This window comes from Myiozetetes cayanensis, unplaced genomic scaffold (genome assembly GCF_022539395.1).
Source record: "Myiozetetes cayanensis isolate MyiCay16 unplaced genomic scaffold, myiCay2020 scf2-11, whole genome shotgun sequence".
NCBI lineage: Eukaryota > Metazoa > Chordata > Aves > Passeriformes > Tyrannidae > Myiozetetes > Myiozetetes cayanensis.
In genome coordinates this window covers 82344129-82394606 of record NW_026087411.1, presented here as the reverse complement: position 1 = coordinate 82394606, position 50478 = coordinate 82344129, and the positions used below count along the sequence as shown (strand labels likewise).

General features: G+C 39.2%; 1 protein-coding gene across 5 annotated transcripts; it reads right to left on the bottom strand.

Annotated features, from left to right (window-relative positions):
* Nucleotides 1-9405: 9405 nt before the first annotated feature.
* On the bottom strand, nt 9406-32312 carry HMGN3 (high mobility group nucleosomal binding domain 3). 5 transcript variants are annotated; one of them, XM_050314275.1, is made up of 6 exons: nt 32099-32312; nt 18060-18110; nt 14388-14417; nt 13699-13746; nt 11277-11349; nt 9406-10718 (listed from the first exon to the last, which is right to left on the bottom strand). In XM_050314275.1, exons 1-6 carry the CDS (start codon nt 32111-32113, stop codon nt 10705-10707), a joined length of 231 nt encoding a protein of 76 aa, XP_050170232.1. In that variant the 5' UTR covers nt 32114-32312; the 3' UTR covers nt 9406-10704. The 5 variants fall into 5 exon arrangements, with proteins under 5 accessions (XP_050170232.1, XP_050170231.1, XP_050170229.1 ...); XM_050314274.1 differs by having other exon boundaries at nt 11236-11349; nt 32099-32291; XM_050314272.1 differs by lacking the exon at nt 32099-32312 and adding an exon at nt 31611-31970 and having other exon boundaries at nt 11236-11349.
* Between the last annotated feature and the right edge of the window lie 18166 nt (nt 32313-50478).

Genomic DNA, 50478 nt, shown 5'->3' with positions numbered 1-50478 from the left:
AAATCTTTTTAAAAGACCATTCTATTTATTATGTATTCAACACTGAGAATATAGTAATTTTTTTCTAGAACTCTAATATGAAGCCAATGAAACAAAACAGTAACATATCATCTGTTGTAATACTACATTAAGTCTTTCAATTTATCTCCAAAAAATTAGAGTTCAGAAGGAAATTAGAGTTCATGAGCAAAATTGTTAGGATCAAGAAAAAATACTCTGGGAAGAGGATTCAAGACCAAGCAAAAGGAACACAGTGTATGGAGTGTAATGCTTAATTAGGGCATACAAAATTTTTCTATTTCAGAGAAGATAAAGCAGGATCTTCTATAAACTCTAGAGCATAGTTCTGGAACTGAAACACTTGAAAGATTTCAAATTAAAAACTATGTTTTTCCATGAAATATATTAGCCATCCTGGCTTTACTTTTGCCTCAGAAATCTCAATAGCAAGGATTTTAGCAGTCTTCAGAGGAACTGATACTTCTATAGGTAAGAACAGCCAGTGACAGTACACATGCATAATTGTAAAAGATCATTAATCTGATCCAATGCAGCCTTGCTATGTTGCAGGCTTTAAGGCAATCCTTATTTTTTCCAGAGTGTTTCCTCCTAGTGTTGCTTGATTTAGTTTAAGCTATATTTTTATTTTTATGCAGTTGAAATATCTGCTTTCCCTAAAATAGCAACGATGTAGTGCAAGTAGTACCAATATTTGCACTTACAGTAAAGATTCAGTGCTGTTAGCATTGAGCCATTTGGCTGACAGTGCCTACTTTGTGTAGCATATGTGATTTGTCAGTCATCCATGAAATACACATCACTGAGATTCCAATCTCCATTTATTGTTCAGTCTTCTGAGAAAATACTGGTCTGCTGATCTAGATTTCTCAATATTTTGTATTCCTCTATAGCATCTACTTGGTGCCTTGAAAGGATTATTTTATATTTTTCAGTTGGCCCAGTAAACTGTAGAAGGGTTTTGGTGTGCCAGGTAGGTGAGTAGGCCACAAATGATCCTTGTATATACATGATGCTGGTTATGTTTTTTGCTTGCTTCCTTGCTTTTAAACTAATAGTAATATAAGATGGAGACTGCCCATATGACTCTCTTTTCCCAGGTGAGGCCCTACCACGAGATTAAAATATTACGATCATTCTAGATCAACTAATGAGTAGTTTTCTCATTTAGAGTGGAGCAGCTCGTTAAAAGAGGCTAAGAAGAATCCTCCTTCAAGGATATTTACCCAGGTGGCTAGCTCAGTCTCTTCTGAGGTAAAAAATACTGATTTCTCTTCCCCACAAGAAATAAAACTGAAGTTGGATCATCCTGCACACCAAAGTAGATTAAAACTGCACAACCCCACTTCGGTTAGGACCTAGTTTTGTAAGCATGCTCTGAAAATGATCCATGAATAGAGGGCACAAGCAAGACAAGCAGAAGATTTGCAGATCATGAGCTAGCTGGAACAGGCAGCACTGGGCACACTGAGAAGTCTTTTAGACATTCAGAAACTTTTACTGTTGAAGAATTAAGTATCTACCTTTTAAATGGTAAAATAATGTAAAGATTATTTTTTAGTTAGACTGTCATATACATTCTCACCTCATCACTGATGGGTGTTCTTGCAACAAGCTCTGGAGCATTAGCACACTGCTAGTTTCTGCACATGTGAATTTTATTAAAGATTAAACTTTCAAGATTGAATAAAAAAGGAATTGAACTTGATCTTTCAGCATCAAGTTTGACTACTACTAATTGCATCTTGGCAGGCCTTTAGAAATCAAGCACAAAATAACGCTAAAAGTCAATTAACTGATATAAAGAAACACAATGCCTTATGAAGACTAGATTGAGCAGTTGAAGAAATACACAGGTATTCATTTTTAACATAGTTCTAATTTTAGATTTGGTTATTCTGGTTATAATAAAGCTATGTTTATTTAGTCCATGTATCAATTTTTTTGTATATATGTTTGAAAGTGCTTTCCTCAGACCCTGCATAGCAGCTGCTGACAATTTTAACATGCCACTCTTGGTGGATCCCAGATTTCACTTCATTAAATGTACCTCTGAAATGTGTTGTTCCCATATACTACCAACCCTGATGTTTTATCTGAAATTTTTCAGCAGCCAGCATCCTTACATTTTTGTCCTCCCACCAGGAGAGCAGTGTGCGTGTCTCTCAGTTCATTAACTGTTGGATGTTTCTAATAGCACAGGACTCTGTAGGAGGGTAGGTCATGGTGTATTTGCAGACAACAAAATTTTGAACTCCAATACGCTGAAGGTAAGGCATTCTTGCTGCTGTATTCCTCAGTTTTGAATTTTACTGGTAATCTGAAGAGCACCACTGCCCACTCCATTTCTGGCCATTTGCTTGTGCCAGTGGCCATATCCATGTTATTGAACTCTCTCAACCACCAAAACAGGACAGCTGCATCTGCATTGTCAGCTGTGCCAAGGGTCGCTTGGGAGAATGCTGCTTGGCCTGGACCTGGTGCAGGGACTCTGCTGACAATTTAACAGTATAAGCTGCAGGCTTCAAGTCTCTCTGCCCTGGCACCTTTTGTTTTGCTAGCAGAGATACAGCCTTTGTGACAAACAAAATCTCTGTGACTGTGCTTTACTTCCGAAAATGTCTTTTTAGTAAGGTATACTGTGTAAAGTATGGACCACATCCCACAGCTAGGAAGTTCTAGAGGCATAAATAAATCCTAGCTAGCTTGCAACAAACCCTAAGACAGCTCAGTTCATTTTTGCTCAGCCTCCAAATTATTTGTGTCTTCATTCTGTCCAGCAAATAATGAGAAAATGCTGAAATGCTTAAAATTATAATAAAAGCTACTCAGGGCCACGCTAAAGATCACTGAAGGAGAGTTGAAGGGAAAATAAACCGGAAAATAAAACAAAGTCTCAGGCTGAGGAGAAGTTAAAAGAAAGCAATGTAACATTAAAGGGAGGTAAACAAATTAACAGCTGCCAGGGAGATTCACAGTATATCTCTAACATTGTTACAGTGTTCTGAACTGGGAAGTATCCACAGTCTGCAGTAGTCAAGAGCTGGTTGCAGTTGCTCCCGACAAGACAAGTCTGTTTTAAAGTGCTTGAGGGATGTCGCAAAGGACATAACGTGTCATAGAATCATAGACTACCTTGAGTTGGAAAGGACCCACAGGGATCATCAAAGTCCAACTCGTGGCCCTACACAGGGCACCCCATGAATCACACCATGTCCCTGAGAGCACTGTCCAAATGCTTCTTGAACTCTGTCAGGCTTGGTGCTGTGACCACTTCCCTGGGGAACCTGTTCCACTGCCCAACCACCCTGTGGGTGAAGAACCTCTTTCTAATATCCAATCAAAACCTCCCCTGACACAACTTCAGTCCATTCCCTCAGGTCCTGTCACTGGTCACCACAGAGGAGAGATCAATGTCAGCCCTCCTCTTCCCCTCATGAGGAATTTGGTAGACTGCAATGAGGTCTCCTCCTCTCAGTCTCCTCCAGGCTGAACGAACCAAGTGATCTCAGTGTCACCTTGTAGGGCTTCCCCTCTAGAATCTTCACTACCTTCACAGCCCTCCTTTGAACACTCTGTAACAGGTTAATATAGGTTTCCTATATTGTGGTGCCTAAACTGCACACAGTGCTCAAGGACAGGCCGCCCCAGTGCAGAGTTGAGCAGGACAATCACTTCCCTCGACCAGCTGGCAATGCTTTGCCTGATGCCCCCTGGGACATGGTTGGCCCTCCTGGCTGCCAGGGCACTGCTGACTCAGATTCCACTTGCCATCGACCAGGCCCCCCGGGTCCCTTTCTGCAGCACCGCTTTCCAGCATCTCATTCCCCAGTCTGTACATACATCTGGGGATGTCCCATCACAGGTACAGAATCCAGCACTTGTCTTTGTTAAATTTCATACAGGTGACGATTGCCCAGCCCTATAATTTGTCAAAGACTTCAGACCTTACTGGGAACAGGAAGACTACTGCATGGAAAGCACTGAAAAGAATCCTTAAACAGCATTTGGGCATAAAGCTTCCTGCCATTGTCTTCCTATTTGGTGAAAGTATGACCGGTGGGGGGGTTAAGGTGGAACACGTAGTTTTCAAAAAGGTAATATATACCTGAGTCTTCTATTCATGGCCCAACAATAACATAAAAGATATCAATCTGCTAAACATGCCAGATGTGCTGTTTTTAAGAGATATATGATACCAAATGCATTGTCTGATTGCTTCATAAATAAAGGGGACAATATCTTCTATGCTTGATACAAAACAAGGCTATTGTTATTAGTGATGAACTGGTCATTGAATTTTTTAGGAATGCAATATCTGTGCTGATAGCTGCTTTCTACATATTACTTCATGTGCTGTAGGATCCACAGATCTTAACACCACTCCACCACAAAAGGGTGGATCCAATGCTAATACTGAGGTATGGAAGATGAGGAGTATTATCTTTGTTTTCACTCAAAGGACACAGCATTTAAAAAATAAGTTAAAATATCCCTGTGATCATGCCAGTGTGAATGGGACAGCAGCTCAACAGAGCAAAAGACAAGTGTCCTAATATCAGTTGGTTAAAACTTGTGTGGCAGTGATTCCCTTTGCAGTTTCATCACTGAGGGTGACATCTACTTGGAAATACCATTTCATTTTCTGCCAGGTTTTAGGATACCTTCACAACCATATTCAACTTCTACTGTAACTGGCACTTGCAACTCAGTATTTAAAACCAGTTTCATAAACTTCCCATAGTCCTAACAGCATGTGTACTAGCAGAGCACTAACCATCTTTTGTAATTAATTCCTATTAACACTATGCACATCCACTATCTTTGAATAATTATTGTAAGCTTTCTGATTCACCATAGTCATGTAAGACAACCTGCTGCCAAAAATGTCATAACCAAATCTATCCTTATGCAACTGCCTGGAAGTGTGCCCTTTCCACGCTGCTACAAATCCGAGTAATCTGCAGCAGTCACATTGTTCCTTTTGATGAACTTCCACTTCACACACCTTGTGAATTCAAGGCCCACACCTCCCCTCTGCCTACTGAGGCCAAGCAACCCTCATCTTGTGCATGGCCACTCAATAAACAAGTCTCAAAGGCTGGTATCTATTGCCACTGAGGTAGATAGCAGACTTCTCAGTAGCTTCTTGATGCCAGACAGACTGCTTAGGTTTACCTTATATTTAAACCTTCACTTAAATAGTTCCCTTGGGGGTAAAGCAGGCAAAACTTCCTGAAAGACTCCAGAAGGTCATCAGCACAACCAGTAGTTATCCTGCAGGTGGAGATTTGGCACCGATACACAAATGATACTTAAGTGCAAAAATGCCCTCAAGGAAGTAGAACACCCCCCCTAAAATTACAAGATTTACCAGAAATGTATCCCAGAGGGAACAAAACAAGAACAGTGTACCTTCAGTAACTGGATTGTTGACAAAGGACCTGAGGGGAAAAAATAAACCTAGTGACATTCAAGACTTGCTTACACATGCAAAGAATTTTTCTGTTTCTCTCTTGCACGTATTCCTAGAAAAATATTTCTCCTGTGCTGAACAAGATCTCTTCATCCACACCCACCCACCTAGATTACAGGATCAGACCACTACCCCTCCTGCCATGCTCAGCTCTGCCCCGCCACTCCCTCCGGATTGTCTTCCACAGAACATCATTGCTGTGCAATCACTGCAGAGTAGTCACACATCACTCCTGCGCTCAGCCACGAAGAAACTTTCATCCAACCTCATTGTGGGATGGCCCACACCTGCTGCAGTAGCAACACTCCTCCCTCTTGGGAATAACATGCAGTCATCTATAAAATGACAACAAATAGAATCACAAAAATTCTCCAGTACTGTTCTCCTCTCTTATTCTCAATTGTTCTAGATGCATCTGACATACATACATGACTTGCTTCATCTCCAATGATTATGAAGCTCCTCATGTTAAGAGTTCACATATTCCAACTTCTTAAAGAACATACCTGACAAATACACCTATATATAGCAGTAGAAACTAGGAGGGTTTTGGTTTTTAGAAATTAGATTTTTTTTTTTTAAAATTCTTTTAAAGAAAGCTTCAAATGCCCTTCAAGCTTTATCTCAGGATGGGGCAAAAGTTTTTGTTCTACAACCTTTATTTTGCAAGGAACTACAGTAACATTTTATATTCATTTTAGAAATAGACTGAAGACTTTGACAAGATCACTCTTTCCAGTCACTGCATTGTCATTTTAAATTATATTGCTATCCATTAAATTGTTCATTATTTGAAGATTCATATCAGATAGCTCAGAACCTGAAATTGTTCAGTATAAATTCAGGTTTTATGGGCTTCAAGTCTGAAATTTATTTCTGAATGAGAATCAAAGCAGTGATAAAACAATTTCTACGAGTTATACTACTGTAACATAAATGCAGCACTAAAATTAAGCACAATTGCCTCACACACTCAAGTTTATTTTTTGAGCATGAATTTAAATTACCAGCTTTATCCTTATCTTAGCAGGTACGCAAATATGATTTTCCATTCATATTTGGGGGGGAGGGACTAATTTGTATCAATAGACAAATTTGAAATGCAGTGTTAGTTATTTTTCAACAGAACTCATTTATAGCCATTTTGAAGGTGCTTATTTTGCTGCACTAGTCAAACACCTGGTAGTCTCTGCCTGTTACATATGAACTACTTTATTGCTAATACTGTGGCGCACCATGAAGAGAGTAATGTATCAAAACAGTTTACTTCTCATATTGTCCATTTTTTTATAGGAAAACTATTAACTATTTCATTCTGGTCTATTATAAATGTAGAATTGGATATTACAGAAGGCAGTTGCTGGCAATTTGGCAAGCCAATTTGGTTATAACTAGACAAATAACAGCTTTATGGCAAGTTCAGTTTCCAAATAAAGTAAAAAGTATGTTTATTACAGAGAACAGCACTGAAAAATTCTTGCCTTTACCAAAAATAATGGCACCGAACATTCTAGTGCATCTCCTGACCATTAGGTGTGCAGCAATTTAACCAGCAGTGAAACTGTTCTTCACATTTAACTACAGATATAACAAACCTTAAACCAGGAGGATGACAGAGTTCTTGCTATACCAAACTTTGTGCTTTGATCTGCATTTAGAAGTTAACTGCCTTATTTAATATAAACATAGTGGGCTAAATTATTGCTTTAAATCTGATAATAATCATTGGCCCTGCAGTATGCCAGATACAATGATAAAAGCAAAAGTACGAGTCCAGTAAGGCAGCCAGGTCAAAAGCAATAAATTTAGAAGATACATAGGCTCCCATTTCAGATTATTTTCCTCTTTCTCATCTGATGACACCTTACCTTTATGGAATACAGAACAGCCACCTGTTTCTCAGTTCATAGCCTCTTTAGGGTAATATAAATTTTGAATAATTGCAATAGATATTTAATCAACATTGTGGTTGTTGAGGCTTGGTGTTGTGATGTATACCTTAGGTTGTAGGACTGCTTTGACTTTAAAATATGTACTCCCTTGAACATTTAAGTGATCTTATTTTTCCCTTCTAAACCTACATTAAGAAAAAAAAAATCCTACGAGTATACAAAAACAACTCCAAAACCAACTCAAACAAAAAAACCTTTTCTTATTCCACTAGAAATTTAACTTACTTGTTATTTATCCAAACAGGGGATCTTTATTGTCTTGCTAGTCCTTTTCCCTGTTTTTATTTTTGGCAGTTATGAACAGACCAAATAACTCTCAAATTTTCAAGAGTTGAGCAAAATGTATCAAAACAACTTAATTTTCACTGCTGTTTAGTGCAAGGGTTAATTTTCCATTAGCATTCCCGTTAAACGCTTGCATCTCATCTGCAGTTCTCTGTTCAGAAAAATCTGCCTTTGCCATTTGAAGAGACAAACTACCAGGCATAACCTTGGGCTGACATATGCAATTAGCCAAAGGTCAGTCAACGGTAGGGAAGCAGCAGGAAGTGACAACCAAGAGAAATTATATTAAGCTAAGGAAAGGGGAACCTATAACTACTCAAGAGTAACTTTTTTTTTTTTTAATCATTCATTAATTCTTGTTTCTGACATACCTGCCTTCTTTTAACTTAAAAAAACAGTCTATCCTTCCCCCTCCTTTTTTTTTTAACGTACCTTGAATTACCCACCTGTTACACACCACAAAGGACAAAAACCCCTTTCAGGGATCCCTCCAAACCTTGTGTTCAAGTGTAGAGCAGCCAGTCTTTAAATACTGATGATGTAAGTTTCTTTCTGGCAAAGTTGCAGTACCTGGCACTTTCAAGCGCCACTTCACAACTAAACTACTTACATACTTCCTGAAGGCACTCCGTGGATCACCAGCTGCCCATGAAGACTCTCACTACATACATCTGTGTGTGACCATTTTCATTTTAGAAATGTGTTCTAGAACTTCATACAATACTTTGACGATTTCTCTGAGAAACTGACACGTAGAGAAAAAATATAGGAAAGCAAAACATTTACAAAGCACTTTTGAAAAGCCAGAAATATTAAGTGAATCAGCAGGATGTGCATTTTACTACACTCCACCCAAGTAGATCTTCTGTTGTTTAATGCTTCAAAGGAAATTCTGGTATTGAGCTGAATCTCCTAACATGGTTGAAACAACGGAATAATTTTGACCCAAAATTATTAAGCCAGGATATCGTGCCATTAGTTTAAGGACCCACCTTTTGCCCATCTTTTAGGCATTTAGTAAAAGGAGCTCTCGTAAAATAAGTTCAGAGAACTGTGTCTTCTGATGCTCATGCCCAGTTCAAGAACTCCAACTGTCTAGTCAGGTTAAGGCAACTGATCTCTGGGTGATCCAAACTAAACAATCAGAGTATACGCACACACACACAGAGCAACAAAACCCCCATAAATTGACAAATGCTTAGAAACAGCACTTTGATGATTCTGTGAAAAAGTTCACACAGTTCAACTTCCCGTGACTGCAGTTTCTAAACTGACAGGTTTTCAATAGGGTCCATCAGAAAGCAAACCTGAAGTACTGTGTAGGACTACCAAATACATATCTCTGAGTAACATTAAGAACTTCTCATTGGCTACAGTTTTTGTTACAGCCCTCTGCCTTCAATCACCAAAAGCGGAGAATTACTTTAAATTTTCTTCCAAAATTGAGTTTATGCTGCAGGGAACAGCCTCCACTTCTGTGGGTGTAGCAAGCCTATCAAAAAAAATGCATGTGACATTTATCTCAGTGCAGGTCTTAACTCCTGTTCCACTTAGCATGGAGGGTTTTGGTAATCAAGCTTCAATTTTTAAGTGTAGATATGCTTGGCTTCTTTTCAGTTTTAATTAGAAAAGGCAACAGGAGATTTCTTCCCAAAGAATAAATAGAACACTAGGTCAGGCAAAAGTCATTTATTTATTGGCTTAAACAAGCAAAAGGTATCCTCAGACATAATGGCTACCACTTGAGCAATACAAATCAATGCTACTGAAGAACAGGAACATCTTTTCTTTGACCCCTCCCATCCCAGAAGTAACAATTGAAATACCAGGGCCTCTAGAGAAAAGAGAAGGAGAAAAATCGTAAAAGGCGCTTAGAATGAGCTGCAGAGTTGAAACATGGACACTAAAACTCATTAGCTAATCTACCACATCATCACAATCACCTCAAAAATAACTTTCATTGTTCCATTTCTACCAGGTAACAAATATATAGCGCTGTTTAACAGCGATTTCAATGTATTAACAACTGTCCTCAGCTGAAGCAGAACAGTAATTACTATTTATATTAAATTTGAGGCTGCAGATAGAAAGAAGGGTTTCCACAGAGTACAATGCAAGTTAATGAAAAGAGAGTGGGGGAGAAAGAAAGCTTCTTTTAAATTCCTGTATGTCTCCATCAAACAAGCAAGTCATCCTATACTGGTAACTCACTACAGACGCAATGTCCTGACAGAGTATGGCAACTCTGCTCACCCTGTGACAGTGTACCTGATGAATGTATCTATGAAGGATGTATCTGTAAGTCCCTTAGGTTGTGGGCCACTGAAAATCCCATTTTGCTACTCCCATGTGGGTGGGTTTTAATCAGACATACGTGAAAAAAGCAAACAGACTGCATGCAAAACAACTGTTACTAAATCATTTAGTCTTCCTTATAACAGTCGAAGATATGAGTAAGGCATTCCTCAGACTCAGAGAAAACATTAGGAGGCTGTAGTTTTGCAGGCAAGGAGACCTTTTATTTTAATCCATTAAAAGAACCCAAAATAGTCAGCAGGTGGCCACATCTATCCATGTTTCATTAAAATCACATAAACCCTAAGTACAAAAGCACCACTGATTATTGCTCTAGAAAAACTGCATGAAAAATTCAAATACGCACAGTAAAAACATCACCATATGCACAAGACTTAATTTCTTAGAGCAAGTGTATGGAATGCTGATCCAATTTTACACATACCTTGCAATATTAAGTTGATATTTATATTACTTGGCAACAATGGGAATTTCTAAAAGCACTGTTATGAGAAGGGAAATGTTCATATACAGTTTAATATGTCAACTATCATAGTCCTAAAAAAATTAGCATTTACAAAATACTTGATAAAAATATCTTTTAAAAGTTGTCCAAGAGGTACATAAAATCAACCCAAAATTTTCATGATATTTCATTCATTCTTGTCACCTACAGATTCAGTTTTCTGAGCCTGTGGAGAAGAAAGAAAGAGATTCAATTACTATAGTAAATTGCCATTATGCACTTAAATACCCAAACTATCCTTATTCCTTTGGCATTTCTTACTTGCAACAGCTCCGTTTCAAACCTATGTCCACATGGCATTTATGCAACTGGAACAGGTACAGTCACACACTTTTCTTGATTTATTGGTCCCAGCTTTTCAAAAGCAATACAAGCCTTACCTGTCAGCCTCCATGGTTCATACAGAAAAGCACCACACTACCACCTGTTTCTATTCACTGCACACATGCTGAATGCTCTACCGCACCCTTAACTTTCACTGTTTCAATCTGCCCTTTTACTGACAGTGTGCTGGGTGGGGCACCTCTGGATGTTGAAACACTAACAGTTGAGCGAGAGATGCGAATCTGCAATAACATTATGGGCAATAAAAAGAAACATTATGAACATGCTAGCAAATGTCTGAAAGGCTGAATAATTAAAAAACACTGATTCAATCAGCAAGAGGTATGTGTGGAAAGTACCTCTTCAGCTTTATTTTCACCATTTTCAGATGGTGTAGTACCTTCCTTTGCAGCTTCTTGCTTTTCATCCTTCTTCCCTTTAGCACCTTTGCTGGCCTTTGTTCCAGGTTCCTTCTGACAGAAGATTAAAAACATGGGCATAGATATTGTATGAGTAGCCAGAACCCTACATCTTTATCAAAAAAACCCTTTTACACAAACTAAACAGCAAATCTTGGCAAACTGCATGTGAAGGACTAAAACAGAGAACCAGCTAAAGGCTACCTGGAAAATGTAAATCCACAGAACTTATAGAGACTCTCAACATTTCTAGGAAATGGTGGTGTCTGCATCTTTAATGTTTCTTCTTATTTTTACAGGGATACAAAACCACATCAGACTACTTTGGTATTGCTCAGCTGTATTATACAGAGGTATATACAAGATATCTGTGTGAACAAATCCAATTACAGTACATGAAAGTTACTTGAAAGCTTATTCAGCCAAGCAAAAACACCACACTGTTTGTGTAACAGCATTACATTTTCGATTAACGTGAAATATTAAATTAGATTTTAAAAATTAAGCTTTTTTGTTGGCTGTCCTTTTGTTACTTTGATAACGTCTGTGATGGTAATACCATGTCAATGAAAGAACCAACCAACACACTAAGGTGGCAAACACCGATAAAATTCCATCTGCAATAGCACAAAGCAGAATTTATCAAAAGGAACTATTCTAACAGCTACAGTTTTAGTTGGAGATTTGCTCTTAAACAATTCATATGTTGATGTCTACTATTTTTCATAAATCCTTGCTCTACATACCTATTTACGTTTGCAATCTAAAGGTTAGTAGCGATACAGGTTAAGGATTTAAAGTGCAATGGGATAAAAATTTAAATGGTATTGCATTTAATATTTTACATTAGTATTTATAGCAGTTGTGATAAACACTGGAGATCTTTCATGGGATCATTTGCTCTAAATTCTCCATGCAAAATAGCAATAATAGCTGTGAACGGGGATATTAAGGTCTGTCTCCCTTCATTAACTACCTCTCCCCACTGATCCCATAGAGGAGTAGGGCAGTGAGGAGAGAATGCCATTAATCCTAGTTCCAGGGCAGCCTGAATTACTCCTTCCACCCCTCAGCTTCAAGGTTACACAGCAGCTGTGGTGCATCATTTGGAAGCTCACTGGTGCTATGAGCATAATCCTAATTCTGATCACTTAAAAAAGAGCAAGCTAAGATGTTGCCTTAGTAAATTCATAATGTTCAAGCTTTTAACACTAAAAATGATCCCAAATCTGTACCATCTTTGGTTGTTTGCTAGCAGGCTCAGAGTACACACTTTTGCTGTTTTCTGTTTAGGACACCAAGATTAATATGCTCCTTAAAATGTGATCCAGTTAGACTTTGGAAAAAAAGAGATTATCATATTAAAGAGTTACTTAGAGTAATGTCATAAAGGATTCGAGTCATCTGAAATGAGTTTCAAATGTCTCTCATCCAACCTAGACTGAGTCTGTAACACTGAGATCATCTCACATGTACTTGAAGCTATGGAAGCTACCACATTCCCTTCCTTATTGATTCTCTTTTTAAGAGGGGAGCAGGATGGACCCAGAAAGACTTTACTGGTAATTTAATTTGATAAATCACAAAGTGTTCAAAGTCAGAGCTTTACTTCAACATACAGACTTTGTATCCTGGTACTTGCCCAACTGAGATGCCAATAAAAGGACTTGAAAAATGTGAGGAGTGCTAAACTCAGTTTCCAACATATGGGGTGGGTTGTTTTCTTCAATAAAGCAGTTGCTCTTATTTAACATCCCCCTTAGGCACAAATAAATCTACAGTTTCAGAAGCACATGATTTATATGCAGAAATCCTGAAAAGGTATTTCAGACACTAACAGGATTTTAATTTGACTGTAAATGGCCTAGAAAACCCAAACCATTCAATTTAAATATATTTAATTTCACCTTCAATTATAATTGTGCATTCTCAACCACAGTCAAGGCTTCAAGAACAGATAAGAGTTTCTCACTACAAAATGAAGTACTGCCCCTCTAGACAAGAAAACAGGATGGCAGTGAGTAATCTCAAATCCTTGTGTAGAAATTGCCAGGTCTCAGGTAGAGTTTACTCAACCAAACTTGTACTTTTCAGGAAAGGTGTAGGAAAGGTAAAAATTCTTCTTAAACTAGCCATTCACTAAAAACTAACATGGTCTGCATATCAAACAGGCAAGACATTTTCTTTGGGCCAATAATGAGGCCAGGAAGGGGTGGAACAAAAAGAAAAGAATGATCTAATCTGTGGGTTTTTTTCCAGGGAGGAGTGGTAGGGAGCTGCAGAGAGGGCAGGGGAGCCAATGCCTCCAAAAATGCTGTGAATTGAACTGTTTGCAATGCAAAGAAGGAGTATACTTGCTTACTATTGGCTGCAATGACGGTAACTAAAAAGGAAGTTATTTACCTTTGTTGTTTTCCTTGGTTTGGGTTCAGGTTTTGGTGGAGCAGGTTTCTATAAAACATTTTTAGTTGCACAGCGTGTTAGACACATTACTGGGAGTCAATCAGCCACCTCCACATCCCACTTGTCCCCACCCCACAGCTTCCCTTACTTCCTGCTCAGTAGTACCAATCTAGAAAGAGCCTGAAAAGCCTTTATGCAAAAATGGACCTCATCCATATTCACAGATGTTTGCAGGAGCTCACTTATCGAGAAATGAAAAGTAATTTGGGGGTCATTCTAGAGTAAAACGTGGAGATTAGTAGTAACTATTAAAAAAAACCCAACACCACAAACCATCAGCTATGTCCTAACAGAGAAGAGGAACTAAAACCAAATACTAGTAATGGCATCAAATTCAGTCCGTGAAAGACAGTTCTTTCTCCTTCCCAGAAAAGTAGCTGATTTCCACAACTAACATGAGCCTGCAAAATGATACAAAGTCAATACTGCACCCAACAGACAGTGGGGAAATACACTTTTGTCAGAACAACCTGAAGCCAAGGAAACACAGATAACTTCAGTGCTAGAGTTCTTAAATACCCCTCAGCAAGAATAAAAATTGAATCAAGGAAAATGTAACAAACGTGTTTGGTCTGAGAAACTGTAAGTGCCTAGAAAAGAATATACCAAGAGGTGCTCTACATACTTACAGCTGACAGTCTTGCTGATCGCCTTGTGGGCTACAAGGGAGAAAAAAAAAAAAAGAGGAAACATTTGTATAGGCTTACAGCAAAAAGTATCCAAAACGACATAGTATCAGTCATTTCACACAGCATAAAATACGTCTCTACCAAAATATGTGTCTACTGCCAAGCACAATTCGCATCTTCCTCACTTTGGACACTCAAAATTTTAAATGGACAAAGTGACGTGAAAATTAGAAATTAAAGTTGTTCAGGAATTATAACATTTAAATCTCCGTACAATTAAATACTTCACACACACATCCTTTTACAAGTACTTCTGAGCCCTTTCTGTTTTATGGAAAGGTTCATAAATACCTTGACTACTCGTGCATGGGACTCTGAACCTTTCTCATACATACTCAGAATTATGTTTCTAGAATCTAGTAGACGTTACTTGTAGCAGTGGGTAAAAATACCATCTGATTAACAGCTGAATGAAGTTAATGTCCTTCTCTAGAGGCTATCAGAGTGCTAAAATTTCAAAATATGAAACTAATTCCTTCTACTTCCTCAGTTCCCTGCACACTCAGTCTGAGTCCAGGTGCACAAAGACAGCTGCAGGATGAGATGGAGAAATTGTCTTTTCTATTTAAACACAATTCTGAAAAGGAAAGAATCAAGCCAGGTATTCTGTTTCTCTCTATCTTTCTTTATCACTTCAACACACTTTCCTTACTAGATTTTATTTCATTCTGTTCTTTGTCATAAATTTATTACTGCAGTTAGGTTTTAGAAATAGTTGTTAGCTCTTTAGTTTGTTCACAGTATTTTTGTATTAATTAAAACAGATTAACCCAGTTACACAGTAGAGTTATTAAAGCTAAAGTGAACTAAGGTTTGGTCTGTGTCATAACACTGGAATCGCACCTGCAGCCAAAATCAATGGACAACTCAACTGCAACAAATATTTAACATAACACAGCTTAAAAAATTAATCAAAAATATAATCTTAATTACATATTAAGATTTAATTCGAGCTGGAAAAACATGTCTCCACACACCCTGCAACAAGAAAAAGCTGTTGTTAATATCTGAAGAAAGCACTAATTTGTATTCATTGGAGGCATTTAGGTATTCTTAATGGAAAGCAGTAGTGAATAGTTCAAATCTGCATCCAGCAAAATAGAATTCCTGTCAAAAAGCTCCTAAAGATATTTTCAGCTATGCAATATTTATGCATCATTAACAAAAAAAAAAAAAGGTAAACCTCCCTTTTGTTGGCAATTCAGAATATCAACTGCTTGTTAAGCAGCCTAGCATTATTTTACAACAGGTTAAACAAAGCATTTCAGTTGGTCAGGTAATCAAAGAACTCCTAGTGCAAGGTATTGTCTTTGACAAATCTGCTTTCTTAACCAATGATTTCTATGCTTCATCTTTTAGGAACTGACATGCTTTGTTAGCATCTACTTTTTAAAGGATAATATGCTGGTTCAGATAAATTATAATTCTCTCCCATATCTCCCAGCTGTTCCTGACTGTTCCATGACTTGTTTTATAGCAGGCATTTTTGCCATGAGAAAGTCAGCATAAACCAGAAGTTCTTAAAAAAGCCTGGCAGCTAAGTAATTTTAACTCTCATTTGGAGTTTGTATCTATTTTGTGTTATCTGATTATAAGGAGGGAACTAGAGCCAAGTCAGCAACAGTCACATTTTAATGTTATTTGGGAACCTTTGTCCCCCTATAAACAGCTGTACTAACCCAGACACCAGCAGCTCACCCAACAGTCTGTTTGACACTGGCCCACCAGCAAACATCTACAGAAAGAGTCTACAAGAAGGAGCAGACAGAACAACACTGCACTCTCCTACTGCATCAGCTTCTGGCTATCTAAAGTTGCCAGCTTTCCAACCTGGATATCATATACACATCGGGTGTTTAAATAGTCCCTAAGAGTTATTTTTTCCACAAATCTGTTTAATAACCTAGTACTCATTTACACTTTCAGTTTGCACAACATCCTGTGGCAGTGAATTCCATAATGGGATTATGCTCTGTGTGGAAAACAAAAAGCAAAACCTTACCCCTCTGTTGTCTTTCCTTTAAACTTTTTGCCTCTTACTTTCATTAGATTCTTCTTGTTTACAGGTTTCATGAGTAGTAATTCTCTAATTGCCTTTCTCTGTGATACTAATTATTTTATCACAACTCCATTATATAAAGATAAGAATCCTAGAAAACCTGTGTTGTTTGTTTTTGTAGTTTTGGTTGTTTGACTTTTTTTAAAAGCTGCTCTGCATCCTCTGTTTGTCACACTGTATTTGGTATCCTTTTAATTTTATTATGGCCTCTATCAGGAGAACTCCATTTAGTAGTCTCACATCTGAGAATGCAACAAACTAACCTTGTGATACACTGATGCTTATTCTGTCCTTTAGTATTTTTTCCTGTTTTCTAATTATTTTCTATTTAGAACTATTGACATTTTGTAGTAACTATTCATTGTGATTTTACAATCTCTCCCCCAATTAACAGCTGAATTGGTGACCACCACTGTCTTCCCCTCCCTCCAGGTATTAATTTGCATTTCTTCATACTGAGTTTCTCCTGATATTTTATCACTTATTTACCAGTCTCATCCTCTGTCACTTCTGACTACCCTGGTATTTTATGTAAGCTCCAGCAAACTTTGCCAGCAGTACAAGCCCAAACACAAATCCTTCCAATACTTCACTAATAAATCTCCTCCACTGTGAAAATGAACTACCACTTCTCCTTTCTCTTCTCATAAGTTTATATGTTACAAATTCTTAGGAAGATCTTCCATTTAATTCATGCTAGCTTAGTTTCCTTAAGAATCTGCCGGGAAGCCTTATAAAAAATTTTCTTTACAAGCAAGTAAACTATAGAGCATGCCAATATTTACCTGCTATTTTCCTGTTCAAATATACTTACAAGCAGAACTGTTAATTCTTAACTCATTTGAATAGTCACTCATTCTTTGCAAGATCCTGATTTAACTTTTTCTGCCACAAAAGATGAAAACCTAAGAAAACAAATTCTCATAACTCTCTACCTGTTGGTTTTTTGGTTTGTTTTGGTTTTTTTAAATTCACACTACAGGCTGTGACAAACAAACTAGCAAACCTTACTGTAGACATCAAGGTATCAGCACGTCTCCTTGCCTTCTCTGACAGAATTTACGGTGCCCTTAAACAAATTCATTTAAAGAAACCACACAAACATCTCAACTGCTCCAGTTTAGAGTCTGGTACCTTAATTCAAGACACTCTTCCATCAGTCACTTAGGCTAGAAATAGTTTTGAAGCAGACTGGCTGAGGTGGGTGCATTAGCCCTCTTCTGCCAACCCACTGGAGACAGAGCAACAGTTTCAGGCAGTTACACCCTTCACTATTGCCACAAGATCCACCAGAGCTTGTCTATCAAAGCTCTACATGTTTCTGAAATTTATCTGGTGTACTATTAAGTTCTGTAAATCCTCAGTGTGCCAAAATCGAATTATGTCAGCTAGGGTAAAAATGCAGTTTACTGTCATTATTCCCACTGAAAACATTTCAATAGAAAGAAACACATAATCTTCTGATGTGCAAGACTGCAGGTGTCCACTTAAATAATGCCATGCCAAAATAAATTTATTTATATACATATATATATATATAAACATATACTTGCCTCTTGTTTAGTTACTTTTGCTGCATCCTTGCCTTCAGCACCCTCTGGAGACTGAAAGAAAATATTAAGTCAGTGTTTTTATTACAGACTTAAAAACATGCAGGCAACAGCAAAACCAAGATTATGGTGAAGACTGTTCTTTCTATATATTGCAACAACTTAAAGAAGCCTGACAAATTTGTATTAGTATTTACAAGCAGCATTGTACCAAAACCAGTCTCGATTTTCCAAGCAACAACCTGAGGACAGAACACCAGGTACATACATATCGTAACACACACCTCCCTCAGCGGGCCCTCTAGCCAATTAACTAAAGCATCCACAGGCTCCAGTGGGAGTTCCATCTTATCAGCTGTTGGTAGCACAACAGTACGAACTGGAAATCTGAGGCTCAATGAGGGCTTTTGAAATCCCCAAGAAAATTACCACGTTTCTTCCCAAATACAAACTTAACTAGTTATGAGATGTGATGAGATGAACTAAAAAAAGCAGAGCATTACTGAAATGAATGACTTATTTACCTCAGTTACTCCTTTTTCATCTCAGCCCCACTCAGCTGGAAGTTTTAAAAGTATCTTTCCCTCATATCTCACCTCCTCCATCCGAAGAGCAAAAATTAGCAATACATTGATACACTGACAGGAAAACTAGTGACAAACATGTTTCTTCTCAAGAATGAAGTATCAGCCTGATACTTTATCAGCCTGACGGGCTAGTTTGCAGCAGTTGACCACTGCCTTCTCCTGGCATTGGGCTCTTAACATACTTACAGACAGACATCCCCCCACCAGGGAATAAAATGTGGCTTTGTTACTAAGTGCTCTCCCAACTGAAAGGAATCTTGCCACAAGAGCAGCTGCTTTAAAAAAAAAGCAGAGGACTGATCATCTAAGTAGCTTGAAAACAGCAGGAAGTTAAGCAGCACAGCGCAGCGCAGAGCAACTCAGAATAGCAACAGTCAGGCATCCAAAATGGAGCCTGACTGCTCCCGGTGCTACTGCAGCCTCACCAGTCACCTGCAGGATTGTTTCAGGCTTGCATTTCTAAAAGCCTTTCAGTTTGGTTACTAAAGAGTTGCTACAGCATTATGGTCTGATGCTGGGAGCATCAAAAGTTGTAAAGAAAACAAAAACAAGTAGTTCCATGTTCACTGTCAGTAGTAATAAGGTCTTGTTTCCTAGAACTTCAGCTCGTGATACAAGACGTGCTCTAGGTACAACTTTTCTGTAGTCCATGAATTCATAATATCTGTTTCTCCCATATGAATATTCTCAAGTCTAACAAACTTGGTCTGCACCCTTTCCCTGAGAGGGAACTTAAATAGCCTCCTTCATGTCCTAGGCACCTAGTTATATAGAAGTTCTCTGAGATTTTATAATCTTTTCCTCACGATGGTCAAGAGACATAAGATCTACAGCAGCAGGGACAGAAGGACAGCATGACTCCTTTTCTTTGGAAGCCAAGCTAAGAAACTCATCATAAACTAAATGAAACTGACTGACACTCCACAGTCAGGCTGTTTTACCCTGCTTCCCTTTTAGAAATCACAGAGCTTTGAGACAGGGCTAAACTATCCCAGGATGGCACTGCCACATAGCAATAGCCTTGCAGTAATTGCCCAGGAGCAAACTCTGTCTGCAATACTGTGCAGTTAACACACAGTAATTTACCCCATTCTCTTTAGCAGTAATGAATGAGAAGTCTCCTACACTTCTGATAGACACAGCAGTCTGATTTTAGATGTCAATACTATTGCTTGACAACATATTATAAAACGTTGCTCGTGAGGCTAACTGCAGGGGAAAAAAACTGTATTAAAAATACTCTGTGCAACCACAGCATCTGTGTACTAACTACTATGGATATATTGCACAACATACTTAAGTTAACTAATTAATTAGCTCAGCATTCCCTCTCAAGTTAGAAAATCCAACAGCAATTCTGAAGGCCACAACTTCCTCCATGGAGGGACATGCACAGTAATAATTTCAGCAGTGCAAATAAGCAGCAAGGGATCCTGACATGCTCTTATTTCCATTTCAGACCTGCTCCTTCCTCTCTGCAATCACTACAAGTCCAGGTGTCTGGAGGCTGCACTCATCCTCCAGGGCCTTGGCTCCCCAGTATGCCAGCAGAGCTGCACGGGAGGCTTTGTCATGAGTAAGGTAATTGATCCAGCTGAAAAATAGCCTGCTGCACAAACAAATGTAAAATATTATAATACATATACAAATTATAAATATATAGTCTTCCCTGCTCCGGCAGAATCATTTTACTGCACAGCTGCACAAACAATTAAGCCAGTACAACAGACAAGAATGAAGTGGCATGGGGCAGCTGCAGGCAGCCTGGGATTCCATCTATTCTATCTGTTTCAGCTAATAGACACACACACACACAAAAATATATGTCAGATATGGCTACAGTATATTTGTTAAGAGAGGAACAGAAACTTATTTTCCCCTCTATGGGTTCTGCTTAGACACTCCAATGAGTCCCAGCTGATGTGGTTCTTCATACTAATTTTTGCAGTACTTTCTCCTTTCCCTAGGGAAAAGAGAGATTTATACATGAATGGATTTGTGCCAAGCATAGTTCTCGAAGAACTTGGCATGCCACAAACACAGATTGTCTGCACTACTGTCTGGAGTCACAGGACTTCTATGTCAACACCACCAAAACCTTAAAAGTCCTTGCCCCTAACTCTTCCACAGGAACCCTTCCCATCTTTTGTCCAAGTGACAAACTACTGAAGGACCTCTGGTTTCAAAGCAACCAAACATACTGAGTATGTAACCCATCCCCTTGGCACGTTTTCCCACATGACATAATTCCAGGGCTCACCGTGTTCCACAAGACACCCCAGTCACAATAAAATGCACCCTGGATACTGTGCCTTACATCATAAACCAGTCAGGAGCAGGACTGTCCACACTGCAAGTTTTGTGGAGAAAAATCAAAGACCAGTACAAGCACTGAATCATTTGACAAGGGCAGGACTCCAGCCCCAGTAATTCTTCAGCTGTACTCCATCACATGCTTGTATTACTCTCATAAAGTAGTCCCTAAAGGCTTGCTGTGCCTGATACTGTATGGATGCCTAAAAGAGACAAGACGTAAAATAAAAAAGCAAATAAGGACAAAGATAAGAGTGATTTTTTTTTTTTTCACAGAGAAACGCACAGGAAATAAGATGACTGGCTACCTCTAAGTATGATTTTGACATTTAAACCACTAACAAGTTTTAGGTTGAGGTGACCACACATTGTGTTATATCTCAGTTAGCACTACATATTGGCAATAAGATTGTAAATTAAGCTGAAACTAAGTTTTGTAAGATTTGTCAGAGCTGCATAACTTTCAAAATCTGGAAAGTTGTCTATGAGTGTTCAGCTTTTTTTAATTATTATTTGATTTTTCCCCATCTCTTTTTAAGAATAACCTAGAAAATTATTTTGAGTGGATTGGAAAAAACCAAACGAATATTAATAGATTATAGAGAACATTAAAAAAACCCCTGAAGGAATATTAACATTGAGCTTATTTGTATATACAAGTCTTGAATTTTACAACCTGAAAACAGTGTTTCCACACAAGGAAATACTGCAGTATCTGCAATGCCAACATCATTACAGAACTGTTACAACTGAAAACAGATAACTATTTTAAGGAAATATTTAATAGAACATATGGGTAAATTTCCTTTTTTTAATTGTTCTTAAGGCTGCGTTACCTGGCAGAGATGCACCACAAAAAAAATTAAACAAAAAAAAAAAACAAAACAACAAAGCTTCAATTTTTCTAATCAAAACCCTGAAATACAACCAGGATGTAATGAGACTACAGTAACCCAAAGTAGTGAAGTTCTTGATGTTTGTTTGAGAGATCCAAAGAAACACATTTGAACTTGCAGCATCCAACTTCTGGATAAATATTTTGTTTGTACTATAATGAATGGACCGTTCTATTACAAAAGAGTATATTAAAAAGCATGAAGAATGAGAATACAAGTACATGAGAAGTAACGGTCAGTAGAAGGTCGGTATAAAATTAAATAGATCGTTCATTCTCTTCAGGATCTTATTACTAACCGAAACTCAACACCTTGGCTCTGATGGGACAGAAATCAGTCCTTTCGTACCCACGTGAAAAAAAAAAAAGCAGATGCAAATTTCATTCTAGCTACCACGTTAAGAAGTTAGAAAGGCAGAAAGCCCTAACTGTCCTAGCACATGAGCATTCTGAACAACATTTCCTCCCTTTACAAGCTGGTTCAGCCACATCTTAATACACTGCCTGCAAGGGGATTTGCCTGTAGATTTCCTGGCGCACTGTTGCAGCTGCAATTTCCATGATGTCATGCTTTGGTCATTCTTCCAACTATTTATTTCAGCAACCAAAATAAGGTAAAAGCTTGCAAGAAAAAACACATTGCAAGAAAAGAAGATGTATCAAGTCCTAAGTATTTGTCAGAGTTTACAGCACTATTTTCCAAAAATTTCCCCCCCCACTCATTTCCTTTTGAGTAGAACTCTGCATTAGACTAAATTTAAATCAATAAAAACTGTCCCCATACATGCTACATCTTGTAATTATTTGTCTTCAGAGCAGCTCTGAATTTTGTGCTAGTTCATAAATGTAATTAAAATGCTATTTACTTCTTGGTTTAGATCAATGACGACTGCATGCCAACTAATTTAACACCAACCAACTCCTGCAACGCTGTTCTAACAACTGTTTCCTCATTTAGCTCCCTCAGCATCTTATCATTAACCTTTGCTTATAACTAGTTCTCTGATCTGTTTTCAGTGGATAGAACAGTACTCACTGTCAAGACAATGTGAATTAACTTTTCAAGTAAAATTAATTTCCTCTAATAAACATTTTAAGAAAAAGGTATTCTTCCTACTACACCCCTTCATTTCTTTTTTCTACCAATCTGATCCTGGATGGGGAAAAAATATGCATGCTCCTATTCAAAAAAACCCAACAAAGTAATTCTGCCAGAACCAGAAGGGAATAGATCTGTTTAGTGGCTGGATTTCTTTAATACTTATCTGAAATTATCTGTCTTGCTCTCTCCCAAGAAATATGAGGTTTATTTTTTTGTACATACATGCAAATACATACTTTACAAAAAAAAAAAATCCAAACAACCCTACACTGCTTAAATATCTGTTCTTTAACTATATAGTATTTTAATGTTTTTGTTAGGAATTATTCTAGTGAAATATTATACAGTGTAGTTTTGAGAATTTAAATCCCTTCACCTTACATCTATTAAAAGCAGAATACTTAAATTTCTAATTCTTTGGGGGAGAATGTCAGGATCATAAAGCTCTGGAAAGACGAATGGTACTTAAAAGTTTAAATATAAAGACAAGCATTAATATCGCTGGTATTAATATGCTAATTGCATGTTAATGGGGAAAAATCAGGGAAGACACTTCTTGATCAAAGTCTCCATTTTTGCTCAGATTCAAGCCAAATAGAGTGACTCGTTGGCATGCATTGCATTTTCAAAGAATATATAAGAAATTAAGAATACAAACAGCCAGGTTATAAACAAAATAAGTAGGTTCAGAAAATGCATTTTATTAAATTCCTTAATTTTGACAGGTGACTTCTGTGAGCTTTATGCTCTTCCAGACAAAACAGAAAAGACAGTAACCAAGTTAGGACTGGGGTATTTCTAGATAGCCAAAACCAGATAGAATAAATGCTTTTCCAAAAGAGGAAATTCCTTCATTGTACATTGAGGTTTTGCTATTCCCACTGAAAAGAGGTCAAAGATTGACCAATACAATTGAAAATGCATTTACATTTGATGGGACATTTTAAAACAAATCTCCCAACTGTTTTGGCTTTCATTTTTCCTTCCAAGTTTCTCTTCCCTATAGTCAGTTTTTTGAATACAACATCTTCTACCTATATTAGAGTGAAGAAATAAGAGCAGTTTCTAGAGGTTCAGATTTTAAAAAATACACCCAGCATTGTAATTTAAAATTAGCCAGACAGTTCCCTTTTCAGACAGTGAAGTAATCAGCTGCATTTTGAAAAATACAGATCAGCCATGGGAGCAGTGAGCACAGTGCATTTGAAATTGTTCAGTTTTCCTTGAACACTAGACATGAAAATTCAGCTAGGTAGTAAGTAAATTCTTGTCTCTATATTTGCTTAACCATTTTACTGCCACCCTAAAATAAAAAAGGCAGATTCAAAAAATATGATGGATGAAATCCAGCCCCTAATATTATTTCTCTGACCTTTCAAAGCTGATGACAATTCTGCAAGTGAGATGAAGCTGCTCAACTCATCCAAGTCTGTGTACAGAGGCAATTTTTAAAACCTTGAAGATTAGGTTCCAAACTCTGTATGTAAATAGAACTGATCAGATCTGCAAAGTAAAACTAGCACAAAGTATTTCTGAAAAAAAATAATATTTTATCTGAAGATTTTATCTACAGATTACGTTTAGATAACTACTTTCAATAATAGCTGATTCCCAAAATATAATTCCTCTTATCACAGAGAACATTACTGTGATAAAACCACCATAATCAAGAAAAAGGGTTTTTGTTGTTGTTGTTTCAACTAACTGGTGCTAGAGAACATCAAACCTTTGAGATGATGATAGCAGGTACCAAAGCTTGCTGGGACAAAGCCTTAAATACACCCATTTCTTACATCCCAATAATAATGTTTACAGCTGCAGTTAACAGGAGTATTGCTCTACTACATCACCCAGAATGAAGAGCTTCACAGACAGCCTAAATGCAGCTTCAAGAGAAGAATAAAGTAGTATGTCTCCAAGAGGGTACAGGTGGGATAAGGAAGAAACAATGCAGCAGAGATAAAGGATGTTTTCCTACTACAAATAGAGCACCAACACCTCTCCTCAATTCTGCTTGAGAGGAACAAAACACTGCAAAGGTAAAAATGTCCTTAGACCTTGATTTCCAAGTATGGAAGCACTCTCTGCCACTATTAATTCAGGTAGCATTAAGTCAATGGAGAAAGCTAGGTGGGATGAGCAAACATACCCAACCATCCCAACAAAGCTGGTGTTGATGGGAACATATAGGATTCTCTCATGCAGACAGATTCCAATGTTGTTAGGGAACACAGCACTTTATATTTGTAGCTTTTACTGTTACCAAGTACACCCACTCTTTACTATGGGAAGACAGGAGCTATATCTCCAAGTCACAGCAGCAATTAATTGAAAACTGGTAGCTTCTGAAGACATCAAGGAGGGGAAAAAAAACAAAAATAAAAACCAAGCCCGATGCCTTCTCCTGCCCCCAGTGCTGCAAGGACACAATTTGAACACTGAGTTGTTCTGATTATTCTAAAGAATTAAGAAATACTCCTCTAGAAACTCTAAGTTAGGGACAATAAAATCAAAGATGAATGTCTGGTTACTGCTAGGAAGAGTTCTGCCCTTCCCCACCTAATTATTCCTGTCAATAAGCCAGCTTAACTCTTTGTGCCGTGGGAAACTAGATCAGCAGACAGGTCTGGCCAAAAACTACCTCAAACACGATATCCTACAGGTTAAATCAGAATAAGGACAGGAACAAGCATCTGGATTTGCTTCTTCTGGCCTGTATATGCCAGTTTGAAATTATCTGTTGAACTACAGACTAAACTGTGAAGTCCCACACTGCCAATTTTGCTGACAATAAAATTGGTATAAAAGCATCTCACTTCTATGTGCAGCCAGTGGCTCGTTCCCAGCCCTGCTGCCTTCTAATAGGTTACCACACATTTGTTGTGCCACTGAGCAGCATCTCTAACTTGGACGAGTAAAATGATCCAGGATTTAAAAAAAAAATTCCAACTCACATTCAAACCTGTTCAGTAAACAAACTTTAAGATAGTGATGGCCTGAAATGTAAGTACAGCACATTAAATCATCTTTTTGGTTACTGGAGCCATGGAATAAATCACTCTGCTAGCTTAGTGCAGTTAAAGAATAGAAAATAGATGGTGGCCATTATGACCCTACAAAGTGCTAACTTTCCAGAGAAATCTCTGGATCTTGTTTACTTACACTCTACACAAAAGACAATGTTACAATCCTGTCAAGCAAAATTCAACTTCACACAATTTCTCTAAAGGAATGATACACCCTGGAACATACCATGCCTGTACACAGCTACTGCTTAGGTATTGAATAGTAGAGAAAGTGAAGCTTTTCAAGTAACACAGAAGAAAAGCAGCCTTAAACTAAATAGCATATACCTGCTACATTCCATTTACACACAGGGCTTTTTTATTTTTTTAAACTTAACAATACCAATACTCTAGCATACAAAATAGTATTGCCCATGTTGGAGCGCTGAACTACCATAAATAAAAAGATTACATGTGCACAGTTAGTGTTGAACTCAGGTGTGATGACTTACAAAGTAGACTGTACTACTAACAACACCTCATCAGATATAATGCTTTAATGTGCCCAAGAAGCAAGAAAAATGATTTTTAATCAACAAATCAGTGAAAATCTAAGCATTTTCAGGTTGCCCATTCATTAAGTCCAATTATATTTCTGTGTGGTCTAAGAAGAAAATTTATATACATTGCCATCAATTCGTAATGAATCAGATTTTTACAGACTTGCATTAAGTTATCAGAAATGTTTTAGACCATTAAACCCTTGGCCAATGAACTTTTAATCTCCATAACTAAATAACAGCAACAACAACATTAATAATAGCGGCTGAAATTATACAATTAGCTCTTTCTAAGCTAAAGTGGCTCTAAGATAAAAGATGGACAAGTATTTGCTGCATATATTTAATAGCCCTGTAAACATAATTTATTGCTATGTGGCACAGCAGCATTGCTCAAGCATGGTTTTTCTTCAGTGCCACTCAACACTGCTACACTGTATTGTATCTAAGCATACCATGCACAGATAAATGTTTGCAGTTTTTTCTGCTTAATTTTTCTATGAAAGATGTAGATCCTTTGAGTCAGTCTGGTCAACTGACTTGACCTTCTTGGAGCAGGGCAACTAAGCAGTTTTCAATTGCTTTTAAACACATCAAGGTTTAAAATTCTCAATAGTTAAAAATCCAGTACAAATGGTACAATTTCTAAAATTCTAAGAGACAAAACATTGTTCTCCCTTCTATTAGGAGGCTTCTGCAATCTTTTAAGATGCTCTGGCACATCTATTCTCTTTGCCTTGCTCGAATGTTAAGTGCATCTCTGCAGAGCAATTGTTTTACCTGTCCCTGCAAAGGATGCTGAAGGTAGAAGTCCACCTGAGGACTCTGCTGACCTGTTACACAGAAGTTTGTCAAAGTCAGTGGTATCAGTGATAGATGTAACGAAGGTCATCATCTTCTGTTGTTGCCTAGCCTCTTTTCCAGTAGTTACTGAGTAGCCTAGGAGTGGTCTAAAAAAGTGGAAAGAGAAACTACTTTTTCAGAGCTCTGACTTTTGCTTTTAGTTCTCGTGGACAGGGAGAAAGGAGGAAACAGCATGAAACGCAGTGGGAGTTCAAGTGAAAGTCTGGAGAAAGACATGGGACAAAACAGGAGTGGGGAGAAGAAAGTAGACAAGACATCTGGATCTGGTACTGCCTCCTTTTTCCTTTCTATTCCATAATCACCTACAGAGTGTGAAATGAAATCAGAACCTTCCCCATTTCTAAGTCTCACTGCTAACAGAGTGTGCCTTACTGTGTTCTAGGATAAACTAAAGAGAGCTTCCAACCTCAGTGATAAAACAACTTATTAGGAAAGTGTGGGCCCCCATAGCATCACTGGAGCTTCTTTTCTGCCAAATAGCTTCAACATTAACAGAACCTTAGAAGAAAAACCACTATGTTACATACAGTACGTTGAATTGACATGGACTGAATCACAGCAGAAGTATCAAAACATGGAAAGGGACATGAAATGGAGCTGAACGGCACTCAGGTATACTTCACACTGCTGCATCATGAACACAAACTCACCTGCTACTCTTTGCAGAAGATCTAGACTTCATTCCACAGACCAAAGAGCAACAGCAGGATCATTCAGAGCTGCAGCAAAAAGAGCTGTCACCTGCAGGACCTCAGCTTCATTAGTTAATTGTTTGATCACATACAAGTTGCTCCAACAAAAATTTGAGAGAACTGGTTATTACTGCAAGTTCCTCAGTTTCTATGTACACACCACTAAGGAAGAAGACAAATTTGGTGAAGTAACAACAAATGCACCATCAAAAAGAGCAGGTGGTGCTTATTAGGGGGAATAAAACATCAGGACAGTCATCTTAACTTGAGAATCCAAGATAAAGGGACCATTCCAACAACTCAGCAATTTACTTCTGTGCCCCATTTCCCCTACTAGTGGATAAGGAACACCATTTCTCTTTGAATATTCATGACAATTCAGAAATACAAACTCAAATATGCAGAGGAATTTTACAAAGAGAACTCAGTTTAGGTCTAGACAAAAAAAAAAGTGTAAGTGGAATTTAACAGCTCTCAGTTAGTACATATAAGAACATTCACTTAAACCCAAAGATTAGAAAATACACTGACTAGATACCTGGTTGGCAAAACAATTAACAAGAGTCTCACAAAAACCCCATCATGTGATCAGGTAACTATAAATGCACTATGACAGGACAACCATTGAATAAGGCACCTTCTAACTTCTGCTAAAGAAGCAGCATTACAAGCAAAATATTCAGCGGGGTTTTTTCTGCAGTAAATAGAACCAACTAGTACCTCTGACTGTAAAGAAAGTGAATTTGCATAATGGAACAGGAACCTGCCACAGATGTTCTCTATTGTATCTTCATAGTATCAACTATACTCCAAACGACATTGCTAACTACCTGGAGCTACCTAATAACCTACTGAAATGGCTAATTAGAACACTATTTTTTTACTTGCTCTGAAACAATGGCAATATTCAAAGATATCACACTAAAAAGAAAAAAAAGAGATGGTTTAAGAAGTTGCATTTACTCCTCACATCTGATTCCTCTCCAAGCATTTTCAAAACAAGTGACGTGCAGGCGGTGTTGCATAGATTCAGATGTTCAGAATAAAACTGGGTCATTTTGAAATGCAATGCCAACTAAGTGACAGGCTGCCCATCCAATACTGGACAAGTCACCACTTGACCTACTAACATCCCTCAGAGATGGTGCACATTTTACTTCAAGAGGCCAAGTGCTGTTCAGCTTGATGGATGCTTATGCACATGGGTGTATGTGACCATACCATGATTCTCCCTGTCATCAGGTACAGAATGGTTCTTCATCCTTTTATGGATAACACTGGGATATTTTTACTGGGGCTGTTTCAAGGTCAAGGAGTTTTTCACCATGATCCAAGAGCTAATTCCAGAAAGACAAGTGACAAAACAAAACATCCCAACCCATTTCAAGGCATTCGTTGCTATCAATACCACAACAAGACTTCTGGTTTAACCCGCACTGGCATGCCATTCTTCTTGTGAAAGGCCACGTGCACACCACAACATGTTATTACCACAGATGAAGGGTACAGAGATCTGACAGGAGCAGCCCAGAGTTCAACACCTTTTTGCTTCAGCACAGTGTTTAACACCACCTCAATACACAGTTAAGTTTTTTCTTTCCTCTATGACCCTCAAGCAACAAGCAATGATACCCCAATAGCCTAGGCCACAGCCCTCCAGAGAAATGGAGGGAGATAGACCACATTATTTTCTTCATAATATTCACAATGAACATAAGGCCAGGGACTCGGCCACTGACTTGAGTTTACACAGAGATGAAAAACATCAGAGATGAAAAGCAAACAAAAAAGAACCAGCCAGTTTAGATAACTAAGGATACACAAAAATAGATACAAGTGGATTTAAACCCTTTTTGCAATATTATTTATTTACCCCCACAACTGTGAAAATTTCTCATTTTGACTTTTGATGTTTATTTCCTTATAAAATTTTCAGTGCTACAAGCCTTGTTTTAAGTTAGAGTGTTTTAATAGAAAAATTGTCTGTTAGCTGCATGTGATGGGTTTGTCCTCTGTGTGGAAGGCTGACTGATGTAACTATTCAGCTACTGTTGTATCATGAACTTCTCACTCTGTAGATGTTATTCTGAAATAAAATTGACTATTGTAAAATACTTATGGCAATTCTACTTTTCTGAAAAAGTAAAACCACTAATCGTACACTTTGCCTGGAACCCACTTCATACATAACCTGAAAATGTAAATGTTTACCCACAATACTATGCAAAATAAAATTTACTGCACCACTGAAATTAGTTTCTATTGTTCTGATCCCATATGCAATGATTTTATTACTTTTGTTGTGGTCTTCTAGAAAGGAGGTGTGTTCTCCTGGACTTCCTACTCAAAGACGGTTTCTCTTACTAAACATTTCACAACAGACCACAAAAACCTACAGGAGTGTCTTTAACTCTACCCCCCACTTAGGAAGGACAGCCTGAAACATCTGTAGTGTAAGAATGCAAAAGGGCAAAGGAAACAAGGTAGGAAGTTAAGGTTTCAAAAGTTGTGGAGAGTCCTACTGACACAAGCTAATTTTCAACTTATTCCTGATGACAAGCAATGGCAATAAAAGTATGGAAGCACACAATGGTGAAGTAACAGTAGAGCAGGAGGAAAAACCGCCAGTTTTGACTTCAAACCCAGTCATTCCAATAAGGGCAGTCAACCCCATGGTTGTAACCATTTTCAGAACGAGAATTAGGTCCTCAACTATGAATTAAATAATTCAGTTGCATACTTGATAAGTTGACATTTGGATACCTCTGATAACCAATAAGCACAGCATAAAAAGTAAACACTGAGTTACCTAGAGGGCATCATCTACCTGTACCTTTATTAAAACAGATTTGAGCCCCAGCCCACATATAACGTATTAGGAGGTCACAGGTGACATTTGGGAAAAACAAAAATTGCTTTGCTTTGGTTGACCTAGTTAAAATTAAAGGACTGCAGCTATCGTTTTTTGTCGTAGCATGCATTAGTGTCAAGTCTCTCGTTACACTCTTAGCGCCTGCAGAAGGCAGGCAGTAAGTCCTCTGCGAGGATCTCCGGCAGCAGGGCCTCCCTCGGCCGCCCACCCCCGGGGCCCTGCAGGGGCGGCAGGGGGCCGGCTGCCACCGTCCAGGCTCAGCCCGCCTCCTGCCAGCGCCGGAGCGCTCCCGGCGGCCGCGCCGCCAAGGCTTCGGGCTCCAGCAGGCACGGGAAGGATAGAAAAACCCCCACGCCACCGAGCCCGGCCGCCGAGGGGCCGCCCAAGTTTCTCTCCCCTGGGGAAGGCGGTCTCATAGCCGGCTCCCTGCCGACGAGGCTGCCCGCCCCGAGGTGCCCGGACGGCGGCGGGGCCCCGCACCCCGCCATGGCTCCCCCGGCGCGGCGGGGGCCGCGGGCGCTCCCTCGGGAGGCGCCGCCCCCCGCCCCCGGGGGCCCTGCCCGGATGGGCGCTGGAGTTGGTACATACGGGTCTGCCGCGGGAGGCGAGGAGAAGGGTGTAGTTTGTTTTAAACATGGCTTGCCTCTCCCCTCCTCCTTTTTACCTCGGAGCCATCACTCCGGCGCGGCGGGAAGCAGCGGCGGCGGGATCCGGCAGCTCCGGGTGGGGGCAGCCCCCTCCCCGCCGCGACGCCAGAGTTTGGGAGCAGGAAACTCCTCCCGCCGGGGGCCACGGGCGAAGCCGCAGCTGCTGCGGCGCTTCTCCCCGGCGGGGGAGGAGGAAGAGAGGAGGGAGGTGGGGGCTGGAGTTGTGATCGCGACTTTACCCCCCGGGGAGGGGGCGACACCGCCCCGCGCGGCACCGGGAAAGTAAACAGGCGGCGGGGAGCGGCGGGGCGGAGTGGAGGGGGCTTGCAACAGGCAGCAAAATGCCCGGGCTCGGGAGCCATCCGCGAGCTCCGGCACGGAGCGGCGGCGGGAGAGCGGCGGGCGCTCCCGGTCCCTGATGCGCGTTTGGCCCGCCGGCCGCCGCTCGGGCCCCCGACCCCGCCCGGGGGGAGGCAGGACCCGCCGCACGCCCGGGGCGCCTCACCTTTCTCTTCGGCATAATGTCCCTGCTCCGGGCCGCCAAAGTAAAGCGACCGAAAGAAGCTCCGGCAGAAGCGCGGGATCCGCCCGGTGGTGGCGGTGGCGGCGGCAGCGGCGACACCGGCGTAGCTGGTGCCCGCAGCTGTGCCCGCGCCCGGTGCCCGCCGCGCCGCCCCGCCGCCCCCGGCGCCCCGGCAGCCCCCGCCGCCAGCGCCCGCCTCGCCGACGGGGCGGGCGGAGCAGCGCGGCCGCGGGTCCCCATTGGCTCCCCGGCGGCGCCGCGCCCCCCGCCCCGGCGGGAGCGGCTCATCACGGGCCCGGGATTCGCCATCAGCCGTCGGGAAGGCGAGCCGGAGATCTGGGCGCGTCGGGCAAGTTGGCGTGCGGTGAGCGGCGAAGAGCATCCGCTCGCAAACCCCTGCAGTGGCCGTCGTGCAGGTGCATAATTCCAGCCTCTTCAAATTTGCCTTCGTCTTCTCCTCGCTAGGTTCCGGTTTCCCCTCCTCGACTGAAATCTTCTGCAATCTTTCTCCATCGCGACCGTTCTCCCATTCTCCAGATGCAAGGAAGCTGTTGTATCAGGTCTCCTCATTACATTACTCTAGTAAATCACCAGCAAGACAAAGCAGTGCTGCTGAGAGAAACACAAGGTGGTGTAATCAGTTCTTCAATTGAAGTTCAAATGCCATCAAATACCATTTTTTAAAATTTTCAAAGAGAAAAATAGAAGTAATTGACTGGTTATCAGCCTAAGCAATCACTCTCAAGTACCTGCAGAAGAAGCCGAACTGAAATCAAAGGTTTTCCAAGGTGCCGGCTACCTGCCTTTCAGCCAAGAGCTAAGTGGTTAGGATACACACATGGATGTAGCAGCCATAGGCCTCATTTTTCCTCTCAGCCTGAGGGTGTTTGAACTCACATCTCTTGTTCTCCCACAACATTATTTTGACAACAAACTACAGTATCTCTGGAGTAGAAGAGTTTAGATTCTCCTGTTGATACTGTTTCAACAGCTTTGTTGGGCTTATATTAATTAATTTGTACTGATAATCCACCAGGGCAGGAACCCAGCTGGGTTTGCTCCCAATTACATCTAAACCACAAAACTAGGGAGTCACACCCACTTGTTTACATACTACTTGTATATATTTAAGTAGTTTATACAAGGTGGTATAGTTCCACTTGGAAAGACTGGAAACATGCACTTCAGGAGGAGATGCCTGTGTTAATCACAGATTTCATCCCACTTTACACAGACTATTGCCTAGGTATTAACATAGAAACAGCTCAGTATTACTCTATAACTTAAGTTTTCCCTATTTCTTTTTCCACCTGTTTTCCAGCATTTTTCCCATGTGTCCTTAATCATTTATGAATGATGAGAGCAACCCCCTACAGCTACACTGTGGTCCATCTGTTCAGAAAGAGAAAAGAGAGCTAGGCCTCCATTAATACAGATAAAATATCATTGACAGGAGAACTGCACGCAACTGCAGTGATTTATTCCTATGCCACCCAAACACATTGGATTAATCCCACATCTAATTCCAAACCAGAATAACTTGGGTAGGGAGAATTACAAGTTTTGATTAGTTCTATGGCTACCTTTCTCCTCTTTCTATTACATTCCTATGTAGTCTTGTCCGTCTACTTTTATACTTGCAGGATAATTCAGTTTGAGAGGAATCTCAGGAGGTCACCAAGTGAAACCTTTTGCTCAGTTAAAGCAGACAGCTGGAGACCTTGTCAAGTTCAGAATATCTCTGCAAACACAAATTCTATCGTTTCCTCAGGCCCCCTTTGCTGGTTCTTTCCCTTCGTATGCTTAAGTTCAGTTCTAGAACTGTCCCAACCTTATTTGCACAGTCTCTCTGGTTTCTTTAAGCTTTCAGCTAGAAGACAGCAACAACAGTTCTGTGAGAGCAATAGAAGCCTGGTGACAGGCAGAGGGAAAGTCCAGTAGACTTGAAGAGGTAATTTTCCCCAGCTTTATGGGAAGGGAAGAAGCAATCCTGTTGACATTTAATTTATAGTTATCTAGAACTAATGAGCAGTGTGAAGGAAATGCGAAGTTTTAGCATCAAGATAGCAAGAGAAGGAACTGGTAGAGCTAATAACTTATTTGCAGATGCCTTTTTTCCTCAACTGAACCAAAACTCAGGTTCAATGGAAACATTGCACCTCAGGATGAAATCACTCAGCAAAGTTGCTGATCTGTAAAACAGTTCAGTTGGTATATTTCTTCACTCCCTCAGTATTTTCTGTGTCAATACAGAATTGTGTCTGTTCCCTTTCTGTCACTGCAAGTCCTATCAGATCTCTGGACATTGGCAGGTTGTAGGTGAAATGCACTGGGACGTGAGAATAGCAGCAAGCTGTTTTTCTACTACCCATATACTCATCCCTCCTGTGTCTGTGTGACACTTTCTCCGTAACAGAATTCCCGTTCACGATGGCTGGCCTTCTGCTACAGCTTTCAGTTAAAAGCACAGGAATTGCCTGGTAGTTTCTTCTTTTTTCAGCTGTTGTCTTTTTCCGTCATACCTGACCTGCTGGTGTTGAAAAGATGCCTCTTGTCTGAAAAGTTCTGACGCTAACAAAAGAAATGCTAATCTTGAGGTTTTCAAAGGAAAAAATTCTCTTTTCCAGTGTGTGGTGAAAACTTCTGTACCACAGATGTAGGCCATGCTAGAAGAAGCCATATTTTGACGGTATTTTTGGTTGTCATGGAAATTAGTTTATAGCTTAACTTCACAACTGTTTCCATGTATAAGTAATTAGGGAATGCAACTGTAACACTCTATTCTATAACACTTTTCTCTGATAACATTTAGGAAGTGCACAGATCAATGTGTAATGTAGCCCTACATCACCTTTCATGTCCAAGGGATGACACTTGCAATACAGATCCACCCTGAAAGCCTTGGAACTGTCAAAAGAGACATTATTGTCATCAGTTCCTTGCAAACAAGTATGTGGCTGTAGGCAAATAATTCCAAATGGTGATGGTAAGGGGTTATGGGTATATGAACAAAGCAGTCAACACACTTCTAGTTAGTTCCACTCCTTCAAACATAGACACTCTGGAGTCTGGTAATTATTTTATTATCATTATCAATGTCTGATAGAAGTTTCTGTTACTTCAGAATTGTTATTTGTAAGCAAAAATAAACTACAACCGTTACCTTTGAAAAGAAACCTGCAGTTCAATTGGTATAAAAGAACAACCATAGACCATTTAAAGTAAGTTTCAGAACAGCTTTATGTTTTATGTCTGAATAAGAAAAAAGTTCACATTCACCACACTACTATCATGGTGTTTTCCAAGCTATTAAACTTCTGGAACATGTCATAGTACTCAGCAAAGCTCCTTCTACCATTGTTTCAGGGACATCTCTACCACCTCAAACCACTACAGCCACACTTAAAACCTCTTGAACTTTCATTCAGTAATGCTCTGCACAAATACTGTGGGGAAGTGCAGAAAACAGACATCGAGTAGCTAGCACTACTTTACTACAAGACAGAAAACAATGCCAACTTTTGTACTACACAAATCAATATAAGTGAAATCAGTCCTACACATGTATTAGGCAGTTGAATTTAGATATCTAATATTTTCCCCTATTAATTTTTCCTAGTTATTGATCCTGAATCAGACAAATGAAGTTTCCAGCAGAAGTGGGCTAACACCAGCTACATCAGAGAACTTGGACTATTTTGGACACTTTCATGGTATAATCAACCCATGAGTTGTTAACATTTAACATCACAGAATCACAGAACTTTTAAGGTGATAGAATGATTGAAGTGGGAAGGGACCTCTGCAGATTGTCTACTCCAACCCTCTGTTCCAAGCAGGGTCAGGTACCGCAGGTTGCGTAGAGCTGTGTCCTATTGGGTTTTGGATATCTTCAAGGATGGAGACTCCACAGCCTCCTTGAGGCAGCTTATGGCCTATTACATACAAGGTCATTATTTTGCATGACTTGCTGAAGCAAGAGCAGAGACCTTCATTTGTCTCAGGTTCAGTAACACCTCCAGCCGTGAGGCATTCTAAACAGAATCTAACCCGGACACTAAATTGACACAAGCAACAATATTATTACAATGTTTTTTCTCTCCTTTGTCTAAACTCTTATTTTCTGATCTCCGTGCATGCAACACCTGGGCCAAGAAAGACACCACCTTTTGAGATAAAGTAGTATTAAAAGTAGTCAACCTTGACTTAATCTGTTCAGGCAGGGAAAGAGGCTGATTTCAGTTAGACAAGAATTCCAGAGAAGTGATTCTATCATCTTAAACTTTCTGCTGAGTAATTCTACTTTCATAGCCCTATCTTCAGAACTCCGTCTTTAGTTCTATGTCAGCCCTTTCCAAAAGCACCCACAAACACATGCCCATAAGTATACACTCATTTTTCCAGTGTGATGTTAGTATTTATTTTATGAATGTAGGAGACTGACTTAGAATACATTGCCTTCCACATTTATTGTTAGTATGTCTAAGCACTTCTAGAATGAAGTAGCTAAAAAATGAAAAAAGAGTAGCACTCTGAAGTGTTTTTTACATTGGGGTATATATCAAACAGATAAAAGTAGACTTGACTGCTTTTCAGAAGGCTTTAACAAAGTTCTCGTGTGTTGCTCCATGTACCACAGAACTAGGTGAAGCTAGAGATTCCTCTCAGGTTTATCAATATACCAATTTATGTGGCCACACCCCAGTTCACTATTTATCAAAGCAGGTTAGGTTAGAAACACAAATATTTGGAGGTATTTAATTACTCTAACCATTTTAAAAAAGGGCTGAGAGCAATCACAGATACAGTGTGGGGTTTGGGGAAATGGTAACCTCCAGTTAATGCAGCAGGGCAGTAATCTGAAGCTGGGGACAGTAGACCTCACTTAGCTGCTGCTGGAACTGACTGCAGTTGTACTACAGCATTTGTCCTCCCTTTTTACTGCCAGACAAGAAGGCACCTGCAGTGACGCCCCATTTCAGTGGCAGCTTTGGTAGGTCAAGGGACCCCTCCACCCCTTGACCATAAAAATCCTCTGAAAAATGCTGCCTCAATTCTGCTGGCCCAGACTTTCAAAAAGTCACTATTTAAGTTTGGGCAAACCAAAACTGGACCTGCAAAGACCTGTCATTGAAAGTGAGTGGGCCTGGCTCATTTCAACACAGGCTGGGGAGCAACCAGACCAGTCACACTGGCAGAACCTGGGAGGTGGAAATCTATGGTGGGGGTGGTAATGAGCAGCTAGGGGTGCCCTAAGTGTTCTTCACTCAGCCTAGCCACAGCCAGAACTAGCTGTGTGTACACAGAAAACCATGTTCCCTGAGCATCCTGTTTAATTGATGGTAAGAATTGGGTGGCTATGAGAAGTACTTCATCCTGCTGAGGTTCCGAATCACCCTTTGAAATTGCAAAACCCACATAAATATTGGGAAGAGGTTCATAAGTCGAGATTATTATCTTCCTGATAGTATAGAGTAGCATTTCCATCACAGTCCTCTGAAATCCTACATCTGATTGGCAAAAACAGGGAAAAGTTTCTTTTAAAACCTTAAAGTCAATCAACTTTAAGACAAGTTTAGGTCAGTGATAGGTCCTCTTTTAACATACAATGAGAAAAAATAAAACCAAAAAGTCCCCAAAACTAGTGACTTATTTCTGTTCCCCAGCATTAAGTCCTGCCATCAATAATCAGTAAGAATGTAACTGTAGGGACTATTATTATAAAAAGCCTAATTAGATCAGCTAAAATTTAATAGTTGTTAAAAATTTCTCTAAATGTGCTATTATACATTTATTTATCTCTGTAAAAGGTATGTGGTATTTTTTGTTGTAGACACTGTGTAGAGCTCATCTTAATTGAAAATGTGAAGAGTCCACCTTGACTAATGACAAAATGCTGCTATAACACAGTAACGATATGTCTGACCTTGTCATTTATTGACACTTTGAACAGCTCAGGCCAATGCTCATAACATTCTGTTTAAATTCTGGACCAACTAAAGAAAGAAGCAGTTCCTCTGCATTCCCTATTATTAGCTCTTAACAATCTTTGCTTAGAGTTTCTCTGCAATCAATTCTTTTGCCTCAGACTGGAAAAGTAGTGAGCACACAAGAGAACACAAACTGTAGCTGCAGTAGTCTGGCACAGAGTTCCTGAGATTACGGCAATGAGATTGCTCTTGTCTTTCCTGTATACTCAGGCTGCATAAGAGTCTGCTGTTAGATGTTAAACATGATATGAATCAGTCTTCTGTAAGTTTGCACTAGGGGTGTAGAGGTTAGTTTACTGGCTATTTTGTAGCAAGGAGGGAGTGTAAATATCTATTAATTAAGTCTTTCAATTTTCATTGCGTATGTTTTCCTGGGCTGTGCTTATCCCTTTTTCTGTATATTTCATGATAAATATATCAATAAATAATTGATTGAGCTGACAGGAAGAAAAAGACAATGCAATGGAAACGCTGTCAAATAAAGCCTTTAAATACCCAGGGTAATTTAAATGGGAAATCCTAAATGAACTGGTAGATAATGTAGCAAGTAAACATATTAACCTGTAAGTAAACATATAAACCAGCCACTAAGTCATAAATTATGTTTGTTGATATATCAAAGTCTAGCTGTAGCACTCAACAAAGTCATGAGGAGCAGTTAAGGAACCTGAGGAAATAAAGATAGCATATCATTTTATGGGGTTCGTAAATTGCAGCTTCTAAACAGTTATTAAAACAAAAAACCAAAAAAACCCCACCACATTTCCAGAGTGCTGTTTTAGAATTTTCATTGAAAATAGGTTGTGCTTGATAGAACCATTACTGGAGGAGTGCTTGGTTCTGTACAGTAAACAGTATATAGTTCTGTGCAGTAAACAGTATACAGTCATTGTACCGAAAAAGTGTTTTGTCACTACTGAAAAAAAACAAACAACAAAACCTGTATATGCATCCATGGTATGGCATATTCTAATAAGATATCTTTATAACAATTTTGGCATGTTAGATATGGCTGTATTTACAAACCTTTTTTTCTTTACAGCATGCTTACACACATTCTTTATTTTTTTCATTATATGCAGACCTTTTTTTTTCCCCTTGAATCGATCTTATAATTTACCCCTCTAATAATAGATATGAGAATATAACTAGTACACACTTCTTTTGCCACAAGTTGTCCTAACACCCTAAGTAAAGCCAAATAAAAATGAAACAACTCCCTAAACCCACAAAACTTTACATCATGCACCTTCTTCAAACCGAGGAAACATCATTAGTGGTATTTCCCAAAGATTTGATGCCAGCTATCTGGTGCCACTGAAAACAAGCAAACCTTTATCTTTGATAGAAGCAAAGTGAGGCCAAAGATGAACCCTTCAACAAGTCTTTTCCCTGACAACTGAAAAGATGAAAAACATTTGAAAATATGTATGATACTTAAAATGTTTACAAACGGGCATGACTAACTCTGTAAATGCCTTGAAACAAACAGAACTAAAACCAAACCAAATATTCCTGAGAATTCATATTGCTTTTTCTATTCTCCAAATGACAAATTATCTATTGCAGGCGTTGTTATCTTAGGGGAACCTGTACATCTGGGTGAACAGTGGAAGTCTGCAAATACAGTAACAAGTGCTTTCAGTGACAAGCTGAAGGGATCCTGTAGTTGCTAATTTAGACATTTGGAATTTAAACAGTGTAGAACTTTAGTGAGAAGAGAGTTAGCTGGAGTTGACTGAAGATCTCTTTTTGTTTGTTCATTTTTGTTTAACAAACAGCTGAGGCAATGTACCTGGTATGGCCTTTACTGCTGTAGGAATGCTAAAGTCAGAACCCTCTAAGTGAAAGTTGCAGAGGTCTACAACATATATCAAATATACTGCCACTTCTTAGAATTATTTTCTTTTTTTCCAGTTTGGTGATGATGTAAAGCCTTAAGAGATGTTTCTGGCATGCTCTAGTAGGTGAAGCAATCACCCCCAGGGGGATCAGCTTTGTATGTACAACTGGTGCGTCTCCTGGGTTTAATTTTCTTCATCCTAATTGCCAGCAGAAGTTGAGATGATTGATTTTGAGGGCTCCCAGTACAGTTTCCAACAAAGAAGTTAAAGTATTACAAGAAGTTGGTAAACTGAGCCTAGCTGTACTGCTTAAGTGAATTTCTTCTTAACTCTTGTGAGAAGAAATCAAGGCTGCTGGAGTGCAGTATGCTGATGGATTCTGAAAGCACTTCTACACTGCACTTTGTAAAGTTAAACTGCCTCAGTGTTTTGGTACAGGACCTTTATATGCCAGAGACATACAGAGACATGTCTTTGAAGGGAGGGGGGGTGTGAGATTGTTCTGCTAAACTGAGTGCCATTTATCTTAAAAACTTTCCTTAAATTACGATTTTATATTTATACATATAATTTTATATATATATATGCACATGTATACAAAAACATATACTGTAATAGAAAATGTAAAAAAATATACATTACCTTACATATATTGTAATATATGTTGCATATGACATATATTTTATATACAGAAGAAGATATATGCTTATTGATTATGAGAAAGAAATTTGCCATTATCACTATTACCTTGTAATGCAGATGTAATACCTCTGTTGTGCAATCAGTGTGCCTGAACAAGGGTGTAACATGCAGCATATATTTCATGCTTCAGCAAGAAGCAACCAGCTTTCAGTCAGCTCTGTTTGGTAGCCCAGTGTAACAGCCCTCAATATGTAGTAAAGACAAGTTCTTCACCACTGACTAAAAACATTGTCAGGTTTGACCATAATGCTGTGAGACACAGAGAAGAGATGTATCTGAAGAACGAAACCCTATCATCATTGAAACAGAGGGCAAAAGCATCCCAAACCTCTCACTGAACTACTTAAGCTCAAATTTTCAAAACACAAGATGCAGAGTTATTATCCTTTTTTTTGTCCTTGGAGAAGATTGTTGCAGTGCAGAGTCCAGACACATTCATATGACACATCAAGACTCGAAAAGACCTGTGGTGTTTGCCCTTGAACAGGTATGTATCATGAGGACAAATGCAATACAGCCCCCATAGCTGAGAAATCAGTACCTTTCTTGGGAGGTTGCACCTATATCTAAAAGTGAACATCACAGCATTGAAAGTTTCATCTTGTGCAGGATTTATGGAATATTTGGATAGAGTCACGTCAAGGTTCCTGCACTGTGTGTGATCAGAGGAAGGTGGCAATAGGAGTGCAATTGTTACAATCAGCATGCTCAAAGGTTTTGGCTTGTCTATACCAAGCCAATGCTGATGGTAATTCTAGTTCTGCTCTGGGAGTTAGGCATTTAACATTATAAGAGGGATGTCTCCTCTCTTCAGGCCATATTGCAGCTCAATGTCTTTTTAAGAATAAAAGCAGATCAACAAACTTGAGATCAGTGGTCTTTTAGCTAGGATTTCTGGTAATCTGCAACTTTCTGGAGGTGCAACTGACAATAATTTATCAGCACCAGAGGAATGAAAAAAGTCTTTGAGTTCCAGTGGAAAAGAGGATGTGATCCTAGGCTTCAGAGCCTTAGGACCTTTACTCAGGAGGGGGAGTATCTAGATTTTAGTTTTTGCTCCAAGAACTGTTCATAAATTTGCTTCACTAACTAACTGTTTCTTATAAAATGCAGAAATTGTCAAAGCAGAGCTCAGATTCCAAGTGTTTTGCTAAGACAAACCAAGTTTCCTGACTATATTGCCTCTTTCTTCTTAGGGAGATAGAGGAACATCATAGTTTTGCTACCTCAGGTGGTGCAGGTGTGAGATAGATGCTGAGATGCTTCACATATACCTTCAGAAGAAAGCTGAAAGATTTGTTTCAGATTGTCATTTTGGACTTGGATATGTCCAAGTTTGAGGCCTAAAATAATTTATTTCCTTTTTTTCTTCTTCTTTTTTTTTTTTTTTTAATGTGCATATCACTATTTGATTTGCTGCACATCAGCTGGATTTAGCCAATGTCACACAATATGGGTGAGATGTCAGAATAGAAAAATTGGACAAACACAATCTCATGGCTGAAATCTGAAGTCAACGAAACCTGTAATAGCAATAAGGATTAGCTCACTTATGGAGCAGGTAATGGAAGAGTGTACTCCAGTTCCAGAACGAAGAACAGAAGTTTTGTCACAAAATACATGTAGCCCAATGCTAAATTCCTGGACTGGAGCACAAGAACTGCAAGATGAATTCCCATGGCTCCCAGTGCTAAGATTACTTTAAACTTTTACGGACAGTGCCCTGCAGCAAGTCGAAGACCTACATGCTTGTCTGAGAAGACACAACTTGCTTATTCTGCCTATGCCTGGAATTGTTTTTCTGGTCTCCTCTGGTTTTAACTGCACAGTTGTCAGCCTTTACTCTGGATGGGTATGAGTCAGCTCCAAACCATAACAGTGTAGCCATGGTTAGTAAGCCTGAGTTACTAAGCCTTAGCTGATAGCGTGGGCACAACAAGTTGTGCCTGCTTGGAGCACAACCAAAGCAAGTTCACATCTGCTTGCAAAAAAAAAAACCCAAACCAACAAAAACCAAACATATCCTCTCTGTTCTTTTCCTGCTTCCTCCCCCCTTCTTCCTCCTGCCTTTCTGTTTCCCTCTCCCTTTTTCTTTCTCTCTGTCCCACCCACACACATCCATAAGAGCACTCACAGAAACTCCACCTATCTAAGCCCTCCACCCAGATAGTTCAAATTCCTGAGTGGGATCTCACAGGGTACACGTTTGTTTAGAGTGGTAACATGTGGCTGTGTTTTCATATGAGGCCCCTTGTGCAGTTCCTTCCAATGAACTTGAACAAAGAGCAGTTGTTATAATTCATCCCTTTCAACAGGGTTTTACTCAACCTATGAAGTGTTCATTTTTGCCTACTACAGCTGACTGAACCCAGAAAAGGTTAACATAGATCATGGAGGGGGGAAGCCACTGTGCTGAGTTCCAAACACTTTTTGGGGAGTTCCCCATTCAGAGGGGACAAACTCACCATAAGTTTCCTAAATCCACTGTGGCAGGATGTCCGTGTCCTGCTGCTCACAGCACACACTCTGGTTGCAGAAAAGTCAGTAAGAGCCCTGCTTTGTTGTTGACAGTAGCAGCTGATGACACGTGAATTTTGAGTGACTTTTCATGTGGCTGCAAGATCCAGGTTCCATGGGCTTTTCTCATGTGCAGGATAAGAAACAGGTTACTCTTTCCTTAAATTTTCTTTTAATCTCTCTTTTCTTCCACTAGCTAGGCACTAATTGTGTTGTATATCATCTTCTGCCATTTTTCTGGCACAAGCAACATGCTGGCACAAGACAGTGGAAATTCAACATTCATTAAGGTTAGATTGTATTGCCTGTGCATCTCCTCTCTCTCTTTTTTTTTTTTTTTTTTTTTTTTTTCTCCAGGATGATTGCTTTCAAGAAAGAGACTAGCAGTTCTACAACAGGAAGCCCTCCATTTTTGCATCTTGGCTATCATTGCCTTGATGCCTGGGATTTAGTTTTTTCTGAGATCTGGATATTTTTACCAATAGGTTTTGAAAAGCATCAACAACCTTAGTCACCTACACACTTGCATGAAGACTATGTTCTCAAAGAAGCAGTACTTTTTGAACAAGTATGAAAAATGCTGAGAAGTAAAAGGATCATCTCACAACACACATCTTTCTCTTTTTAAAATGCATAATCCCTACAGGAGATTATTGATGGGTGGATATTAGAGCTGGTCTGCCTTCTAGCTTGAAAGCTTGTTTGTCAGGCAGAGCTGTCTTCTGGTAAATTAAAGGAAATTGAGTTTCTCAGGATCCCATTTCCCCCTGCACAAGAGAAACTGATATAAGAGAAAGCAAGCTTGTTTATTTATGTGAATTCTTCCTCTATGTATATGTGTGTGTGTGTTTGTGTGTAATATTTTTATCCTAGTGTTAAAACCCAAACAGGTCAGGTGCAGACCCCAGCATTTTCTTTTCTCATATTATCTATGTCTCAATGAAACATCAGGAAGCTAGATAAAGATGGCTCTCACTCTGTCACTTATTCCTGCTACCTGCTGGATGTCACAGATCCTGCAGGTTCATCTACATGCTCTGCACCTTGGTTAAATGTGAGAGAAATATTAGTGTCACTGTTCTAGTTGGAAGATGCTTACATAGGTCCACTATTACAGCATCTTTAACAAATACATCTTCCATAAATCCATTGCAGTCAGATTCCGGTATTCCCATTTAAGAAAATGGACCAGAGAAAAAAAGTGCAAATGACTTGCCCAATGTTACATATATCCATGGTAATATCATGCAAAATGACATTTCTTCCCTGGCAGAGCAAGGCTTGATTTGTTTCACAAGCCAAAATAGTGTACTAATTTGCTTAATAAGCCCCAAATAGTGCCTTAACCCTTTCATCTCTAGATTAGTACCTTGTTATGGTAGAATTAATTACCATATAGTACCTAAAACAAATACAGATTTCTTAAATCTGTCAAGTATATATAAAAACCTCACATGTTTGGGCTGAATGAGACAGTCAGGATTAGCAGATGAAGTGCAGACCTCCTCACTTTCAAAACAGGTTTTGGGCCTTGGAAAAGTCAGCCAAAACCCCCAATAAGTTCCACATGATCTTACCTGCTGGAGAAGGTGAGAATTCCATTCCTATATCTTCTGCAAGTTGATTTCCTGTTCCTGCTTGACATCCTAAACCTTCACAGCCTGCACTCTAGGGCTGTGCCATACTATGAGGAGGGAGAATCCAATTATGTCCTACCTCACATTCAGCTTTCAGCAAGCAATTATTAGACAAAACCTGGCTGAGGCCCTTGTTTGATTTAGGAGGCTTGTGTGTCTTGGCATTCATCAGGATTTACCGATGTTTATAAATCGCTCTTCTCTGTCATGGCTCTAAATAGATATATCAGGTTTGTCCAAGGCTTCTTGCTGAGCCTTGATCTAAATGTTTTTTCATCTAAGAGTATGGAGCAGTTATTCTCTTATCTGGAACTGATATATGGAGGCCAGGAGTAATGAAACTGGCATTTGTCTAATTATGAATTCCATTATTATTTTCTATCCTCAAGAAGCTAGGGGTAAATCCACATGAGTCTGCTTCAGTAAAGCTCTCCTGGACTGGCATAGTGAGATAAATTAAAAGTAGCACGAACCAAGTTTGTCCTAGGATATCTTTATGTGCAATACCTGAGAGCCTAGGTTGCAATCTGGAGCCACGCTCGAGTGTAACTAAGTTGAAAGTGGTGGGTCAGGAGTATGTTTTCTATGAAATAGAGTCTGGGATGCTGCCTCCTGCCCCCTGTCCAGCACCTGTTTTTGTTGCCTTCCCTTTGAAGAGTGGCTGGAGGAATAACACGCAGACAGATGAACAGGGGAGTATGCACAGAGCTACCTGGCAGTACAGCATGAACTGATTGTACTGTCTGGTTTAGTTAAATGTCAAGATAACTGACAGGATGCTCAAAGCCTGGGGGCACTTCTGCTATATTTTAAGCCAGAGAAAAACCAAATAAAGAGGGGAAAGAAATGATAGAATATTTTATTTTTCCTTCCTCTCAGCCTCCCATGTTCTTAACCAGGAGCTTGGTAAAGTATTTTCACTTGTTTTCCAGATTAGTACTGGAGATCATAGCCACAATGGGCAGAAGTTTGCTCCTTCTCACACACATACTGAACTGAAGTTACTTGGGTTTTTTCCTCCTAAATTTGTTCTAAGTTCTTGTGAGTCACTGTATTACTTCACAGCTGAATTTAATGTATCTGATTGTGAAGTTTCCTAGCTTCTAATCTTCAAAGATCATTTACTGACAAATACCATGTAATGTCTGTAATGGAACTGCTGCACGTTTATGTTCAATAGCTCTGAGATTTGTTTGTTAATGCCAGGTAATTCAGGCTAGACTCTTTTTTGATACAACCAACTATAACATCTAATCTGTTTTGACTACTTCCATCCCATGGAATGTTCAAATTTGTGCTGGTTTTACACCAAAAGCTACAGAAAGGGAATTCATGAACTTCAAATTCCAGTGAACTGCCTTGTACAATTATGCTTGTACTCCAACTGTCTTTTTGAAGTAATGGGTTTTTAAATGCTCATCACAATCATTAGAGTATTCCTCATGGATGTAACTGTGTGTTTATAAAAAATAAATCTATTTTTTCACAAATAGTACTTGCTATCCATTTTTTTCCTACCCAACAGTTTTAAAATGTTTATGTCCAATTAATAATCAGAAAGGATGAGAAGAGTTGCCCAACACAAGTGAAAACTAGAGAATAGTGAGTTTATAATATTGTAGAAAAACCCAGGCACAGTTCTGATGAGGAAAAAAAAAATAAAATACCTCTGCAAATATTACACCCTGAATACTGTTGTGGATATTGCTGAAATATTCACAAGGATAAGAAGGGCTTAAACTGATGAAAAGTGATTACCTGAAAAATGTCACGACTGTACAGCTCAATAGTCCATGAGCAACTTTCCTGCTGCAGAAATTCCTATTCCTGAAATGGGGGTGGTGCTCTCCTTCCATCACCACAAACCACTTGCTAGGGAAATTCACCTCCAGCTCACCAGACTTTGCTTCAGCTGAGCTTGTAGAAGTCATGTAATCTTTTAGCACTGAGTATCTGTATATCACCTTAAGCTTTCTTATGTCAAAATGTCAGTAGCACTTGGTACTTTTATACTGCTTAATATTGGTATTATTGTTCTTTTATATGTCAGCCTGAAGATATAATAATATCATAAAGTGGTCCGGATGCCAAGGTATGTCATTACTATATAACAGTCAGTGCAGTTTTCTCTGCTCTCCTTAGCCTCAGAGTAAAGGTTGACATATTTCTTCAGAAATCATTTATTACTTTACATATCTGATTAATAACAAATCAGGACATACATTTACAGAAAAGGTGTGTTGGACCTAAAGATTAAATAACCAAATAAAAGCAAATGCTTAATTGCACTATTTACTGTTAGAATAATATTTCCAGAAGTAAATTTTTGTATGGACAATTGGGGGAAAGCTATTTCTGGCTTGAAGGAAGACATATTACTAATCTTTTATTGACTGCTTAGCTGAAAATATAGGAAAGCAAGGTTAATCAGGATGATTCAGGTTGAGGAAAGCAATTGTGTCCTTTTTTTAATGGCCATGCAAATTTAAGCAAACTATAAAGTTTTAGGCAAATACGTGTATGTTTATTAGAACATAATTTTTGCAGTGTGTGACAACTGAGTAATTATCTTTAGTAGATAACCTTGTATGAAGATATATCAGCTTATATGCAGTGCGTAATATAGAGGTTTCCAGAAACTATCATATTCTGTACAAAATCTAATATATAATTTAAGACAGATATTCAGACCAGCACCTCATTCTGAGCAAGCATTGTCTTTTGTGCTTAATATGTACAAGAGTATTGAGGGATAATACTAATTATTATCTAGCAAAAGAATCTCACTACTATTAATTATCAGTGAAGCAAAATTTAAGTGAGATAATTATCTTGAAAAATACCGGCAATGAGAACATGCCACACTTCATTATATCAAAGGCCCCAGTAACCAGTATCCTGTCTCCAGCAGTGTTAATGGGTAGCAGAGACACTCCAAAGCTTTATTAGCACTAAAATGGGTGCAATAGTTTGTTTCAGAAACAACTGGTTGAAGAGCGGCAGGAGTTTGATTCCTCTCCTTCTAACAATAGTTATCTGCAGTGTAGATGGCTACTTCTGAGGTAACTGTCTGGTTTCCCTATGCAAAACTAGTCACTGGAAGGACTATAAATATTAATTTCTGATTTGCAGCCTTAAAATGTCTGCTTCTCTTCAGGGACTCTAAGGGCAACCTGCAGTGACTATCTTAGACAGAGACAGTTACATGATTCCCTCCACAGGACCATATATTTTAAAACAGTCAAATGTCTATACATACAGGAAAAACAACTTCCTTCACACTCATTCATCTGGTCATGCAAACTATAGCCAAAACTAACAGAGCTCATAATCTTTGAGATTAAGAGAATTCACCAAGGAGCTCGTTGTTGTCTGGCAAACACTGGTGATGAAATGGAAGGATTAACAAAAGTGATCTGTACATATAGTGAGGATTTTAAATGAGCAAATTTTGACAAGCTGAGGAAACTATATAGTGAGGCAGGTTGGACTGAAGTGCTTAGGGAAGGGAATGCTTGAACTGGGTTGTTCTGAAGTCAAAACTGCAAAAAATAGTATGGATTTTTCATCGAGAAGCTGGCATGAAAGGGCTCAGAATCAAGGTGGACAATTAACAACATCAAAAGTATATCAGGAATAAGTAGACACCCTTAGTGAAATACAGAAAGACACTAAAGAGTTTCCTGGGGGGCAAGAAGAGTAGACTAAATTAAAAATTGCTGAAAGTTAAGATTAATTAGACCTTGTACAGGAAATTGAAATAGTAGATTTTAAATATATCCATATAAACAAAACAAGAACAAAAAAAAGAAGAAGCAAAGCTGGCCTTATTTGTTTTTTTGCCAGCATGTCTTGGACAAATAGAACAAAATGCAGTTTGTGTTCACTGGAGGTAGATTATATGATAACAACACAATTTTTTAAAGACAAAAATATTTTCTTTTGTTATCTTTCCCTTTCTATTCCACACAGAGATTCATCAGTTTACGAAGAAGGGGTTGTATATAAGAACTGAAAAGAGGATAGTTAGAACATAGATGACAGGAATTTGTGCTGAAAATAGTCATAATACTGGAGGGAATTGTGTAGCAAATTTCCCCCAGGAGCAGTTTTGGTCTATCTCAATCTCTAATTTAATATTTTCATGTAGTATATATTGTCATGTGAACATGTGCATATCCTAATTAAATCTGATGATGATGCAAAATTGAGAGGCAACATTAACACAGAAAAGGATTTTAATATTGACAATATAAAATAGAATCACAGGATATATAAAAGAGAATTAGAGAAGAATTAGAAGATGGAATCGCATTTAACAATTTCAAGTACAAAGCAATGGACAAATACAAGACAAGTACAGGAATGTTTGCTATTAAATGGGTGTTCATCAGATGACCACAGAACTATGAGGTGCATAAATGATATTACCATGAAAGAGGCAAATGTGATTCAGAGGAAGTGTGTGTACCATACAGCAAAGCTCTGCCTGGACTGTTTTCGATGGACAACCATTCTTTGGTGTAGTTCTGGCAATCATTTGTCCTAGGGGTCATTCCCTGCAGACAGAGACGGCTTCTAGTTGCCAGGTTTTGCTTCCTTGGGCCTTCACATTCCTCCAACGCTAGCCCAGGAGGTTCAAGACACCCTTTAAGTCTGCTAAGCTGAATCCAAGCCCAGAATAATCCATATGTTTTTCATGATCATGCCATAAAATCAACACTCTGGTGGAGTCTGTTCAGCATAAGCCTTACACACCCTTCAAATTGAAACATCCCACCACAGACACACACACACACACACACACAGAGTTATGATGATGATGGTGTTTTAGACTCACAGTGTCACTGTGCTGTCCCCAAGGAGACCCAACTCAAGTACTGTGCAGTGTGTACATGAGCACTCTGTGCTTGAGCAGGTTTCGTTTTGGACAGTGTGGATGCTCTGCATCAGTGGAACCGGAGGTCATCTGGAAGGATGCCTGCAGACACAAGCATTGCATCCCACACATGCCTGTGGACATTCAGGATCAGCGTCTACTACCTTGCTACAATCTATACAGTCACTGGAACACACTAATTCCTTTCCCAATCTTTGTGAAGCAAAGTCTCAAAGCAGCTCTTGCAGCTACCATGGGGATACAGTCCTTTTTCCTTTGGCTATCCTAGGAAATTGGTACAGTTGCTAAAATACCAAGTAAACAATTTGTTGCCCCTTTACCAATCTAAGGGAATATCTTGCTAAATAAGAGAAGTGTGGGACCACTGCCTTTTAGCTAGTTACTTTGATACTTAAGTCAAAAGAAAGAGATAAATTACTAATTCCAATTGTAAAGCACAGTTGTAAAGGTTTATAGAAACAAATTAAAACTGGCTAAGCTTCTGGTGCCAAGATAAATATATAAGAAAAAAAAATCTCTACAATCCGTTTTGTAGACACACTAGGTCTCATAGGCACACCTCTACTCTGGTAAACACACAGGGGCAGGGAGTGAGCTTTAACATCAGACACCATGGTAGTCCTATTAAAAAGTTTGAGGAAACTAAGCAACTCTGGCATGATAGGGAAGTGCCTGCATGGATATGTAACTGTCGGCTTACCCCTGGCTCTGCATTTGACCACTCTATCTTATTCTCTGCAAGATAAAAACCCAGACACAGTTCTGGGAGTAT

Bases quoted from the DNA above. Each gene is read 5' to 3' on its own strand.
- HMGN3 (XM_050314276.1), bottom strand. From the start codon at position 31,955: ATGGCTCCCGAGCCCGGGCATTTTGCTGCCTGTTGCAAGCCCCCTCCA. The intron at 18,111-31,610 runs GTAAAAAGGAGG...ATTTTCTTTCAG, and splicing joins GCCGGAGTGATGGCTCCGAG to TCTCCAGAGGGTGCTGAAGG. The intron at 11,119-11,235 runs GTACTTTCCACA...ATGTTATTGCAG, and splicing joins GTGAAAATAAAGCTGAAGAG to ATTCGCATCTCTCGCTCAAC.